Source organism: Pungitius pungitius, chromosome 6 (assembly GCF_949316345.1).
Source record: "Pungitius pungitius chromosome 6, fPunPun2.1, whole genome shotgun sequence".
NCBI classification, from domain to species: Eukaryota; Metazoa; Chordata; class Actinopteri; order Perciformes; family Gasterosteidae; genus Pungitius; species Pungitius pungitius.
Genome location: NC_084905.1, coordinates 8,054,322 through 8,126,410, shown reverse-complemented (window position 1 = coordinate 8,126,410; position 72,089 = coordinate 8,054,322). Strand labels below are relative to the sequence as shown.

General features: G+C 44.3%; 1 protein-coding gene across 2 annotated transcripts; it reads right to left on the bottom strand.

Moving 5' to 3' along the window:
* Positions 1-51,398: 51,398 nt before the first annotated feature.
* On the bottom strand, positions 51,399-63,399 carry cfdp1 (craniofacial development protein 1). 2 transcript variants are annotated; one of them, XM_037452241.2, is made up of 7 exons: positions 63,061-63,399; positions 62,828-62,927; positions 61,229-61,448; positions 60,906-61,015; positions 58,179-58,310; positions 52,424-52,582; positions 51,399-51,856 (listed from the first exon to the last, which is right to left on the bottom strand). In XM_037452241.2, the coding sequence occupies exons 1-7, from the start codon at positions 63,128-63,130 to the stop codon at positions 51,766-51,768; spliced, it is 882 nt and encodes a 293-aa protein (XP_037308138.1). In that variant the 5' UTR covers positions 63,131-63,399; the 3' UTR covers positions 51,399-51,765. The 2 variants fall into 2 exon arrangements, with proteins under 2 accessions (XP_037308138.1, XP_037308139.1); XM_037452242.2 differs by having other exon boundaries at positions 60,906-61,012.
* Positions 63,400-72,089: the final 8,690 nt, after the last annotated feature.

The window sequence follows — 72,089 nt, the reverse complement described above, 5'->3', positions numbered from 1 at the left end:
TGAGTACGTCTGTCCCCTGCTCGACCCCCGCCTGGCTGACTACGTCCGCCCCCTGCTTGACCCTCGCCCGGCTGACTACGTCTGTCCCCTGCTCGACCCCCGCCTGGCTGACTACGTCCGTCCCCTGCTTGACCCTCGCCCGGCTGACTACGTCTGTCCCCTGCTCGAACCCCGCCTGCCCGACCGTCCCGCATCGTGCCCCGCACAGGCCACGCTACTCACAAATAAAAGCGTTGTATCCTGCTTACCTGTGTCTGCGTCTGCTATTGGGTCGCCCTCTGTCATTGTCCTGACAGTTTGAACAGGCGCGTCGTGGTGGAGGTGTTGCTTCTGAACCAAAAGCAGAATGGACAGAGCAAAGAGAAGTGTGTGTGTGTGTGTGTGGGAGTCTGTCCCAGAGAGCCGCGTTGACTTCATTAGTCTCCAGTTTATCTCTCGGCACGCGGTGCAGAACGGAGCCACACAAACACACGCACATTATTTATCTAACAAATTCCACTTTGACTTGCATTAAAATATTCATCGCCTTGTTTAGATTATTCACACATGAAATGTGTGAATAATGGAGCGCATTGAAAATGTTCTTTTCTCTCATATGTGGATTAAACAGCAGCTGCTTTGGGAGGCTCAGTTTGTTTAGAATCCTTTCAGTGTGTATTCATTATGACATTTAGTTTAGTATTGTTCAAAACCCAGAGATTAAGAACAAATATGTATTTGAATGGCAAAGAGATGTTTGTATTTTAACAACACAACCTTTAATAATATACATAACAATGTCAAAGGGCCAATTTGAAGTTTCAGTGATCACACTGATGGTCTTCAGCTGTTCCTCTGTGTGTGTGTGTGTGTGTGTGCGCGCTAAGCTAGGAGACACGTGGCTGTTGACACACCCTACAAGCACATCAATTCCTTCGACGACAGCTGACACACACACACACACACAGACTGACACATTGCTGTTGTTCTAATGAAAACGAATATTCCCTGTTGTTAGCTCTTCTTGCGGCTTCCTCCACACGTCAGAGACATGCAGCGTGGGTGTGTGAACGGGAGACTGAATGGTGCTCAGCCCTGTGATTGACAGGCGACCCTCTAAGTGTAAGCGGTATAAACGGTTACTGTATCAGGGAGAGAATTGACCAACCCCCAATGAATACAACCAACTGCTGTCGCATGACCCAAGCTCCATCAAAGACCCGCGATGATCATCCGTCGCTGTGATGAATTGAACAAAATGCCACAAAAAGGTGCCTGTAGTTAATGCTCCCCCTCTCTGACTGAAAGCTGTGAATCCAATACAAACCCATTCGCTGTGTAGCAGAGCCCCTCGGCAGCTGCCCCCCCCCGCTTTCAACACCCGCCAATCACTGCGTCATCCGGGCGGATGAGGGAGTACGTGTATCTGCTAATGGGGGCCGCAGGGAGTGGAGTGTTTGTGTAAATACACAAAGCACACACACACTGAACAGGACCCGGGTCTCCACTCCTTGTCCACATGTCCAGGAACACGGGCTCATTAGGACATCACAACCAACAGGTAAACCCACCTGGGGGGCCCCAACGCGCTGCTCTTAGCCGCCTCGTCACGCACAAAATGCAATCATTCAAAGTAGTATATCAACAAAAGCGAAATAACAATCAGGTGCTTTTAACAGCAGTATTTCCTTTATAGTTCACATTTTTATTGTAAATCTAAACTTAAAAAATAATACAATCAAATCCAATATAAAACCAAAGCTATTTTCCACTTAACGTTTCATCTAGTTTGTTATAGCAAATCAAGTTACCCTCCACGATTATAACATTTATGAATGTGAACAGGCACCAGCAGTTTCTTTTATCAAGGAGAAGCTCAAAATATTCATCTATAAATCTATCAATAATCTGCAGGTGTTCCTGTTAGAGTGAAGGGAAGTGGTGATGTAAAAAGTACACAGCTGGGATTTACTGTGCAGGGGGGGCTTTTAATCTGTAAAGCCCATGCTTGTACTATATATATATATATATATATATATATATATATATATGGTGGAACATGTTGATCTAGCGACTCTTCCTGTTGTCCTCGTGCACTTTGCTCTCATCTCCCCATCATTTAACGGCTGTTTGAAGTGAAAACAATGTGGCCACGTTTAGCAGGACGATTTCAAACCACGGTGTGTACACGTGCAGCGCCTCGGACACGATGACCCCCCCCTACTGCATTTATGCCCCTTATACATTTATCACAAAGCAGTTAAGAGACAGGCCGAGGGACACGGACGAGTTCACTTGTTAAGGGACAGCTGAGCCTGACACACACTGAACAGTCCGGCTCACTGCACCACAGCAAGCCTGGAGGGGCTTCCCTCACACACACACACACACACACACACACACACACACACACACACACACACACACACACACACACACACATACACACACACACATCTTGTCACCTGTTGGCACAGTAAAGTGCTTACTCACTCAACCACAAGATAAGAGATGAATTATTAACAATCTCATTGTTCGACTGGTCCCCCACCTCACACACACACACACACACACACTCACTCCTTTTTTTCCCTGCGGCGTGTTAGGAATAATTCAAATGGCGTCTCTCTTTGTCTTCCTTCCCACCGTGAGGATGATGTAATCATCTCACCATCTTTTTGAGCTTCAGTCACACAACCTTCCAGATGAGCGACATCAGGTGGGCGGGTTAAACAAGGCTGCTTATTAACAACATTAAGGTCGCAGAGGACCCTCAAACTGTCGAACTGTGGAGATCTAAACACAGGAATCAAGATCATCTTTACTGCGGCGACTAGTTCTCTTCCCAAATGTTTTCAGAAAATAAATGTTCTTAGTAATTAGCTGTTAAATGAGAAACTCGGCGGCCATGTTGAAAACGCTCTCATTTTACAGCTCAAAGAGTTCACTGAAATATGCTTTTCATTATCCAAGGCGAGACAGTACCAATCAGCGTTGCTTAGTTTGACAGTATGTTTGATTGACAGCTGTGTAAGAGACTCCTTTTCTCTGATTGGTTCATTTTTCTTTCTCCACTAAAATGATAATCCATCTTGTGTACTTCTGTCAGAAAGTTATTTTTAATTAAAGTCATCGACCCTTTAGAGGAACCTTGAGTCTTGGATTGGACCAATGCACCAGAAACCCGTTACAATGGCAGGAAGTGTCTGTGCAAAACATCCACACCTCAGGCCAGGAACAACTTCATTGTCTATTTCTTTGTCATTTTAAAACCTTTTCCTTACCTTGCCCAGCGGTTTGTTTCCACTTTCCCAGTTCCTCTTATCCAGGGAGGGGGGCACCTGGTACACATCCTGCCCACCTCCAGTCCCTCCGGCTGGGGCCCCTCCCGGCGCTGGGCCAACAGAGGGGGGCACCTGGTAGATGTCCTGCCCAGGCTGCTGGTACTGTCTCCGAGCTAGAAGAGGCGCCTTCAGGGGGGGTCCTGGAGGGAGTCCGCTTGGGCCGGAGGGGACCTGGTACACACTTTGTGGACTAGGTTTGGGTCCGTGGGAGGGGGGCATCATGTAGATGGAGTCGGGATTGGGCTGCGCGGGGCTGGGGTAGGCCGGATGCATGGACGTGTAATGTGCCGAGTGCAGGGGCTTGATGGGAAAACCGGCGGCAGGCCCCGGAGACGCTGCCTGGTTGGCGTAGCCGCTGAGAGGGGGGAGGCCGCGCTGCCCCTGGGAGGAGGGACAGGAAGCGCCCGGCTCCGGCGTGGAAGGCTGTGTCTGCTGCTTGCTGTCGTACATGCCGACCAGGATCTTGAGGCGGTTGCCGGGGACGATGCCTTGGCGACCGTGGAGGGAGCAGAGCCACCAGCCGTCCAGGCCTTGCGTGTCGCGCTCCAACACAGTCATGATGTCGCCTTTGCGAAAGGACAGCTCGTCCGGAGACTCCGCCACATTGTCGTACAGCGCCTTGGCCAGCACATTCTGCAGAGGGGGCGGGCACAAGTATATGAGAAACATAGTACACATACACATAGTCACATGCACTGACTCATAAAGCCGTCTTGGTTTTTCTATTGCAAGAAATAAAACAATTGAATTGAATTGAAGTAATTCAAAAGGGAATTCTGTACAACGGGACCCTGACCTTTAGTCAACCACGGCTACAATGAACTACCGACTGAAATCTGAAAGGAGTGCAAGTTATAAGATGAAAAGACGGACTGTCATCACAAGGTAGCCCCGCCCTAAAGCATACATTGGTCTATTTGACTTTCATCATTTACTAAATGAACATCATGCTGTATGGGACATGAGTAAAATACGATTGAGAGCATGAACTAATATTTACAATGTTCACTCAAACTTCTATACAACCAGAGGAGTCGCCCCCTGGTGGTCACTAGATAGAATCAATACATAGCTTTGTCAATACTCCTTAAAAATACATCTTCTTATAGGACGTTTTCATCTTAGTACGTTTACGGTTAATAAATATATATGGCAACTTGCCATTATGAGAGTTTTCAACTGTAAAATATGTAAGAAGAGAGAGAGAGAGAGAGAGATTGTGGTCATGATTAAAGGAAACTAGTGACTGGTAGGAAATAGGATGCAGAACCGTTTGTTTTTCATGTCACATGTTCTGATTTAATACTTATTTTCCAAGCATCTCATAGTAGTTGCCTTGCCGCCGTCAACAATTCTGTTTTGAGGTATTGAGAATTTTTGTAAACCCAGCAGATGATAAAGGCCCTTAAGCTGAGTATGTGTCTAGGATGCAGCAGATTTTAAGGTTCATTGTTTTATAGACGTGCCGTAACATGTGATTGCATGCAGCACAAAAAAGGAGCAAAGTATATGAGAGTATTCAATAGTAGTGATAAATATCAGCATGTTTCTTCGGATGTGTACTTGTAGTCAGCAGACTAATACAGGTATAAAACTTTCATCATTGGGGGTTGTAACATTGAGCAGGAAAGGAAAACAGAGTGGAAAATATCACCAGACACACCGACATTTACACGTACCTCCCCTCAGTCTTCCTCCAACTCTTTGAAACTAAACTAATATTTGTTGTCCACGTCTGAACTCTCAGCCCTCTCTAGTCCGAGTTCCACCCGGACCATCACAGACCAGTACAGCCTGTACTGGCCCTCTGCCACACACACACGCACGCGCACACACACACACACACGCACGCACACACGCACGCACGCACACACACACATCTAAATGAGGCCATTTAATTGGCTTCAGGATTTACAGCCCGTCCTTTCTTCTTGCTGTGCTTGAGGCCTGTTGGCCGGGGTGGGGGGGTGGGAAGGACACTCGACCCCGATGTGCTCGCCTCACCAAATTCATTCACTGGTTGTGTTGACACGCACGCTGAGATTTCCCCTTTAAAAGCGAATCAAAAGAAATGGGTGCCAGACACTTTTCTTTCTTCTATGCGTTTTATAGGCCTACTTAACTCTAAGCCCCGCCTCCTGTCACAGTGTATTGCCTGTTGTTTTCGTCACATGCGTGTTTGAGCTGAGGTCCAGAGTGCTGTATCTCTATCTGTACCCAGAGGTTTTACGTTCCACAAACGGAGCATTTTCACACATTCTGGATCGAAAGTAGATGTCAAATTCCAAATGAACAAACAAAGATAAGCATTAGCCAAAGAAAAAGTATCGTGAAAAACCTTATCAAAACATTCTTTTACTTCCAACAAACAACGTGTTCCCTCCTGACCTTTCCAAGAGTGCCATCACCGTGGCAACCCTGTTTCTTGCTGAGACCGAACATTCAAAACTATTTAAAACACCTTTTACATATTTTCAACTAGTGAAGAAACATTCACTGCCGTTAGTAAGCCTGAGAGCTGTTGGGTGACATCACCGTTCATTGGGGTCGGATCTGTGGAACTATGATTCCTCTCTGAGAGCCACAGGCGCTGGGTCACCCTGACATTAGAAGACACACACACACTCCTCATATACTGTATGCGCCTAATCTCAGTCGCTGTGCTATTCTGCCTCTTTCTCCGGTATCACTGCAAACGTGCACTGTGATGTGCACGCACTCCCTGCTGCTGAAACTGTGCAGAGTGGAAAACAAATGTCTCTTCTCTCGCTGAGTTTCTACAGAGGAATGTGAACGGCTACTGAGGTCAGACCAGGGGTCAGTGTCTCACACACACACACACACACACACACACACGATCAAACTGATCTTTATGAGGCAGACATTGCAGGACAAACACAAAGGTCCCATCCCAGTGTCCAGTGAGAAACAGGAAGTCAGCAGTGGAGATGAATCACACACCGTGAGGCAGTGCGTTCTCATGCTATTTGTGTCCAGTGGGACACGCAGACAGCCTCGTTGTTTTTTAGAATACAGGGTGGTGGGGGGGGGTGTTGGATGCGGTTTCAGATTTTTATTTTATTGGATTTGCGATGGATGATACAACAGAAAAGAAAGAATCAATACTGAAAAACCCCACTCTAGGTCAAAAAGAACTGAGCCAGGACAGTTTGATTCCTTTCCGATTGGCCTCGGTTTCATTTTCTATTTTATCCTGCGTGGGGTGCGTTTCTCAAGGATCCACGTTGGATCACTTCCAACATCGGAAGACCTCAAGGACACAGTGAAGCCTGTGGAAGTTTTTAGCTTATGTAGTAGCTGACCTTTCATTTTCAAGAGGGAACGAATCCGGGCAGTAAAACATTCATGTTCCACCCCTTAAATGCTGCAGGGCCGCAGCCCCCCGCCTGCTAGCCCCCGTGAGAGCGGGCTCTCGCTGCTCGGGGGGCATCTGGGAGTGTGCAGGGACACCAGCACGGGGGTAATGAAGCTACCCGGCCAGGCCTCTGCGATGCAGCGTTACTACGACGACTGTCGTCAGGAACGACCGGCAAAGGGGAGGAGCCGACGGAGAGAGGCTGAATAAGTGAAGAAGGTTTAGTGTAACGCTGTAAATCTCTTTTCCCCTTTTAACTTACAACTCATGACTAATGAGCAGGTGATCGCAGTGACGTCGGTGCATTCTGATGATTGGACATTTTCTTCACTGTGCTGATTCTTTTAAGCACGGATTAACATGAATTCCAAAGAAAAAGATTTCCGCTCAGTTGCTTTGGAGATGTGGTTTTCTTCCTTTCCTATTGATGCATTTCAATAAATACATTCCAACGGATACTGACAATGGCGATAATGATTTGTAAAAAGCCAAAGTTGATGTTTGCTGAGCAAGCAGCTCGTTTTCTGAATGCTGTTTGGCTCGCCAAGTGATTAGCATGCTAAAGCTGCAGCAGCTCCCTTAGTGTGACGTCATGCCAGGGACCTGTTGACAACCTGAGACATTTGATTTGATAAGGCATTTCATTAGCACATATAGACCTATTTTAGCAGTACTTGCAGGAGCAAGTAGAACAAAAAGGGCAAGAGGAGACAGAGGCTGAAGCACAAAGACACTGAGGAGGAAGTAATGTGAACAGCTGGTGGAGCGAGCTCAGTGTAGACAGGTCACTCATCTGTGTGAGGGAGTGTGTGTGTGTGTGTGTGGTTTATGTGTGTGTTCGCAGGTGTGTGAGTGGCTTAATGTCCTTTTGTCTCTTGCCTTCCATTTGACCCCTGGGGACAAATACTACTGCCACAAGAGGTTTTGTGTGTGTGTGTGTGTCTATTCCCCACAATGCAGGGAGCGAAATCAAAAGCCACTTTACGGCACCCCCCTGCTTTTCTCCCTATTTTTATTCTCCATCTATTTTGCGCACGTTGACATTTTCTGAAGCGGTCACAATGCATTCGCACTCTTTCGTCTTCTCTTGCTCCTGCAGTGAGTCCAGGCAGAGCAATTCTGATCAATGTTTTGGTACCACAGAACTCAGGTCAATAATAATAAACCAAATATTCCCAGAGAAACGTGCAGCAGAGAAGTCTGGATGTATGATCAAAACAGAACCCTCACACTCACACTAAAGGCCATTGGTTCCCCAATGTGTTTTCTCTGCAGTCACAGCATCTGTTCGGCTAAAGGGAATAAATCAATAGATAATATCAGTGCTACTAATGCCAAACGTCATAACCTGATGTTGAATGTGATCCAAAGAGAAGCGTCACTCTGTAACACTGCAGGTGTTTTGTAGTCCCAACAACTCCATCCAAATGTCATCATCTAGTTAAACTTTATTCATTCATCCTCTCATCAAACTTTATTGTTATTTAGACCATTAAATGATAAAGAATAAGGGGTCTCCTCAGACTTTTTCCTAAAATACTGCTGTTAGGGTTAGGGTGTGTGTTTTCTTCCTAAATGCATATTTTGTTTTTCTTCTCTCGGTTTCACACTGCGTTTGTATGACAAATTTGACCTAAAGTAAAAAAAAGCCCTCATCAAAAATGTAAAAAGGAGGAATACATTATATTTGTAGACTGTAACTAACGATTATTTTCGTGATCGACTAATCTGTCGACAATTTTTTCAATTAGTCGACTAATTTAACGATTAATTACCACAGTTTACGTATCCAAACGGCCGGCCACTTATTAGGGATGAGTTTATCTTTGCATGTTGAACTATTATTGAAAACTCGGTTGTGTGTTTTTCAGAGTCCTTACACACTGATCTGTAATGTGTCTTGTTCTGCACATCCTCGGTCTGAGTGACACCTTATTATGGCTGCAGCGGTGTATTTGAGGATATATTGTAGCCCTTCTGGGCGTCATTTTAACAATATCATGGACATTGTGTAGCTGCACTGCGTAGTGACTGTCTGTCTCTCTGTTGGTTAACTATTATGAATTTAATTTGAGAAATGAAAGATTGTTCTATGAATCTCACAAGTCAAATAACTTTCAACATGGCCCCCTATTCTCTTCTGTAAAATGTTCAAGAACTGAAAATCTTTTGATGACATTGAAATAAAGATGATGGAGAACAATATTGGTTTACTAAAACTTCTCTCATTTGGTTACGTAACCACAATCAATGAGCTGAATACTTATTTCCTCTGTAATGGTGGGCCGTGTCCTGGAGGACAGAACGTGGGTCCATGTGTCTGGATCCCTGCTATCGCTGAAGCGAGTCCAGGCCTGTCTCTCTCTCTCCATCTGTCTCACACACACAGTCCCACTTACTACAGCATTCCACAGCCTCTGCGTACAAACACACAACTCTCCTATTACCTCACATTCCAGACACACACACACATTCACATTCTTGAATTTCAACATAAAGACGAGAAACAAACAAATAAAGGAGAGTAGTCCTCTCCTTTCAGTTCTTTTATTTATTTCTGACCCATATTCCAATCTGCCCCTCTCCCTCTACAATCCTCCCTCTTTTTCTCCTCCACTTCCCCTTTCCTCCCTCCCTCTTTTCCTGACCCGGCATGTACAGAAATTCTTGTGAGTGCACGGCCGATTTTGCACAACAGCCGAGAGAACGCTCCCCCCCGGTGGAGCGTCTGGTGGGAGCCGGTTCTGCGGTGGAAGAATCTCTGTATCGTCCATCATCTGCAAGGCAGAGCAGCGACGTGCGAGACTATATTCGGTTTTCAGGGGGGAGCTTTTGATCCAAATGCTCGAGCTGAACACAGTTCTGAAGCAAACCGTGTTTTAAATAACTGAAGAAGCTTTGCTTGTGCAACCTAAATAGTAACCAACCATGAAGTGATGGTACCCAAGGAGATGAGTTCTACATCCAAAGCCTTCCAACAGCCAATGAGCACTGATGGACTTCAACAAACCAACAACCCAAACTGCTGAGTTGCATTATGGGAAATGAGAAACCAAAACCTTTTTCACAGATGCACTGCAGCTCGCAAATAATCTAGTCACAACCCCAAAGGAGCCGTGTGTGATAACGCTAAAGTCTGAATCAGTTAGAATAGACAGACATTAATCTGCCGGAAGTCCATGTAATGTCCGATTGAGGCCTCGTGGGAACATAGACGCTCATTGTCTGGAGAATTCACGGCGAGCGAGTGGGCGCGTTGAGGCCAACCAAAAGGTCTTAGAGTTGAAAAGATTCAGGGATCAATACGTACCAACTCCGAACAAACCTAAATTTGGAGTCCTGCAGCAGACTTGGTTTATTGGGGTCATGCCGCCTGCAGGCTCCACCCTTCCGCCTCAACCAAAGTGTACGTCGGGTACATGCCGTCTGCTATATGAGTTAAAAGGGACATTCGGGGAATGTCTGGAGAATCAGGTTTGGACATTTCAGGTTCTGTTCTTAGCAGTTCTTCAGTCCTCTTGAGTTTATGGGAGTTGACTCTTTCTAAATGAAGGCCATCTAAAGGTTCCCTGGAAACCATTCATTTTGAAGACTTTCACAGTCAATACAAATATCTATTGCAACCTTTTAGCAATCGTCGCTGCCAAAAGAAAAATGGCAACAAAATTCCTGTTTTCCAAACAGCCCTGCAGCTTTATGTGCTCCTCTAAGTGGTAATTAAGGCTGCAGCTTCTACCAGTGATGATCCCTGCTGAAGAATTCCTGCCCTCGGGCAATGACTAACAGCAGAAACAACAGCAGGGATTGTGTCGCCCGCAGCACAGGATTGGCTCGAGTAGGCGTGGCCTCCCGCGTAGCTCAACCTGTTGACTGAACGCTGGTAGGAACACACACACACACATACAGATAGTTAGACGGTTCAAAGCACCTCCTCCTATAGCAGTCCCAGAAACAGAAACTGAGGGAAGAATCCAAAGATCTTACACAATAGTTTGACTGAAATACAAAATGATTCATCAGACCCAATGGCATGTTATTAACCTTCAACCATTCAGCCTAAAGCAACCTCTGATGAGGATTGCTAGGAGTTTGGAGCATCAAAGACCAAGATTGTGACCCTACACAACAGAAGATATGAATGTGTTCCCGAGGAGCTGTTCACGCCTGTGTTTAAGAGCTTTGTTAACCTGCACTTACACAGGTAGCAACGATGTGGGGCTAAAGCCTGCCGACACCCTCTGATCACGACTGTGTGTATTGGTGGCAGTGAGATCCGCCTTTATTTCTCTGCTCCAAACACACTTGTGAGGGCTGAAGCATTCATCTTCATACATTTAAACTAAAATATACAAAGGAGGTAAAACGCAGTGTGACTCAAAGCTGCATGAACGGCAGGAATGCATCAATATTTAGTGATGCCACATCTCTCCAAAGGAATGCTGTGGCAACACAGACCAGATGTCAAGAACGGTGCTGGAGCAGGCGGAAGCAGGACTCAAATGCAGAGGTTCTCGAACAACGTGCTCTTTAATCTTGACAAGAAAACAATAACGTGCTCCAACGGCAAGGGACACATGGACATGGACAATGACGCGACAAAGGACAACTGGCACACAGGGCTTAAATACACAAGGGAGGTGCAGGTGATTGGACACAGGTGGAATCAATCACGCAATCACAAGACAAGGCAGGAAGTGAAGTTAACCCAGGACCACAAGAGACATGAAACTTCAAACTAAAACAGGAAGCGAAGCCAAACCGTGACAGAACCCCCCCCTCAAGGACCGAATTCCAGACGGTCCTAAAGGGGAGCAGAACCGGAAAAAAATCAGACAAGGGGAGGGAGGGTGGGGACCCGACAGCTAAGGTCCGGCGGCCTGCCGGGGCGGCGGCCAGGCGTGGGGTGCTCAGGGGGTCTGCCGGGTCGGCGACCGGGCCTCGGGGTCTCGGGGGGTCTGCCGGGTCGGCGACCGGGCCTCGGGGTCTCGGGGGTTCTGCCGGGTCGGCGGCCGGGCCTCGGGGTCTCGGGGGGGTCTGCCGGGTTGGCGGCCGGGCCTCCGGGTCTCGGGGGGTCTGCCGGGTTGGCGGCCGGGCCTCCGGGTCTCGGGGGGTCTGCCGGGTCGGCGGCCGGGCCTCCGGGTCTCGGGGGGTCTGCCGGGTCGGCGGCCGGGCCTCAGGGTCTCGGGGGGTCTGCCGGGCCGGCGGCCGGGCCTCAGGGTCTCGGGGGGTCTGCCGGGTCGGCGGCCGTGCGTCGTGGCGGGGGGCGCCGAGCAGTGCGGCTCCGGCGTCGTCGTGGCTTGGGGCGCCGAGCTGTGCGGCTCCGGCGTCGTCGTGGCGGGGGGCGCCGAGCTGTGCGGCTCCGGCGTCGTCGTGGCGGGGGGCGCCGAGCTGTGCGGCTCCGGCGTCGTCGTGGCGGGGGGCGCCGAGCTGTGCGGCTCCGGCGTCGTCGTGGCGGGGGGCGCCGAGCAGTGCGGCTGCGGCGTCGTCGTGGCGGGGGGCGCCGAGCTGTGCGGCTGCGGCGTCGTCGTGGAGGGGGGCGCCGAGCAGTGCGGCTCCGGCGTCGTCGTGGAGGGGGGCGCCGAGCAGTGCGGCTCCGGCGTCGTCGTGGCGGGGGGCGCCGAGCAGTGCGGCGGCCCAACCCCTGACCCCACCCCCCCCTCAAGGGCCGGATCCCAGACGGCCCCCAGGGGTGGGGGGGAGAGGACCAAGGGATGGGAGGGAGGGGGCACGATCAGGGGCCGTGGGGACGGGCCAGGAGACTGGACTCTGGGGGCCGGAACGGGCGGAGACTGGACTCTGGGGGCCGGAACGGGCGGAGACTGGACTCTGGGGGCCGGAACGGGCGGAGACTGGACTCTGGGGGCCGGAACGGGCGGAGACTGGACTCTGGGGGCCGGAACGGGCGGAGACTGGACTCTGGGGGCCGGAACGGGCGGAGACTGGACTCTGGGGGCCGGAACGGGCGGAGACTGGACTCTGGGGGCCGGAACGGGCGGAGACTGGACTCTGGGGGCCGGAACGGGCGGAGACTGGACTCTGGGGGCCGGAACGGGCGGAGACTGGACTCTGGGGGCCGGAACGGGCGGAGACTGGACTCTGGGGGCCGGAACGGGCGGAGACTGGACTCTGGGGGCCGGAACGGGCGGAGACTGGACTCTGGGGGCCGGAACGGGCGGAGACTGGACTCTGGGGGCCGGAACGGGCGGAGACTGGACTCTGGGGGCCGGAACGGGCGGAGACTGGACTCTGGGGGCCGGAACGGGCGGAGACTGGACTCTGGGGGCCGGAACGGGCGGAGACTGGACTCTGGGGGCCGGAACGGGCGGAGACGGGAGTCTTGGGGCCCGCTCAGGCTGGAACGGGCGTCTTGGGGCCCGCTCAGGCTGGAACGGGCGTCTTGGGGCCCGCTCAGGCTGAAACGGGCGTCTTGGGGCCCGCTCAGGCTGAAACGGGCGTCTTGGGGCCCGCTCAGGCTGGAACGGATATCTGGGGGCCGAGTCGGGAGCCGGGACTGCGGGGGTTCGTCGGCTCCTTCTCCTCGGATTGAGGAGGTCCCGGAGCCTGAAGCATTCCTCCTGGTAGCTCCTGGGGCCAACAACGACATTAGTCTTCCATTGAAAAAATGGGCTTCTTACGTCGAGGTAGTCAGGCCCCAGGTCGCTCCAGGAGTCCGCTGGCATGCCGGTGTTTCGCCGGGCAGCCTGCTGCATGCTCCGTGGTCCCCCAAACGCAAGGCGAGTTCCCAAATATTTATCATTAGGGTAAAACCCTGCTGAGTCCTTCCTTGGTCGCGTCATTCTGTCAAGAACGGTGCTGGAGCAGGCGGAAGCAGGACTCAAATGCAGAGGTTCTCGAACAACGTGCTCTTTAATCTTGACAAGAAAACAATAACGTGCTCCAACGGCAAGGGACACATGGACATGGACAATGACGCGACAAAGGACAACTGGCACACAGGGCTTAAATACACAAGGGAGGTGCAGGTGATTGGACACAGGTGGAATCAATCACGCAATCACAAGACAAGGCAGGAAGTGAAGTTAACCCAGGACCACAAGAGACATGAAACTTCAAACTAAAACAGGAAGCGAAGCCAAACCGTGACACCAGAAGGTGTGCCATTCAAAAAATGGTTTCACAACCTCAGGGGTGTAAATCTCTGCACTGGTGAACGGTGACACTTTGATCACTCACGTAAATCTGTTGAGAAAGCCGTGGCTGAGACTGCAGTGTTGCCTCTATGATTCAGCACTGAGCGGTGAGGGGAAAAACATCCAGTGATTCACAGCTTGTTGTTTGTCCGCTAACTCGACCGTAGCGTGAAACCAAGGGCAAAGAAATCCAGGTGAACGTAATGAAGAAGACTTCACACATTCTGGTTCTGAAATCCAACTGCGGAACAGATTCCCTTAATTTTAAACTTTAAAACTCCACGTTCTTATATAAAGTGGGGGCGTTGATGGCCTTTCTGTCCCATAAAACCAGAAGAAAACTAAATTCCAAGATGTAAAGAGGAGGCCTAATTCACACAAAGACGCCATCGAAGCCACCCCTCGGCCTAAAGCAAACATAAGGATAACTCCAACAACTTTTGGGCATTGAATCTGTCATCATACAAGAAAGTTTGATCTTCTCTAGACTGAAGAAGGAATGTTTCTGTCACTTTTTTGCACCCTGTAGGATTGGAGACAAAACCAGTTTTGTGGTATCTAATCCACACATTTTCCAGTCATTTTTTATGACAGTACACAGTAACAAATCTGCCGTTTGTTTTCACTCTGCTTTTTTCTTTTTGTCCAAGCTAAAAAATTGTAAAGCCAACACAATTACACGCTGTGACAAAAGGACCTGACCTATTAATGGCTGTGGAGAGTCAATTGGATCCACTCTCGTTATGGGATGTGACTTCTGACTACTAAGAATGTTGATGTGCATGGGAACCTTCCCTCTAATGGGCCGTCCATGACCGTGCGCTGTGAGCCAGTCCGGAGACACCATTTTAGGCACAGGGCCTGAGCACCATGTGGTGGAAGACACATTAAATCAATCAATCAATAACAATAAATAATGTCCTTGATTGGGCCACTTCCACACGAATGGAGATGGACCTTTCAACCTTCCTTTATGTATTCAAGCTTTTCAAAAAGAGCATAATGGATAACATTAGCTCTCATTTTGGTCTGGCCACAGTACATCACACCGCCAACCCTTCACTTTGCCTTTTACGACACATTTCCTTGTACAACAACATCAAAGCCGGCTTCCTGTCCCATTGATGTCGTCTATGCTTCTATGTTAATATGTGTCTATAGGAGGGCTCCTCATAATGTGTCTTTACCCATGACTCACTCACTGACTCACTCACTGAGTCATGGAGACCCGACTTACAGCAGGAATTCCACTCTGTGACCTGCACCAGACGCACACAACCACACACGCCGCTGATTAGAGGAGCCATCGAATGCACACAGTGAGTCAGTGAATCGGCCAATCAGGACACAGGTCAGACCAGCCAGTCGGTCAAGGCCGTATACTCGATGCTAGTCTAGCGTTTCCACACCTGAAGAACCCAAAGTCCAGGCTTTACCAGAGACTTCTTTCTGGTACAGAAGCACGCCAGAGTCACCTTCAACCCGCATGCCATTCATTCTCATCTATAGTATCGTGTACATATATTAATACACTACATAGGTAAACGTACGGTTTGGCTGTTTATGAACTTTCAACCATGTTGAAAACAGTCAAGACAAAGACAAGCGCCGCCCTCAACCGGAGCAAACCGTTATATTTTAGGGCTGAAAAGTAACTCAAACAAGTTTCTGAGAACATTCGAGGCGACAAGTTAAACAAAGCAGGTTTCATGTTCATTCATATCTGATCAACGCTGCTTAGTTTGGTCAAAGCTCACGAGATTTACCAGCAATGATTGACTGCTGCATTGAGACTGGCTCTGATTGGCTGTTTCAGAGTCCGGAGAATACCGCTCGTAGCAGTAAAAGAGGCAGGTTACCAACCTGCACTGCTGATATGATCCTAATCCTGAAGTGTCCTCGGTGCATTGGTGCCTTTCCTTTACAAGATAAAAACCCCAGATTGTTTTCCCTCTCAATTCACAGCTAAACCAGTTATTCTCTGCCAAAAAGGAAGAGCTGACATCACAGCGAGAGTGAGCCTCACGCAACATGTCAGCCTCTCAGCTTATTTTATATTAATTACACGCCAATTACTGGCGTATAATTACTCGCTACACACAGACACAGCAAAGTGCTCCACAGTGTTTCACTGTCAGACACAATACTGACTGTTGTTACCCCAAACACACACACACACACACACACACACACACACACACACACACACACACACACACACACACACACACACACACACACACACACACACACACAGTGGTATGACACGAGCAAGAAGGCTGAAGCCCTTCAAACTGTAACGGAGAAACCTTCAGGGCTGTTGCCTTTTCTTGTCTTTCCTCGTCCAACCATTATTCTCTCCCTCCAGTCGAGATGTCTCCGTTGTACTAAATCAGTGTCATATCCAGTAGTTGCACATATCGCTCTGTCCTGCCTCCCTCTCGGAGTTTCCTGGAGAATTTTCTCTTTTTTCTTTCTCTTTCCTTCAGCCTGCCCTGGGCCATAAACCCTTCATTTCTCTGGACTTTGCTCTGAGTCAGCAGAAAGACAGCCCTCTGCTCTCCCTCCTTCCTTTCGTTCTTTCTGCCATGAACAGGACGACTAGGCCTCTCTGCTGTTTTCATCGGCTGTGTAGCCTTCAGGGAAGAAAGTTCAAAAGAAAACGCGCTCAGAGCTCGCAAACTTTGACTGAATGATTTCTTCTAATATTCAGAGCGCCACTAAGAGATGGAACTTACTTCACCTTTTCTTCTCAACACTTATTTGGGGGGTTTTACTTCAAATTTTTGATCTCAAAGTGTTAAACTTAAAGTTTTCATACAAAACAAAACACCAGAGCTAACGGGAGGAAAACCAGGAGGGATTTATATCAACTTCTTTCTCCTTCTGGTCTTTGGACATTCCTTCACAGGACGGCCAGGACCCATCGACATGTGTATGCTGACTTATAACCCATTACCACACACACACACACACACACACACACACACAAACCCCGCTGGGAGCCAACAAAAGGTCGGAATCCACAGAGAAAATGTTAACTCCTCCCCCCTTCACATTTCCCCTTTCTTCAAACTCAAGTATCTCACCCCCCCAATTCCCCTTTACCACCTCGGTCCGAACACAGCTGGGACATAGAACGACACACAGACACACAAACTGAACCACGAGTAGACAAACAGAAACACAAAAAGAAAATACAAAGCGTTTTGGTTGTTTTTTAAAGCCAGAGAGGCAGTTGTTTAGCACACACACACACACACACACACACTCACCAAATAGTTCATGTTGTCCCTGCTGCAGTGGGCAGTGTGGTAACTCCAGGGCAGTGCTGTAGCTCAGCCCCCTGCCTGCCAACTCAATCCTTTTTGTTTTTTGTTGCAGAGTAGATCCCAAAAAGATCCCCCCCCCCAAAACTCCTCCAGGTCTCCTCCTGCAGCCTCCTTCCTTCTTTCCTATTTCCTTGTGTCCTCCCTGCTTATTTCCCTCCCTTCTGTCTTGTTCGGTCTTGTCTTCAGTAGGCGAGCTGATCCCGACACATACTGCCTTGCTCCGTGATCTCACACGGCAAGAATGAGACTGCTGCTTGGCTCCGTTTACCTCCACCCCGCTCGCTCCTTCTTCCTCCCTTGATCTCCCCCTCTCTCTCTCTCTCTCTCTCTCTCTCCCTCTCTCTGGCCTGAGAGAAAGAGGGCGGAGCGTGTAACACACAGCGTCACTTCCGGTTGGATCCTCACATTCCCTGGATCCAGACCGGCCATTGGCTTGAAGGGCCCCTTCTCATGCAAATCGAGCTGTGTCCCCTTGTCCCTTGTCCCCCCCCCCCCTACTCCTCTCTGTGCTCTCTCCCCCTGGCTGTGATCGGCTGTCAGTGCATTGGCCTGACGTTTATTTGCACCTGAGCGTGAGGCAACACGACCTCGGCTGTCTTTGGCCTCAGATTGGTGGTTCTCAGAACGGTCTTGTGTCTTGGGGGGGATTTCGCAGCACCGTCACGGCTTGAGGTGGAGCGAACTCAAACATGTCTTCGTGCATCCCATAACTCATTCGAGGAAGAGAGCAATGTTAAATTTCTTTGATCATTTATTAAAAAAATGAGAAAACAGTTCCCGTTGTTATTCCTGTTGGAGGCTCTACCTACAATACTGAGCTATTCACATCTTTACAACCTTTACTTCCAGCCTGCAGTCTGTTGTCATGTGAATTAATCATGGCTTCCTTGTCGAGCTGAGGAGCTCACCATGTTTAAAGGTGGTCAAAGCAAACAAATACCAACGAAAAATATTTTAAAGGAGACGTGAAGAATGTTTTTTTTAATGTAAAATCAGAAGCTTTGGTCACACGCCATGTGTTCAGGGACCTTCACACAGATGTCAATAAGAAGATAACTACCTTCTGGTTACTATCAACGGTTCAGTTTTGTTAACCGGCTGAAGAAAACATGTGTTTCTATCCAGCGTTTGGGTTCTGAGGTTAAAGAGCTTGAATCTGCTTCAGCGTTGGAGCCGATGACACTACCACACCCAAATTATAGCAACACCAGAAACTTAACAATTAATATCAATACAACGATTGCACATGACATTTGTTGACAGGTAGAAAATTAATGGATTCAATTCAATTATTTTTGACAGCATGTTGACTTGCCAATCTTTCTTCTTAAAGAGAGGTTATCACAAACGTCACATACGATCATTAGGGATGTGTTCATTTAGGATTTTATTGGTTCCTTTATCAATTAGATGTAATTTTCGTATGCAAACAAGGAATCTGTGACACGCTCTCCTGTGGCATCTTCCCTGTAGCTGATGGCCTAAAGGCTGAGGGAAAGTAGACTTTAAATTACTGATAGCAGAACTTTTAACTGCAGACATATCGATTTTCACAGACTTTTTTTTAAAATGCCCCCTGATGGCCACAAGAGAAAATGCAAGCTTAAGGAACCTCTGCATTGGCTTCATGGTAAAGAACTGGAAGTTGCGCCTGAACAGGACTGACTTGTCCAGTCATTCTGGACTTTCCTTTACGTTTTCTATTTACCGTATTTCTGACAGATATGAATTACACCACTTTTGCTCATCATCTGGAATGAACGTATCAGTAGGATGATTGACAGGTGAAGAGGTCAATGAGACGTTTGGTAGTTTTGCGCGTTATCAACTGTAGGATGTCCAAATACAGCCAGTCTAGCCCTCAAGGCCTCTAGCATCTGACGAACAGTGGTCGCTTTGTGTGTGATACTGACCAGCCTGCTGCCAACTATCCAGCAGAACATTCCGCACACCTACACACACACTTCACCCTGCGTGACCTGGGCAGCGCTCTCACTGACCGCCACACTCAACAACAGCCTCTGTGACGCAGGCGTAAAAGTGACCAGTGCAGGCCGCACAGACACAGGACAGAAAGTAGTCATTGAGGATTAAGCGATGTGGGTCAATGTGAATGTGAATATATGGTAATGGTCTCTTCTGGAGAAGTTCCTACGTGAACACTAACCTTCTGTGTCTTAACTTCTGGACCAAAACAAAGATGGTAAACGGACAACCAAACAGCTATAACCATGACTCAATCTCAACACACGTAAGACAAGAAGCTCTGACCGCCGGGCGCCCCACGGTGACATGTGGAAATAAAATCTGCCGCCTGCCGTAGAGCAACTTGCAAAAAGTTGTAATAACACCGGTATGAACGGGGTGAGGAATTCATACCGTAAAGAGATACCGTTTGAACCGGTATACCGTGCAGCCCTGATGTATGGAATGCCGTTTTATTCAAAATTAAATAAATGAATAAATACATAAATAAATGAAATATGCATTTGAAATACATCGTGAAATACATAAATGAGGCAATAAATATATAAATATTAAATAAATGTATTCATTTCATGGTACTTTTATTTCATAAGTACACATTTATTTATTTCATGGTACTTTTATTTCATAATGGCACTTTATTTCATAATGGCACTTTATTTCATAATGGCACTTCATTTCACGTTCTTATATGCAAATCAGGGGGCGTGGCTATCTCTCACATTCAGAACAGACAACAGAGCCATGTGCAAAAAAAGGCTGGCAGTGAAAGGGCTAGAAATAGGCTAAGTTAGTTGTAGCCTTCTTATATAGCTACTGTCTATGGTTGTAGTAGCAAATAAGGTAGTGGTTCATTCATTACAATGTCTGAGAAAAGTATCTCAGACTTATTGAGAGCGGCCGCCAACCGCCTCGATGGGATGGAAACCACCACCACCACCACCACCTACAACCAAACACCACCCAGAGCTGCCGAAATGGGAAGCCCTAGTATTTCCAAAAAAACCTCCATATGTGTCAAAATAGTATCTGCAGATAACCCATGTTGATCAATTTGATCTGCTAATGCTAGCATGCTATCTCGGAGCCCAGCGATGTCTTCCATTATGTCAACACTCTCACGTCCCTTAGCCAGCCTGATGTGTACTTACAAAACCTTTCCAAGTCAAAAATGGCCATTTCTGAAAAGTGTTTCGTTTTATGAGTTTGATACCCCTGCACTCAGGGAAACACTGTAATGAAATTGTCTGTTTCTGAAGTGGGTTTTTGAGTAGTAGTGCATTTCCAGTCAGATTCTCCTCACGTTGTCGTTTCACTTTCCTTCCTGCGAGTTGTCATATTGTATCTGTAGGTCTGGTACTGGAAGGACCTCAAATGTCCCGACCAATACTACGATATCAGCACTGCATTAAAGGGATAAATAATGCAGCCCCCTCATTTATTTCAATGAGACCACTGCATCCATGAGTTATGAGTTCTGCAGCTAAACAAAAGGCATCCAGCCAAAAGAAATTGTTAACCCCCGTTCAACTCCTGCTGCGACACGATGTTGTGCTTAGGGGCCAGGAGAAAATGGTCATTTCCAGATGATTTTTGTTAATCAAAAGCCTTCATGGCGCGTCAATATCATCGTGCATATTAAAATCCCATCTCACAGCGTCAAGTGAGATGAATGACAGTGTGTGTGGACGAGCATCTCTGCCTTCTCTCTCCATCTACATGGTTAATAACTTCATTAACCCCTGTCAGTTCTGTGCACTGGTCCAGTGGCTCTCTCTCTCTCACACACACACACACACACACACACATGCACACACACACACACACACACACACACACACACACACACACACACACACACACACACACACACACACACACACACACACACACACACACACACCAAGTGATGAGCTTGGAGAGCGAGAGTGTGTCTCTGTGTTCATCAACTAGGCTGCTTATTATAACAGCGAGGGTTCTCTTTCCCCTGCAGCACAAATGCAAATGGCTGCTCTGGGGGTAAAACCTTGCATGTCAGATTCTTTAGTCGTTCACAGACCGCCTCCACGAACTGATGAGCTGATTTGCTATTGCTAATGATGGTGACATTTGGTGGCCCATTAGAGAATATTGCACACACACACTAGGATTAGTGTTTGTCCCGATGTGTGAAATGAAATTCCTGTGACGTCTTCATGTGGAGAGTCTGTGTGTCAGTGTGTAGCACTACCGATTCTCACTGCAGGGCGAGGAAACAACAGGTTGTGTAATGTGTGAGGAAATAATATCCTTCCACATCCTACTGCGATACATCACTGTAGGATGTGGAAGCCACGTGCACACCAGTTCAAACGGTATACCAGTATGAGATCTCCATACGGTATGAATCTCACATACCGTTCATACAGGTGTTATAACAACTCACGTTGCTCTTCACCAGACACAGAACTTAATTTTACACGTCATCACTGAGCACCTGGCAGTCAGAGCTTCTTGTCTTACGTGTGTTGAGATTGAGTCATAGTTATAACTTTATAACAACAATGAATAACCCACAACAAACTCTCTTTAACAGGGTAAAACACCACAACACAACAGCTTGTGACACATAAACATTTTGTAACACTAATGATTGTACATTTATAAAAACGAACCCGCCGAACTGCATGCTGGGTACAACTCACAACAAGAAGTAACTCTGTTGCTACATGAAAACATGGAAAAGAGCGACAGGAGGAACAACGAGAGACCAGAGATGCACCAACACAACTTGTACCCAAGAGAGGAGCCGTGTCTGTTTGGAGGGTTTGGGGTTTTGAAAAATCCGACATAAGTTAAGTTAGATCAGAAAACGATTTATTAAGTCTGTCGGGCCTTTGGTGGCAACACTAGCAGCCAAAACAAGTAGATAACCTCACCAATAATACATGTGAACATATGAAGCAGATATTAGCAGAGAGCCTAATATATTGTTAGGGTCAAGGATGGGAGGCAACTACTGACACAATAACATCTCCAGCCGTACTGCGGTGCTGCCATGTGGGCTCGCCCCGTAGAACGCGTGCGGAAACGCAGACCTCGTCTGTTCACCCAGCTCCGTGGGTTTGACTTTTATGCTGCGTCATCAACTTTCAAAGGTATGGAACCAAAGTTTTGATGATTCAAGAACAAAGTTCTCCAAAGATATAGCCTGTCGCAGGGCACCAGGCTGATGCATAGCTGCAGAATGCTCTCGCCTACAAATATTGACCTGTGTGGTTGGAAATTACATAATCAAACAGCCCTAACATGCATGAGAAGTTTACATATTGTATGTTTGACATTGTGTATGACACCGACATAAATGCCTGCTTTTAAAGGGCTTTCCTTTTTTTCTCGTCTGACTCCTCCTCTCTTTTTCTTGTGGTTACAATACCAACCACGCAATTCATGTTTGGGCAGGATCCAGATAGCAGTGAAAGAAAACAGCGTTTTGATATGAACAACTACTGTGTGGGCCAGCTCTCAGCAGCACCCGACTAGAAACAGCACCCCCGGGTGCGACTAGCACACTGGATCGGCCTCTTGTTATGTCTTATTTATTTTCAACAAGTGTGTGAATCCCCTCATAAAAGCAGAATATTAAATAATAGATCACAAAGGTCAGTTGCTGTTCTTCTGATAAAATGACATGTGGTCACGATGCAGGCAGCACAGAGAGACAGGCATGCTGGGACATGCTCTGGACATGCAGGTGATCAGGTGAGAAATTTGAATGTGAGACTACACTAGAAACGTTAATTTGGTGGAGAGGTGGTAATGGAGGATTTAAGGTTACCGAGAAAACTGGGCCGCGTTTTTTTCCAGACAGTAAGTAACTTGATACCGAGCTAAAATGTGTAAGCAAATACAACAAGTAGCCTCATAAAAGCATGAGTTGCCGTTTTTCTGATAAAATGACATACATATCACGTAATTGGTGGATGTGTTTAAGGTCAATAAATAGTAAGCAACTCACCAAAACAGTGGAAGGGTAGTCACTGTCTCAGAGAAATTACACTATTCCTTTAGATGTGAATTCAAATGGTCAATGTAGTCCTCGAAACTATGTTCTAAATGTGCACATTTTCATATATAAATGTAGAATATTAAGCAATGCACTTAACAAAAAGGAATCCCCCCAATGTCTAAACCATGGTTAGGCCCCTGACCGCCACTGTGACTTCATAACTCATCCATTCCGGAAGCTTCTTCTTCCCCGGCTGGAGGATTTCCAGTGGAGATGAGAAAATGTGTTCAGTCTTCCTTCTTAAATTGCAGGGTTTGTCCAGCAAAAGAGAGAGAGCTCTTCAGTTATCAAGCTCCTCTTTTGTGGAACCAGCTTCCACTTTCAGTCCGGGGGGCAGACTCGGTCAGTTCATTTAAGATAAAGCTTAAAACGTTCCTCTTTGATATTGCTTATAGTTAGGGCTGGCTCAGGTTAGCCTGGACCAGCCCTTAGTTAAGCTGCTGTAGGCTTAGACTGCCGGGGGACTTCTTAGGACACACCGAGCCCCTCTCTCACGCTCACACTCTCACTCTCTCCTCCCACAATCATCCATGCTTTATTAATGTACATCACTAATTAAGCTTCTTTCCGGGAGTTTTTTGTGCTTTCTCGCCTAGCAGGTCTCCGTGGATCATAGTTTCGTGCGGACCCCGGTTCTGACTCCTGGCTCATGGCTCTGCTGACACCTGCTGCTGCCATCATCATTACTTTAAATATGATTCATATTACTGTCATCAAAAACCAACATCTTTCTGCTCTCCCTCCCCACAGAAGCCTCTGTGGATGGTGGTTCTATCTGATGGAGGTTGTCCCTGCAGTGGTCCTGCCGTACACCTCTTCTGCTACTTGCAATTACTTGTATCATTTCTATTAGAGAAATTGAATGTATTGTACATCTTTTACATTGTTGATTCTGTACACATGACATCCATTGCAGTCTGTCCATCCCGGGAGAGGGATCCCTCCTCTGACGTTCTCCCTAAGGTTTCTTCCCTTTTTTCCCCATTGAAGGTTTTTTTTCATATTTTGGGGAGTTTTTCCTGTGCCGATGTGAGGGTTTCGGGACAGAGGATGTTGCATGTGTACAGACTGTAAAGCCCTCTGAGGCAAATTTGTAATTTGCGATTTTGGGCTATACAAAATAAAATGAATTGAATTGAATTGAATTCTGTATATGTGATGTCACGCTTCTGAAAAATGCACAAATATGAAGAGGATTTTCTCACAAACAATAAGAAACCAGGGAAGAACTGAAATAAATACTGTAAGAAAAAAGAAAGAAAAGCTAGCGGCTTAATGCAGAAGAGAGAAATCATAAAAGAAGCGTTTTGTAGAAAAGGCTTCTGCAGTTGGTCTGCGTCCCAGAGGTCAACGACCTCCCTATCGGCCGTGATCTCTTTCAACATGGGACAGCAGAGGGTGAATGCGTCCCATTCACTGCACAGTAACGGCCATTCATGGCTGTCTGGGCCATTATCATAAAACCACGGCGTGAATGCCACACTGTCGGCCATGACTTAGCGAGGACAAAACATACTGTTCACCTATTGAAGAGAGATGCACTATGTATTTGGCATTCAGGCATGTAACCCAGAGCTGACCATTCAAGGGTCAGGCAGCACACCACGATACAGGGATCCGCTCTGAGGCCAACGAGACCAAAACCCGTCCAAAAAACGACCGATTGACTCAAACATGGAACTAGTGGTCCGACTGAAAAACGCTCTTGCAGACGAACGAGCTGGAGAATCCGAGCCAGAGGCCACACTTTGTTCCGCTGTGTCAGACAATCATCTCTTTGACAGCGAAGTAAAGTGACAGCCAGTGTGGGGAACATCACACACACACACACACACACATGGCCTGTGGGGATGTGTCAAGCATGGACACGATCACCCCTCTGTACTGTAGTACTGTAAAATGCTGCTTCTGGACTACTTTTAGATCATAAATGGATTTAGAGTACAGTGTTACCATGACAGCCTCTCAATTTTGATCCCACATTCCCTGCAGGAAGTTGGATTGACCAATCAGCCAGCTTGAAATGCAAAGGCACGCGAGGTAAGCGGCATGCAGCTGGGTTCACCCAATGTACGAGTACAAACTCGTGTGATCTCTTGCCAACAGGCATTTTTCACCACAACGCGCTGTGCCAGATTAAACAGGAGCCTGCAGCGAGGACGGGACAGAGAAGTGCCTCTTCTGCACTTGAAAAATTAAAAAGGTTCCGGACCCCCTGCTCCTCCGGGGATATATATTTTTTAATATTTAAATATATACTTCAATGTTATTCCAGTAAAATACAAATAAGCTATTAAGTGGCTATTTAGCTTGAATCCTTTTCAACTTTGACAACCCCTGTAACTTGTCTTTGTTAATTTTTTAACTTTGGGAAATGAGAAATGAAGCCAGTTTTTTTTAAACTTCTGTTTATTAGAATGTTACATGGATAACTCACAGAATCAACATTTGAAATACTTCCTACAGAACTCCCTTCCCATGTGTCTCCCCCCACCCCAACCCAGCATACCCTTGACAGACACTAGGGCTGCAACAACGAATCAATGGAATTGCTAAAAATCGATTATTAAACGTGTTAGCAACACATTTCATTATCATTTTGTCGTGTCGCGCGACTATTAGGTCACTCAATGGGTTGCGGAGATGTGTGCGGATAAAAATAAAAGCTGAGCAAATGTAGTGGAAAGAGCAGCCAGTGGCGCCGGCAGTGCGTCACATGACAGGGGCAAAGACATCTGTTTGAGTGAAGTTGTCCAGGGTGTGGGAGCATTTCACATTGAATGAACTCAAAAAGCTTGTCAATGGCAAAATATGCAAAGTAAACAAAACGTGGCACGAGAGCACCATGTTGTCCCGTTTTGATGTGAGGAACGTAAGGAGCCTCCAGCAGCTCTTCTGCTGTTTACTCGTCATCCAGCTCATCAAGCTAGCGTTAGCTCGCTAATAACAGCAGTAAAGCAGTATGCAAGACTAAAGATACATTTTTATTTACTTACCATTATTTTTTCAATCTGTGGTCTTGTATATATTTCATGCTTTGTCACATTGCGGTTATTGTTGACAAATATATTTGTATGTGTTGTACTTGCTGTCATTCTAGTGCGCTTGCGCATATACTGTGGGTTACACAGTAGTTGATGTTGTGCCTGTAAAGGGAGGCACACGGTGATCCATTAAACCAGCACGGCTAACCAAGAAGCCTCTAATGCATTTATTTACAAATGCCATTTTAAATTCATCTTATAGCACTTAGTTATTTCTTAGCTGTATTTAGATGTGCTATATACGGAAAAGTAATCAACCGATTAATCGATTATCAAAATAAAGGTTAGTTGTAGCCCTAACAGACACACAACCAAATTAAACGTCTGTATACAATATCAAGTGGGAACACATATTCTTCTCCCTTGGCATCCTCCTCCTCAAAATCTCTCATTCTGAAAACAGACTGAAGTGGGAGAGTGGTAAGTTTGCTAGCTCGGCTTTCATACTTAAGACGACTCAAAAGTGCTTTACATTGAAATAAAAAGGCATATTATAAAACAGTAAAGCTATAAAACCTGGCTAGCTAACTACCGTGGCAAGCTAAAATGAAACAGATTGCTTACCGTAAAATGAGTGTGAACTTCTTGAAGCCGGGTATTAAGGACCAAGGAAACAATTATTCGGTGTTTTTGCTGGTACGGTAGATTTCACTGCGTAATTTCGCCTCATCTGACATTAGCACGTTAGCCTACGTTAGATTGCATAACGTTCTTGCAGCGTACCAATGTCACACCTGTCTATTACGGCATCGAGGCAAATGAAAGCGTGAAAAGACGAAAAAAACGAAAGGAGCGAAGCAAATAAATCGCTTTTTCGCCCAAAGCTTTTGGTGTGAAATTAGCATGATGATGTGTTGGTCAGGATGGTTCAGTGTGCTTTCTACTACTGACCAGGTCTGTCGTTACTTAACTAGGGCCACAATTAACTTCCGTGTGCAACATCTGAAGCCACTACATATTAAGCACTCCATCACACACGGAAAACCAACTGTTCACTTCAAAAAACATTCTGCATTGCTTTTGAAAAAAGCCTAAAGCTTTTATATAAATTGTTCAGCCTGTAACTAACAATTCCATTTGAAAATAACATAACAGAACAGGATCAGCCAGCAGTGTGTGAAACGTCTGCTCGTCTGCATATTAGTTCACGTGGATAAACATTGGTAGATTCATGCCGCAACAATCACACTGGATATGTGATATGTTACCTTTGATGGTTCTCTAATTTCTCTTTTGTAAAAATAAATCCAATACCATATTCATCAGACATTTAAACTGGTTTAAAGGCCTGCAAAATCGCTTCTGATTATTGCAATCAATATCAAATTATATTGTTTTAAAATACGGCCCACTTGAGTGAGTCTCTAGTTGCTGCAGCATTGTGTTGGAATATTACTGCTCTCCGTTGGATCATGTCCAACGCATGAAATGATTTATGACTCGTTTGGTGTTTCCACTCCACTCCATGCTGTCAGACCTACCTCCAGCTGGGGTGCCCCCTGCAGGCAGTCAAACATTCTACAGAACACCTGGGGGACAGAATACACGGCACATACGTGAGCACGAGAACACACACTGTTTGCATGTTTTAAAAAATACTCATATTTCAGAAGTCTCGAGGTGTGACCGACAACTGGGTTTAAGTGAGCTTCATCCCTCAGATCACATATCACATGAAGTCTGGCCACACACTCTCATCACACACACATGGGGAGGTTACTATGGCAACTAGGCCTGAAGTGAATCCGTCTGGGCTGATCTAAATTTGCTGATAACACATATACAGGACACACATCTTCACATGAAACAGGCAGAGCACAGACACACAGTAATGTGATCGATGAGGCCGCGCCGGCCTTTTTATAGGCCCTCAGAAGTGAAGTAGGCTAATTAGCATTCAGAGCTACACAGCTGGAATATCATCAAACTTTCAGACAAACACGACAGGAAAAGATAATCCGCCGGCTCGGGTCAGGCTGTGCTCTGTGTGTTGGAAATCACCAAGCTCCACCGGTGACCTCTTGTCCCAACAGGGTGGGGGGGTCTCTGATCTGCAGCTCCAACTGGCTGCTCTCTAATCCACGTAATATGTGGATTAGAGGAGATTTTGTAAGGATTACAGATGGATCTTCACCATCAGGGCTCCTGCATTACCTGCCCGCTGTGTTTGGGCCGTTACGGACTGACGCAACTACTCTTAATAACCCTCTCTGACCTGTACATAGTAGAAAAGATTGTGATGGAACTGTTTGGCTTTCGACCCCACTGAAAATATTCATCCACCGTCGTTCAGAAACAAATAGCCAGTATTAATTCAAACCTAAGATAAAAAAGAAAGTATGTTTCGTTTACAGTGTAACCACGGAGAGAATCACTACTGGGTTGCAGTAAAAAAGGATGAACATAATGATTGTAAGGACCTGACGGGAGCATAGATTTTGATATGATTTCTGAACATATTCATCCACATTTATCACTGGGAAGACTCAATCATGCGTATTCAAGCCATGTGTGTACAAAATGTCTTTTAGTCATAACTCATATTTGAAATATCAGGGCATATTCTGGACAAAGTGGATTTCCTGCCCTCTAGCCGTCCACATTTGATTTAAGAACCTTCCATTTACATTTGAGAGTGTTCTACACCATAAACAACAGTAGACAAGCCAAGAAGCACTTTACACCGCAGCTTGCGCTTCTTCCCCAAACTAACTTGCTGAAATAAATCACCAGAGATTTAAAATTAGTGGAATGAAAGACGGAAGGGTGAAAGGGAGGAGCTAACGACATGTCAGTGTGGCTGAGACACGGAGTAACATGACTGACCTACATTATCCTAATGAAGGGAGAGCAGACACTTTTGATCCAATCAGATTCAGCCCGTGTATCTATGTAAGAAGCCCCAGGTCCTCTAGGGAGACTTTACCCATTAAAGTCTATGGGGACCATATTGATGATTGTCATAGCCTTCAACCAATCAGATTTTAGTGTGACATGCGTATTCTTTGATTTACCCTCATAAGTACGTCTGCATTAACGTACAGCAGCAGCAGTAACGTGCGCTCTGATTGGCCAGTGGATCAGAATGAGAGCTAGTAGATCTTAGTATTTAGTAAAAGATCTGGATGACCTGTGTCTGTAAACAATGAACTTACATCAGCAGCAGCGTGTTAATTTGTCTATTGTGTCGTTTTAATTATATCGCTAATATTGTCCCCTCTGGTGTAAATAATATCTGAATGGGCCCGGCTCAGTGTGCAGTGTTTCACTGCATCAGTTTGTTTTGTCATGCTTTGTTGTCAATAAATGTGACTGGTTCTTGTGAGTTTGCTCTTGTTATTGAGTTAATTACATTGATTTGAATACATATTTATTGTCTGTTAATTACGTAGCATCGCGTCAAGTACGTATTCATGTATCTACAGTTAGTGTATTTGTAGGTGACCCTCCAAACTCGGGGGGGGGGGGGGGGTTGCGCCCGTCCAACATGCATCTTACATATATATTCATTGAGAGGCACACATATTTATGCTGTGAGCAAGGAAGCCAGTTCAGTGCATTCAAACAGCTATTTGCTAAATGCTGCTGCTTCAACACTTGCTTGTTTCTGCTTAATTACATTTCTCCACAACAAAGTGATGGCATCATATCACACTTCAAATGACCTCATTTGGCCGTAGCTGGGTTTGGCGCGTAGTGTGGAAGTGGACTTTTACCCAGAGGGAAAAGAGGAAACTCACTACTTGTACTTGTGCTGACAATATCACATCAAAAGAAATGTTGTATCCAAGGCAGAGATGATCCTTTGAATCAATACTGTTCATTCTCTGGGGACCATGAACCTTGAACATAAATAAGATGGCAGTGAAACCTGTGACATTCGGATCCTAGAGGAGTCAGAGGAAAAAGGTCAGGCTCACGACAAGCATTAAGCTTCTCATCCTCAGGGGGCCATGAACATCTGCCCTGAATGTCATGACATCTGGCCAGTAGTTGATGAGATGCTATGAGATCTGTGCACAGCACAATAGATATCATTACAATAAAATACACATTGTAGAAATATGTAACGTATTTGGTAGCCGGCATGATGGGAGACTGTAATGTGAGCTGGAATAATGCTGATCTAATTTCACTGCTGCTCTCCTCCAGCGAGGTCAAGAATGTGTTTGAGGGATGTACAAAATACACGGAAACCATCACTCGCACACACAGACACACACACACACACACACTGATTCATGTCCCGCTTCCTCTGTCTGGTCGAAGGAATGCTCCGTTTCCTGTGTTGCGCTGCCTGCTTCCCAGTGAGCCACAAGGAAGCAGCCCTCTGCAGTGGGCCATGCGACCTTCCCACATTACAGTCCACGTACAATCCCGCTTCACACGACAGTGAAAGCTCATCATTTAATTTCAATGCATAACGTGATACTAGTTTGCACAGCGAAATAAGAGTGGAAGAAGGCTGTGCTCCTCCATCCCTATAGACTCAGGAATAGGATTTATTTCATTGAGCTCGTGTGAGATGTTAACGAGTCCATTCTTTTGTTTGTAGCTCTTGTCCCATTTTACTCTGAGGCCTTGTTTCTCACTGCAATATAAAAGTAACTTTTATTAGGGCGAGGGGTAAAGGCAAACCCAAACATGTGTTTTGTCATGAAACCTAAAGGACGTTTTAGAATTCATACAAACATTTAACGAAATGTTTGTCTGCCGAGTCATGAGGAGCTCAGAACATAATGTTCTTTGCAGGATGTGGTTAAATAAAAATGTTTATTTGGGACAATATTTTAAATGAGAGCTAAAGAGATGAAAATCTGACTGAAATGATCTTGGTTTAGGACTGAATGTGTAATGTTGGCAATTGTTTAACAAAAATATGCTTCTAATCCCACTGGCAGGTTTTAGGGATCAGAGGGATAAAGACTTTATTGGCTTACAATACTTTTTAAAATAAATCCTTTACTTCATTTTCTTCTAAAATAATACACTAAAAAGCTATTCTTGTCTAATGAAAAACAGAGCCAATAGTGAATAAATCCCTGCAGATAATCAAGTAATGGATCTGAATTTGGGAGAACTGTTCAGACTGCCTTTCCTTAAAGTCACACCCTTTTTTGTTAGGATCTCCAGCAACTGAAATGTGTCTCTTGGGAGCCGTGGTTGTAGTTAAAAATAGAACAGTTGTCACATCTGTGTAAAAAATAGCGAGAGGTCGTACTTTATTAGCTGAGTGTGGAAGACGAAAGGCAGCCTGCTGCTACAAGCTGAATATTCAGTGCTGGTGATGAACACCAAAAATATCAACTGTGTGTGCGCTGTGTAGTCTCCACGTCATCGTTCTGTCAGCTCCCCTATTTTCACCGTGTGCCAGCCTGCAGGACACACACATGCTTCCTAATGAAGGTAACATCTGGGACCCATGTGCGGTGCCCTTACCCGAGCAGTCAGCAGAAAATTCTGGGAGTTAAAAGCATCACTCAGCAGAAAGTGTGGTTCTCCTCACACGCCGATCCAATCACCCACCTCAAAATACACTGCTTACAGATGAGATGTAGTAGAGGCCAGTCCGACCACTTCACATCTATATATGAAAATAACACAGTTGTACTCAGAGATTAGAAATGATTGACCCGATGTACATACAGATATAAAAGGATATAAACACCTTGATATTAAAAGATTGTAAAAATCCTCTCTGGACGTCATCTAATTACTACACCTGAGTTCACAGCATAGTGAGGAATATTCCAGCCCTTATGTTGTTGGTTGGAGCAGTGTGCAAAAACAGAAAGACCAAATGACAGCAAATATAGGACTAGCAAATATTCACAGGATGCAAAACTGAAACAAAACCGGTGCATTCTGACAGAAAATAGGACGCGCTTCTGGAGCAGGCCTCTCTTTGCTGCTACGGCTGCAGGATTTCTATGTATAGCTGCGTGGAAAATAAATGTCCCCTGCTGTGATCTGTGACGTTTGGCCCCCGAGTCCAGGACACTGCTGTTGAGTCAGCTGCTGTCCGTGGTGCTGATGGAGGCTGGGGGCGACATGCTGACCCCTTCCATCGTACCGTAGCTATAGTCTGGAGAGGTAGTGTGTGTGTGTGTGTGAACGCACAAGCCTGTAACAATCATGCTGTTTTCTAGACATTTTGGTACAGATCGAATATACATGTATACTTGGCGCTGCAGTAATGGACTATGATTGGACAAACATTCAAAGATGAAATCCCCCGTTGAAGTTGACCAGAATTTTTCTTGAGGACAGAAACATCAATAATGCAACAGCAGTCACACAAACGACAGCCTGTTTGTTTGCTGGGAATAATCATCAGCTTGCTTCCTGGGTCCGCCTCCCCCTCCCTTTCTGTTAATGGGACCAGCTGAGACAACTGCAGACAGGTATTAAGGTGGCTACAGCTTGGGTGTTCAGCCCCGCACACACACAAACACACACACACTCTATGGGAGCTGGGAGTTTAATCTGCCCAGCTGCTATCCTGTGAATTGGTTGTGAACTGAGAGGGCAAGCAATTTACTCCTCACAAAGGCCATTCCACACCAACGAGTGCTGTGTGTGTGTGAGAGTGTGTGTGTGTGTGTGTGTGTGATGGAATTGAGACGGGTGGGAGGGGAGGGATGATGGAAATATGTGTAGGATAAAGAGTGCTGCAGCAGAATGGATTTGGAGGGCTGGGGGAATGAAGGGGGGAGGGGGGGTACGGAGGGCAAGAGGGCTGGAGGGAGCAAATGATGCAGTGAGGGAGGCAAAATGAGAGGAAGGCGTTAACAGGCAGGGGGCGGGGTTTACTCCCTCTCTGATATCACTTTCAACACACAGTAATGGACACTTGTGACTCGCGAGGACGACGCTATCATTAGATGTCTTCCTGAGATCCGTTAGACCGAAGCTGTCCCACTCATTTATTCAAACGCTGAATGTCAGTGACATGAAGCGTTTTCTCCTTGGGCTGAACAGAAGAAGAGGACGTAGTCATCACACGATTGGTGTTTTGAAGCCCTGATTTATCTTGGATTATTATCTTGGATTATCTGGCAGTGGCAGAGACCTGTCAATCACAGTAAGCCCCGCCCTATAGCATACATTTTTACTTTAAATGGACCTTAATTTACTAAATGAATGACATGCTTTATTGAAGACTTTAAATACTGAGACCATAAACTCGTGTTTCCAATGTTTACTGAGGGAGTCATTGATGTCTTCAAGTGTAGTCCTGATGTATCATCAAGTACAACTGACATCAGACACCGATCCTTCCTTATTCCCCAGGATTGTGATGAAGCTACACAACACGGACGGATGGACGGACACAGGCGGGAGTCACATAGTAAGCAGCATGACTGTGTGTAGCAGAAGAGACACCAGGACTCAGTGATCAGCTTCCACTGCCTGCCACACACACACACATCAGGGAGCTGAGTGCTGTGAGCCGGTTTGTCCCAGTGGAGCAGCTTCTGTTTGCCAGCTGACTCGCTGACTGTAGCAACGAATGCAGCTGAGCAGCGTGTCCTCATACCACGCGTATGTTACCAAAAACAATTGATTTTATTATAATTATAATCTGTGGAGCAGCAATAAACTGTATAAAATAATTGGTTTGTGCACTGAAGCCTCTTGATGTCGCCATCTTGAAAGTTGTCCTTTGCCATATTGGTTTGCAACCGCTAACAAAGAAATTAGAAGGCGTATTAGGAAGAAGCTTCCTCCTCATCTAAGTCCTCCTATGCGGATGTGTCGAATAACTGCTTCCTTCAACAAACCGGGGAGGGTAAGAAGCTGCACGTAACCACGGCAAAGAAGATGAACCTTCAGAAAGCTCTGACAGAATGATTCCAGAACAAACTCACCAAAGGGTGTGTGAAGTGTGCAGAGAGTCATCTTCTCATTGTCTTGGCGACTCAAGCCTTTCGTACCGGCTCAGTCCTCATTCTTTGTTACCTAACGAGATGTGACCCCCCCCCTCTCCACCTCACCCGTGCTTCATTGTGTGGAACAAAAAACAGTAATGAGTCATTTTTTTTAAATGTACTACAAAGTGCTTTTTTGCTGGCTCGAAGCAATGCTTTAAAAAAAGCATTTTCAAAGTGCACACTTGCCTGGGGCCCATTTAATGGCTTTTAATGGGTGTGTGTTTATTATGCACCTTTCCCAGAGCAGTTGTATTCTACTTTGTAGGGAAACATCTGCGCGTGCTGTAGTCTCAAGGTGAAAAGAGTAGAATATGCATTTAACTTCAGCCATCAGGACTCATTGGGTTTGATAAAGAGAGAAAGAAATTAGACATTTCAAGGTCAACAGCAAAAAAAAGGTAAAAAAATTCTTCCTGACAGCGTCAGTGGGAACAGCAGAGTCCTTGAGAGGGCCGTGGATTATCCAAAGCCCCCAAACGCCTCACGCCTCAGTCCGTAAACTTCTGTGGAAACCTCAAGATGAAGTGAAGGTTTGCATCAGTGAAACAACTCTTGAGTTATGTTAGTATGTGCTTCCAAACATGCAGAGAGCTTGCAGAGTTGAGGCATCGTTTTGGGGATAAAGCTTGGACGTTCGTGCACATCGCCACGTGCAGAACGTATTTCTCCAAGAAGAGACAGGAAATGGCGGTGATTTAAGTGTTTAACGTTGATAAACTCTTTGTTACATGCAGCATTTCTGGTGTATGATGCAGTGACGCACACATGCAGTGTTTCCTACCATTATATAGAGGGGGACATTTTTTAATCATCTACATGAGTTTGATCCAATAATCTCATTATTTGTTTACACCTTATTTAAGAATAAGGAAGTTCATGCAGCTACGGGTGAACCGGCAATGCTAGATTGGGTCCCATTTACTTCCTGTCAGCTGAATTAGTTCACATTAAGGGATCAAGGATAAGACAAGACGCTACACTGATGATAGCCGTAGCAGCTACATCGATTCAGTCCCTAAGAGAAAATGATAATGATATTCTGTTTTTTTCCCCTATTCCCAACTTGTCACGTTTTCCCATCATTATTATTATTACTATTAAACGTGTGTGAGTTGCGAAGAAGAACGAAGAGCTACCACGTTCATTGTGGAGGGAGCAGGAAAAGGACACCGAGCCCTCCTCCACCAGTCCGAGCACAGTAATATCTACCTCCTCACATCATTAATCTCCTCCACCATTTACCATTTCATTATCCCCCCTCTCATTGCCGCATTCCAATCCTGACTCCCGCCCCCGCCCTCTCTCACAGTGTGTAAATCATCCAATCAGGCTTGACGTAGACCCCATCGTGGCAAAGGCCAGGGGGTCAAACACAGACAAACCGGGATGAGGCGCGTCTGACAGGGAGGATGGATGGGTGGAGGGAGGGAGGGAGGGAGGGTAGATGGAGGCATTCAGTTGTCCCATGAGGACATGAGACGGGGCTCTGCACTACCCAGATGAGATACATGAAAAACTGTTATTTGCAAGATCCATTACGCTATCCTTATATTTTACAGATTAGTTGAATAATCGTTCAGTCCATCAAAATGTCAGAAAAAAATAAAAAATAGACACCTGTTCCCTGAACCCAAGGTGACCCAGCAGTCCTGTTATTCCAGCTATAAGCTATTCCAGAGAACATTTTTGTTTACTCCTGTGGACCTCAGTAGTAACGACTTTATGAACTTCTTCAATAATTAGATTCTGACTATCAAAGAGAAAATTGATGGTCTCCTGCCCCCAAACGGAGCCGACCCGTCCGCGGATGTAGGAACCTTGGACGCAGCCGTGGGCCCTGATACCTACTTGAATGGCTTCTCTTCCATCAACCTTGATCAACTGACTTCTACAATTTTGAAATCCAACTCTTCCACTTGTCTCCTGGATCCGATTCCAACTAAGCTGCTTAAGGAAGTTTTTCCGTTAATTAGCACATCCCTACTGGATATTTTGAATCTCTCTTTGTTGACAGGACATGTACCACAGTCCTTCAAGGTAGCTGTAATTAAACCTCTTCTGAAGAAACCTACTCTAGCTCCAGAGGTGTTGGCTAACTACAGACCCATCTCTAATCTTCCCTTCCTCGCTAAGATCCTTGAGAAATCTGTCACGAATCAATTATGTGACTTTCTACAAAACAATGCTTTGTTTGAGGATTTCCAGTCAGGATTTCGAGTGCATCATAGCACAGAAACGGCACTGGTGAAAATTACAAATGATCTTCTACTTGCATCGGACCAAGGACTTGTCTCTTTTCTTGGATTGCTGGACCTCAGTGCTGCATTTGACACCATCGATCACCGTATCCTGCGGCAGAGACTGGAACACTTGATTGGCATCAAAGGAACTGCACTCAGCTGGTTTAAATCTTATTTATCGGATCGATCCCAGTTTGTGTTTGTGAACGGTGAATCATCGAGGACCACCAATGTTGGTCACGGAGTCCCACAAGGTTCTGTGCTTGGACCGATTCTATTTACCCTGTACATGCTTCCTTTGGGCGACGTTATCAGAAAACACCGCATAAACTTCCATTGTTATGCAGACGATACTCAACTGTATCTATCGATCAAGCCAGAAGACACCAACCAGCTTGTTAGACTTCAGGATTGTCTTGGAGACATCAAAACTTGGATGACCTGCAACTTCCTGATGTTAAACTCGGAAAAAAACGGAAGTTATCATGATAGGCCCAGAGCGCCTTCGAAGTCAGCTGTCACGTGATACAGTCTCTATGGATGGAATTGCTCTGGTATCCTACAGCACCGTCAGAAATCATGGAGTTCTCTTCGACCAGGATATGTCCTTCAACTCTCATATAAAGAAGACTTCAAGGACTGCCTTTTTTCATCTACGTAATATATCGAAAATCAGGAACTTCCTGTCTCAAAGTGATGCAGAAAAACTAGTTCATGCATTTGTTACTTCTAGACTGGATTACTGTAATTCTTTGTTATCAGGCTGCTCTTGTAAATCGCTTAAACCTCTCCAGCTGATTCAGAATGCTGCAGCACGTGTATTAAGAAGAACTGAGAAATGGGATCATATAACTCCTGTATTAACTTCTCTGCACTGGATTCCTGTTAAATCAAGAATAGAATTTAAGGTACTTCTCCTCACCTACAAGGCACTTGCTGGTGAGGCACCGTCTTATCTTAAAGAGCTTGTTACACCGTATGCCCAAGGCATCTGCGCTCCGTAGATGGTGGGCTACTTGTGGTTCCTAGAGTTTTAAAAAGTAGGATGGGGGCCAGAGCCTTCAGTTATCAAGCTCCTCTTTTGTGGAACCAGCTTCCACTTTCAGTCCGGGGGGCAGACTCGGTCAGCTCATTTAAGATAAAGCTTAAAACGTTGCTCTTTGATATTGCTTATAGTTAGGGCTGGCTCAGGTTAGCCTGGACCAGCCCTTAGTTAAGCTGCTGTAGGCTTAGACTGCCGGGGGACTTCTTAGGACACACCGAGCCCCTCTCTCACGCTCACACTCTCACTCTCTCCTTCCACAATCATCAATGTTTTATTAATGTACATCACTAATTAAGCTTCTTTCCAGGAGTTTTTGGTGCTTTCTCGCCTAGCAGGTCTCCGTGGATCATTCGTGCGGACCCCGGTTCTGACTCCTGGCATGGCTCTGCTGACACCTGCTGCTGCCATCATCATTATTTTAAATATGATTCATATTACTGTCATCATAGTGGATGGTGGTTCGACCTGATGGTGGTTGTCCCTGCAGTGGTCCTGCCGTACACTTGTTCTGCTATTTGCAATTACTTGTATCATTGCTGTTAGAGAAATATAATGTATTGTACATCTTTTACATTGTTGATTCTGTACACATGACATCCATTGCAGTCTGTCCATCCTGACGTTCTCCCTAATGTTTCTTCCCTTTTTTTCCCCATTGAAGGGTTTTTTCATATTTTGGGGAGTTTTTCCTGTACCGATGTGAGGGTTTCGGGACAGAGGATGTTGCATGTGTACAGACTGTAAAGCCCTCTGAGGCAAATTTGTAATTTGCGATTTTGGGCTATACAAAATAAAATAAATTCAATTGAATTGAATTGAGAGTGCTATGATGTATAATGATGTCTCTAAAACACTTGTTTGATCACAACATTTTAGCAAGTGCCCATGATATGCAGACTAAAAATGTACAGGCTTCTCTGTTAGTTACATTATGCTTCTGATACGTGCACTTTGAAATGAACCTTTCTCACATTATTAAAAACTGTGAGTGTAATGTGAGATACGGTTCATGGTGACATTGTAAAGTAAGGTCATAGTAAAAATAAAATGACTGAATTAATTTACACCTGTACTGGGTCTTGCTGGGCCTTGTGTTCATGGAGACTCCATAGTTCCGGGGTGGACTGGTTTCCCTCAGTGCTCAGTGGGACTGGTTTCCCTCGTTCTCAGTGGGACTGGTTTCCCTCGATACGTAGTCGCAGCAGGTCCAGCCATCCTGGATTATGATGTTTAATGAGTTTCATTGTTAGGTTGAGAAGGTCTTCTACCTCAAGGTAAAGATAGAGTAGAAGAGACGTAGTAGAGAAGTACGCCGTTATGAACGCCTCTCCAGACCCTTTCTATCTTGATGGGGAAATAAATAATTTATTCTGCTCACACTCTGTGTTAATCTCTTAAAAAGGATAACTGGGAGGCTGCCAATTACAATCTACTTTAACAAAGCTCTCCTTCAGATTTCACAATAGAAATAGAAGGTATAGAGTTATCACTAATAGTATCTCATCTGATCAGAATCTGTGCACAAGTAAATAACCAAACAGATAAGGACTACTGTCCCTTACCTTGTATACGTGTGTGTGGTGCATTCAAATGCCCAACCACCATTTGGTACCCAAAGGAGAATAAAATATACGATGGACGGCCATCGTCCTCTGGTTCCATGTCTTCATTGAGCTGAGACAAGTCCTCCGTCACTTTATCCAGCAGAAACTGAAGCGTGTCTTTCTTAACGTTCTTCTCTAAATCGTTTGCATACGATCGCAATCGATTTGAAATGGTTTGAAAACACCATGTAGCCAAATGCTAACAGCTTCTGCCGAGGAGAGAACTTCAAGACAGAAAGAGTAGACCAGGAGCGATCACACTGCTCTGACCAATCCTGCTTCAGACAGAGGTTAGGACCTCCCACCTCATTAGCGTTTGGCAGACGTACACATAAATGAATGTGGAAATGTAGGCAAACAGAAATGTAGAAATAAATATATGATACAGACCCATAAATAAATAAATGAAGAAATGTAGGAGAACAGAAATGTAGAAATAAATAAATGGTATGTATTTGTTTATGATCTGTTTTATTATCAACTTTTATTAATTTATTCATACATTAATTCATTTATCTTCACATTTATTTATTTACGGATTTATTTATACATTTATGTATTTATACTTAAGTCATTTTTTGTCCTCCATACATTCTAATTAAACTTTTAAACCATCAGCAAACAAAGAAATGCAATTGTATTTGATATAAGCATAAACTCTCGATTCAAACATAACTCAAGAGTAGAGAGAAAATACACCAGAGAAAATGTTACATAAGGGAAGGAACAAGCCATAGGGAGTCAAACTACTGAATACACTTTATTCTACATAATCTTTATGGCATCGGCATGCTCGATTAGAGGGGTCAGTGGTCAATAGGACACATGAAGGAGAAGGTTATGAAGAGCTAAAGGGCAGCGACAGATTAAACTACTAATCCTTTGTTTCCCATAATCACACAGCGGATTATGTCTACGCATTGTGTATTGTTGCTGATTTATTGAAGGATTCCTTTGTGTATTTTCAATTCAATTCAGTCGTCTTGAGGTGTACGATATTTGCTTTCATAACTAATTACATTGTATAACATGTAATTCAATTTCAATTTCCATAAAAAACATTAGATTCCCTCCATCAGAAGAAATGCTATTCAAAATGTTAATCCTCAAGAAGTCCCTTTAAATGAATATCAGCCAGGCGCACGCGCATACACACGCACACACACACACCCCATCTAAAGCTGCATTTAATGAAAAACCCAATGTTATAAACTGCGTCATTGCACAAAACGATTATTATTTGCCAACAGGGTTGTTGATCAATGCCAGTTCACTGTGCCCCCTGCTGCTGGTCTTTATGCTAAGCTAGGCTAAAAACACAGAGATATCAATCGTCTCATAAAAAGGTTCCCTTCAACAAGAACAAGCCCAGTACGTAGATCAGTATGTAATAGCATACTCACTGGCCCTACTTACAGTCTTTACCCACTTAGTTTAATACCTGTTGGTCAAGCTTGTGTTTGTGTCCTGTCGTCACGTCTGTTTTTGAACATCCTGTTTTATTTTAGTATCCAGTTCTCCTCTCGTTTCAGGTGCCTTGCCCTTTCTCATGTGTCTCCCGTTGATTGTCTTCCCTGATTCCTAATTGTGTCCACCTGTTCCCTCACCTCCCTCATGGATGCTTATAGTCTGCGTCTCCCCTTGTCCTGTGCCAGTGTGTCTTGCATGTTCATGTATCCACACCCAACATAGTTACTAAGGAAAAGATTTCTCATTCGATTATTGTTACCCAGTGGAATGGAGGAATAAATCTGTTTCAGTCAACCCTTCTCTGCATCCTTTTCCTTCCCTTATGCCCCGGGCCTGACACTTAGAACGTTTTTTTTCATTTTGCTTCATTAATTCACAAGTCATTATATTTTTTCAAACTGCTGAATTACAATAAGGGAAACTCAATAAAACAGCTTCCAGATGCTGGCTACACAAATGGTTACTGCAAAACTGCAGTAATACTGCTATGTGGCAACAAGAGGAATATTAAGATGGATAGCTGCACAGCTAAGGGCAGCACAATCCATACGCTACGCTAATAACACACACAGACTGCAGTGAAAGACACTGATGGAAGATGGTGTCGCCTGTTGAAGACGCCATCTTTCAGAGAACGGTAGATGCAGCCTGCATGTCTATTAATCAATAAAGCACTGCACCAGCAAACCGGCTAATCAATACTAAACCATTCATGGCTAATGGAGGCGAAGATAAGGGCAAAGCATCACAAGCCCACTGTAGAATCATACGGCACAAACAAGGTTTCTTCTTCTTCTCACACCGTAACACAAACTAGAGCCTCATGGAGAACTGGTTTTAAGGCCAATACTGAAGACATTTTATAATTGTTTTTGAGCTTCACTTACATACACTGTGAGAGGGATGTTTTACTGTTTAAAAGTCAACAAAGAAGTGGGCCCATGAGGAAGCCTTGTGGAACACCTGGTGCCAGGAAAGAACTAACGCCTGCTGAGCAAGTGACAGCGTTAAAGGAAAACAGAGTTAGGAGTCACACTCTGTTGAATAACATTGTCTTTTGGGAAAATGTAAACACTAATGTTGTTGTGATGTGTTTAAATATAATCTTGTCAAATTAGCTTGAATATATTTGATATAGTTTTAAAATATTTTTCAAGCAAAATGAAATAGATACAAGAGAGGGAATTATTACCTCTTTAACTTGCTAAAACTAACCAGAGCGCTGCAATATTTCTTTTTTATAATCAAAGCAAATATTGAAAGAAAAATATAATCCATAGTAACAAAAATTTGCAAAAGCTTGCATGCCATTAAGCCTTTGGGAACTAAGGAGGACACACAAAGTCCCTTAAATATATCCACATTTCTAGTTTAATTTCATGTTTAATTGTCCATTGTTTTGTTTTTGTTGTTTTTACGGTTTCAGGAGTCATGGAATTTGACTGATTTTAGAATCGAAGACCTCAACTTCTGCTTATGCTTCTGCTGACATCCCAAGTTGCCTACCAGCAGTAATCTATCAAAGATTCCCTTGAGACGCACACACAGCAGCACCTGTTAATCCTCACAAGTGAACACACATATAATCCGTGGCCATACACTGCTTTCATAGACGCTGTGTGTGTGGGGGGGAGGGGCAGCTCTGCCTCTTCGCCTGCATCATTTGACAGAACTAAGGGGGCAGCTGAGAAGCTGCTACGTGGAATAGCTTTAGTTTTTTACTCGATAAGGCACTAACCACAGTGAGTGAGAGAGGGAGGAGGGGGGGGCCACACCTCACACGGAGCAGGTCCCATTTGCGGATATTATTTCAAACGTCAAAAGCTGTCAAAATGAAATTATTAAAATGTCAGATAAAGCCTACGCTGACAAACTGCAAAATTTGAACATTTGGAAAAAGGAAATATATTTCACAATGTAAGTTACGGCGACACTCGCAAAATGCCGTTAGGATTTCATTGCGTCACAGGGATCATCATTAGGGATGGGATAGTTGGAATATTATTGATTGTACAATTATACGATACTCCATACTTGATATTCTACTGGAGAATGGAGCCTCACTCCTCTCTGCCTTGAGATGTGTGCCAGAGTGAAGCATAAGTCCACAGCTTGTGCAGAGAATGCAAAAACAGAATGCAACACTGATTTTTTGTCTCACCTCAGATGCAATACACTGGAATCTATAGTGGTTCATGTATAAAGATGACTCAACATTCACAATTACATTTTCATAAAATTTGTCTTTCACACACACACAAAAGACCAAGATCAGCCAAGAATTTAACAACTGTGGGAATAATTATTTCCAGCTGATCCAATCTGCCGGTGACAGCTGTCAAAATAGGGAGCTTTCATGGTGTCAACCAATCTCGTTCGCACGGAGGGAAGTGGCATTTTGTGCATACATTTGCAAATGGGCGCCTCCACACTGTTTGAACGGGAGCACAAGCAGTTGGGGGCAATAAAAGTCAGCGGGAATGACCTTTTGTGGTGTTCGCAGGATGAACATGCAAACTTAGCAAAATGGAAAAGGCCGCGGTGGCCTTTTTAGACCGAGTCCAGTCAAACATGAAGCTTGGATTCTGAAAGGTTAAAAATGCGCCATAAATGCAATGTGGAATTGAGCTAGAAAAAGTGTTTTCTTTATTCAACAGTGGTCAACAATTCCATTGTGGGGGGGGGGGGGGTAGTGAAGGGCTGTTTTTAGTAATAATTACTTGCCTTTGCCCAAAAAAACATCACAATATTTCCTATTTTTTTCTATTTTTGTACAAATATCAGCCAATTAATTAAACAATTTATATTGTTAATATTCACTAATAAATGGTCATAAATTGTTTGTACATCTGCCATGAAATGTGCGTCGCCGTAGCATTAGCATCATTTATTGGCAGAGGGGGGGCTACAAACCGCTGTTACCAGCACGCAGCCCTCTCTCTCTCTCGTTTTACATATACAGCAAAAGCAATGAGGCTACAGCAACATGGCGTGACGTGCTCCACCTCGTTCCATTGGCCTGGACCCCCCCTAAATACGCTGTTCATAGCTGCCACAGAGGGTAAAAGAAGTGGACGTGGTCATGGTGACATCACCCATTGGTTTGTGGACTGCTGTTATAAAAATGAACATCAGTTACCATAGTTGGAATGTGCAGGAGTGATTGAAACCATAAACTCATGTTCAAATAGTTGACCTGGTAATAAACCAAGAGAGAAGTAATGATCTCATTGACGTCTGTGCAACCAAAGGAGCCGGCCCCTGCTGGTCAGTAGAGAGAATGCATTTGAAAGACACTTTCGCATTGGCTGCCACCCGGCCGCCACCCGGCCACCAAGCACAACATGAGAAGCCAAATCAACCAGACCAAAGCAACGTAGAGCCCAACATTTCATTGTTCTACCTTGCTTTCGTCTGGTGTGGTTTTAGTGGAAGTCAATGTCACACCTGAGAATGTGGATCAAGGCGCAGTGATGGAATCCTAATGGCAGCATTTTCACTGCAGCCTACCATATCTCTCACTCTGGCTTCAGGATTCACTGCTGTCCTTATATCACAACGCACACCCAAGCAAACACACACACTATATGTGAGCAACTCGCTGAGCGGACCCTCCTGTTGCCCCGGGCAACTCTCTACCAGCGTGGAGAGCTGCGGGAAATTAAGATGCAAGGTTTGTGTGTGTCTACGTGCGTACGCATAAGGATGGGAGGAGGGGCTTCAATCGTGATAAACATTGAAGCATAAAGCTAAAAATATATTGTAAACGCACACACGCTGACCAGGTGCAATGCAGGAAACCCAACCTGTCCCAGTGCAGGGCAGTGGTTGCATTTAAATAACCAGGGTTAAAACACACATTCATGTAGATTCCTATGCATGCATATCTGCATTATTTAGGTAGTACACTCTTGAGGAGGAGGGAAAGTTGGAAACATGCGCTCAGCACGGCGAGCACTTAACCTCAACTCCATCTCCTCGTTGTCATCAAGCACACAAAAGACACACGCTTCTGGACTCAGTACTCATTTATATTTAAAATATCATCCTAGTATCCAAATAAAATATTTAGATTTAGTATTACATGCTGTGCACACAGAACTACCTTGATAATCAGAGTCCTATTTGGGTTTGTTATGTCGACAATTGGTTAGTGCCACTTTTGGACATATCAGAGTCCCTGTGTGTCAACATATAATGAGCTTGTTACATGCATAGTAACTTTTCAAAATGAAACTCTTCAAGGGAAGTTGGTATGGTTCAGGCGACAGAGCAGGGAAATGCTGCGGTTGGCGTTCAACTGACTGAATAAAGATACTGACGATGTAACATCCAATGATGTTGACCTGAAATGTTGTCTACTGGGTGAGAGTCCTGTGTTTGTTTGACCCAGACAATCATCCATAATGGAATATTTCACGATAATGTAAGATGGACATGGCAGGTAATAAATCAGCCAATGGGTCAACGCTGTCCCGATTCCTTGTTTCGATTCCGGTTCCGAGCGATTCTCGATTGCAATTCTTTTAAGAGGCAGGGTCAAAAATGTTTAAGTTTAAGATATTTTAAATGAGCTAGATAACCAAGGGTCTTTCTGAAGGAAATAGTCTAACCTTCTTCATCAATGTTAATTCTATGAACTTTTTATTAACTTTACTATGAATTTCTAACAGGGCTGTTTTCAACTACAATATAAATACCAAACTATGAATTTGAATATTGTATAAACATTATAAATTATGAATATATTTTAACAGGGGTACACTTTCCTCAAGAGAGCATCATTGACTTAGGAGGCTGTGATTGGAAATCGGAACTGGAGGGAAAATTGCCCATTATTCGGGATGTCCCGGGTAATACGGGACGGTTGGCAACCCTAGGCACACATTTACTTCCACTCCATGAGCTCGGAGGTGCTGACTGAGAATCAAAACTAGGAATCGGTTTTTAAACTTTTGAACGATACCGGGTAAATCGCAAAGCTAGTCCCGATTCCAATCGATTCTCGATACCCAACCCTATCTATGGCAGCACATGAATTAATTGAATCAGTTAACATATATATATATATATCTTAGCATGTAAAAAACATATGTAACTGCTCCCATTTCTATGAATATCTGACCCTACTCTCTGCTGCTACAGTAGACTTAAGAGATCGCTTTAATCTTAATGAGATATATATAATATCAAACACTAGAATCTCCTCCAGCTAAAGTACCTTTTTGATGATGATGCAAACACACAAACGCACACGTGTACAAACCTGCCAAGTACGTCATGGAAAGCGTGGCTGTGTTTTTGTGAGAGAGACAATACAGAAAGATTTGGCCAGGTGAGAGGAATCATGGAAACGGTTGCTGTGGCAACTATTTCACCGGCTGGTACTGCAGGTGTCCTGATGTCACTAGCGTTGATAACAGCAATGGAGCAAGTTTACTGGAGCAGGACATGGAGTACATGCACGTCCTTTCCCAAACTCGTTGAGTAAATACACTGAGTACATATGCGCGCGCACACACACACACACACACACACACACACACACACGCACAGGGACCATACTACCACCCGGTTAGCTTCACACTGTATAATGTTTACTGTGACCATGGAATCCTGTCTGTGTCTGACTGGCCATAGCCGACGCTAGAAAGAAAACACGTGGAAATAAATATAGATGTTTTGAAATGCATTGTCAGAATATTTGATTAGCAGATCAATGTTGCCAATGAAACATTTGATGACAGATTACATTTAAGGGTTACACGTTCCATTTGTTGGCAGCTAACGCTAACGGAGTGTGCGTTAACTTAAATTGTGATGCATTCAATCTTATTCAGTTAAATGATTACATTATAGTGTTGGTTTGCAATGTAATTACATGTTTTAAAAAACATGTAATTTCCCTAGCATTGGTATCGACTACTGAATAATGTTATGGTGACATCCACCAGTCATTACCAGAAACCAGTGATGGTGTTTTCATAAAGTCTCATTATGACTCGTAACTCGTGCCATACACATAATGAAGAACTCAATGGCAACATAGATATGGATTACGTCCATGCTTAGTGGCCACTTTTTACTTCGGGGTTACGTTTCAGACTAAAGGGGCAGAAACTAGACGGCAACCTCCAGTTCTCACTATCAACCATCAGGGGGTGACTGGTGTGGCTGTACAGTGCTCCTCTAGTTGATTGTTCATTTAGAGCCCTCTGGGCCACAAAAGCACGATGCAGAATGAATTGGTTCATTCATCAGGGGGGCGATGCTCTTGCCCTGGAAACTACTCGGATTTTACACTAAAAATATCGTTGACAGAAGCACCCAGTGGCAACGTTGGTATTTGGAAGTACAGACGAACTTTGAAGAAGAATGCAGTCGTACTTAACGTTGTGCCTGCCTAGGGGACGTTCCCACCACCTGCTGCCAGTCCGTCTCACCGTGCTGTCACAGAAGACAGCAGCTACTGTCTCTCTCTTTTTTCTATTCTTCTATAAGAAGACACACGTATATACTAGAAGAATCCAAAATGCATCAAGTGGATCATCGCAGTTTCTTCCTTCGTGCTACGGGTGGGATGAGGCGGGATTGTGTACACAGCACGCACTGAACACACACAGACACACACTTCTGCCTCCTGGTGCGACGGGTGGAACAGCAGGAAGCAGCAGGTCCAACGTGTGAACGTCAAACTTTAGCAAACAACAGCACCCGCAGCGGGTGGTGCACATAAGCCTGTTCAGGCTTTCAATGGCGACCCCCAGCAGGGTTTGAAAATAAAAATATACATACAAATATAGTAAGGGTTATTTTTAGGGTACTTTTAGTTATTCTTTCTGTATTTGCAAAAGCACAAGCAAATGATTAAAACACCATTTGCTTCGAACGTGTGCTGAGCTTATAACTTGGTAACAGTGGTTGTCTGCTGTAATGTCACCGAATGGTTAAAAGGAAATCTCTTACTTTGTTTTTAATGAATGGATAATGTTTTAAAGGCTCTATTTTACAAACACTCATAGCATATTCCAACAACACTTCAAACCGAAAAATGACTATGGTTTTGTTAGCAATCGGGTGATAACAAAAAACTTTTATCATTAACATCAAACACAAGGAATGTGAGTGACAGTGGGGACATCGTGCATTCTTATCATGGCAGTAATAGTAAAACAGATCCCCCACTAGGACCACGTCCACCCGGGTGGCCCGCGCGACTAACATCCGGCATTGTTTTAAAAGCAACATCATAGCCCTCCTCCCTTCAGCCGACCACACGCACGAGCAGCGGTATCAGCTGCTAGAAGTGTCCACAGGCCGAGGCCTGCCCAGAATAGCTGAAGCCTTAAAGCAAAGAGCTCTCACTGGGCCCGTGTCCTCTGGTACGTGCACGCGTTACTGCATTTAACTCACGTCACACCAACAGGGGGTGGCCTTTCATCCCTTCACTTCTCTTGGGGGGGGGGGGGGTTGTACACTCATCATGGCAGTGAGTGCTATTTTCTTCTCCTAACAGGATAATTGCACACCATGTGTGTGTAAGCGTGTCATGTCTCGCTCGGCCGCGTAGACACGTTGTGTGACACTGAAGGACAAATCCGGATTTAAAACAAGGACACGAGGTGCTAAAGTATCCGTGGAGCCGACATACTTACAGGGACAGACATTGTGCTGCTGTGGTCCGGTGGTCTTCTTCTCCTTTGCCCCCCCGAGACGTCAGTCCGCCTGCGTCCCCGCCGTGGTGCACTCTACGAGGGGGCCACACATCCAGCTGCGTCCGGTGCTCGGGGCTTCGTTGGAAATGCGTCTCTGGCGGAATGAAGCGGCGGTTTTCGGCAGCAGCAGCCGCCTGAACGTCCTGCAGAGCGGGTTCTCTCTCTCCTCCGTCCCGCTGCCCGACTTCCTCCGCCCTCCCTCCGCCGCTGGTCCGCGTCCGTCCCGGTTTCCGTCACGGAGCCCTCGGTAAATGCGTCACTAGTCGGTGCTAAACGACCAGGCTCCCGGTCGGAGGTGGGCGGCTTCCACCGCTGACAGGTGCCGTCAGGTGAGCGGCGCGAGGGAAGCGCCTCCGTGCTGCTCCGGCGGGATGATCCGGTCCCGCCTTAAAGAGACCGCCTCGCCACGCGCGATGATTCCTACAATTTGCAAAGCACTTTAAACGCTCACAGCAGGGGGCTCCCCCCCCCCCCCCCCCCTGCCTTCAAAGGACCGCACCAATGAGCTTAAATGGCCGTTTTTCTTACATTAGCTCGCGGACTAATATTCTGCAAATCACACCTACTGTATTTTTGGTTACAGTACCCTTCATTCATTTTACAACGTTATTACATTGTAACACACAGCATGAGTACACATTGCAACGAATATAAAGACTAAATGATTTTCTTATATCCAAAATACAGATCAAACCCAAAGAGGGGATTTAGCTGTCAATCACATGTCAATTATATCAGTTGGGTGTTTCTGATCATTTTTACAATGTGGCCCGCCTTAGATCATTTTTCACCAGTCGCACTGAGGTGTTGTTATTCATGAGCACACCTCTGATATCAGATCACTGAGGCATCATCATGTTTAGAATGGATGGATTGTCAGGATGGTGCGAGTATAAATAGCTGAGTCCCATGTGTGTGTGAGTGCGTGTGCGTGTTCTACACAGGAACACTTAGGCTCCCTGCTTTGGTTTTAAATATCAGCAGCTATTTTCACACATCCATACCCACATAAAGACATGTATGTGTGTGTGTGTATTTGTGCCTTTATATTCTCTTTAAAATGCCATGCTTTTCTTTTACATAAAGCCAATTAAACCGTTCATAGTAAGATCCATCCCTCATAAATTGATGGTCTTATACACAGATCCCCTGCAACATAAGAGCTCTACGGAAGACATCACATAATCATCATTAATTACATTTGAACATAAGTATTAACAGGATCAGCCCTTTGGCTATTGTGTAAATAAAACAAAAGACGAGAGAAGTGTGGCGAGATTCAGTGTTGTTATCCTTTTAGTGAATCTATGAACGTGGTCCTGTCCTCGAGGTCCACCTCCAGCATATTGCATCCATCTGGTTTATTGATTCCATCATCATTAACTCAAACTGCACCAGGTGTGTATGGGAGACCTTCACATTACATTGATTGGAGTTAACACCAGACTCCTCCATCCTGAAGAGAATGAAATGATGGTGACACTTTCCTCTATCTGTGTGTGTGTGTGTGGAAAGAAGGTTTATTACAGATGTAGTGAACTATAAGCTGTTTTAGGCAACTGTAAAGATCAGTTTTCTCTTTGAACCATAATAAAGCAGCTTTATTCACACACACAGCAGTCGAACATCCCCTCAGCCACCAAAGGGAAATGCTTTACAAATACAACAAATGGCACATATAGATTATGTAGCCTCCAAAACCAAGAGTCAAGGCCAAGACCACAGTGTACTAAAAATGTAGAACATGCAAACCAGAAACCAGTCAAATGTGTAACATGGCAATTGTCTTGTTAAATATACAGAGGTATAACCTTTTATTAGCAATGTGTACCTAATAGAGAATGGTGATTGTGTTAAGATGTAAACATACATTAAACATATTATATATGTTATGTTTAAAGTATGTTTACACTTAACACTCATTGTATTGTTTCATGCAATCTCATCTCAATATTGAAGGTTACTAATTCAATGAATTCATATATATTTTACAAGGTGTATTCACGGTTTCATGGTTTGTTATTTCATTACATCTCATCCTGTTGAACATTGATCATTTTGGGGTCCCAGGTGACCGTGCATGAAATCCATCAGTGGTGTAGAAGATGACGGATGCAGAGGCTCAGCGCCTGCTGCAGGGAACAAACTTAACCAACCACCTGGCATATTTAAAATGATCCGTTTGTGTTTATTGAACATCTAATATTTACATATTAAAAAGACATCGATCCTCCTCTTACACCTGGTCTTTGTCCCCATCTTTGTTCATGGGCAGGACACAGCAAACAGCACCTAGGGGACGTCCGGTCGCTGTGGTCCTCCTCAGGTGAGACGCAGTCTGGTTTCTTACATGTCTGTTGTGGCATTGTTATGGTGTGTCCCAGCAAAGCCCTACACCTGAATGCACCAAGGTGACTTATCGTCGTCTTTGTGTCCCATGCGGTTAACAAAGTATGAAATGTTCAGATTTAAAAAGGCGAAACATCGTTAACGACTACACAAACACACATTTGGTTGAACACTGGAACAATAAAACCCAACAACTGTTGACAGAAAAAGACATTGAACCGTTGCCGTCTTTCCGCGGTACAGAACCTCGATCAGCAGAATCTACATTATGAAAAAAACAATCCAACTGAAAAACTAACCCAATGAACATTGTCAATATCAAAGTTGTGCTGGCAACACGGAGAACCCGCCCCTGCAGCTGTGCCACTGCCCCCAAATAAGCATTGTTAACTTAAAAGAGCAACATGGCTGCTGTTAGCACTCCCAGGTGTGAGGCTAGCTACCTGTGGAGGCCTGATGACAGGCAATGAATGCACGGGCAGAGTATAAAATAACATTATCAACACAGACTTTGAAGATGTTCTATGTAGAACTTCAATTCCCTTCTGATGGCATAAACTGATTTTGTTTTCATAGAAAAAGTGGGACTGGTCTCATCCAGCCTTCTTACAATTCACAAATCTACCGTGAAATGTTTCCATATTGTGTGACAGTAAAATTGAACAGATCCTGCTGAATAAATACAAGGTGCAGCGCGGCCCATCCAGCATGTCGGCTTTCACCCGAAAAAATGAGGAGTCACTGGGGTGTAAGTCTGGTTACTCCGCCCATAATGTTACGATTTACTTCATCCTGGGTTTTATTTTAGAAGTAGTTAATAACCAGACAGAGTGAGGACAATGTTATATGCAAATGAAATGAGAAACTACAAAAATGAAAAAACAAACCAAATTCATTCTTTAACCCTGAATGTGACTCCTAAATCAGCCCCGTTAGGAAGAACAACCGGAAGAGTGACCTCACTTCCCCAAAGAGGTTCCTTTAGTGTTGGAAGCAGAGGAGATATTCAGCCACTAACTCAGCCAGTTACCCCACCCACCCCCACCCAGCCCCAGCACCGCTTTGAGCCAAGTTTACCGGGGGGGTAGAAGCGCTGTCATTGAGTCAGTGTGTGTGTGTGTGTGTGTGTGTGTTGTCAGCCTTTCGTGTCATTGTTTTGTGTTGCTCTTTCGCACAGCCTTTTCGATCTCAAACTGGCGGTGGTCGACGCGCTCCAAGAAGTTCTTCCGCTCCACGTACCTAAAACACACACAGACGGAGAGCGAGTTAACAAGCACAGACACACACAGTATACGAACCATGTGCTCACCACAAACACACATTTTCCTACCGCTTAAACTACTCTCTTTCCACTTCAGCACTGGAAGCACTTACGCAACTTTTCTGCAGTTTGTGTGTGTGTCTGTGTGATTTTTGTGCCATTCTCCTGCTAGGTTGAAGGTTAATTGATGTTAAGTATGCTGTGTGTGATATTTGGTGAAGGTAGCCAGTCTTCCTGTTTGATGCCTGCTCATATGAAATCAATGCGTCCTCGCTTTGCTGCTATTTCATTATTATGAAATGCCACCATGATGGGATTATTGAATTTAAAATGGTAATCTTGAAGATTTAAATAAATGCCCCGTTAAGTCACAATCGTTTTTGAGTCGACTGCTCAGAAATGAAAGTATAGCAATATTTATGGATTTGCAGTAATCCAGTTGGGTCTTTGTGGCGACAATAACATGAAAATGCTTCATGAGAGCTAAACTCTGAGGATGATTCCTTTGATTTTACTGAAACCAGGACTGAACGAATGTCTCTTACCCCTCTCTGCCCCGGTTGTGGATGGCCAGGTCCTCGGTGATGCCTTCCTCCGACTTGAAAGCGTCCCAGTCCATCTTAGACTTTTCCAGCGTGCTCATCTTTAGTTTCTTTGAGCCCATGCGGCCCAGGATGCTGGACATGCCTGCCGGCCGCTTGGCACTGTGGACGCAAGCGGGGGGGGGGGTGGTTAGGTGATGCACACTGAAGACTCCACAACCACAGCAGCCGTAGCACCGTTCTCTACACGTGGAAGAAAGGTTACCATGAAGGATTTGGACTACTGGTTCTCTGCAGACGTGAATGGGGCATTCGTTGCATTAATCTACACTCACCGGCCACTTTATTAGGTACACCTGTCCAACTGCTCGTTAACACTTAATTTCTAAGCAGCCAATCACATGGCGGCAACTCAGTGCATTTAGGCATGTAGACATTGTCAAGACAATCTCCTGCAGTTCAAACCGAGCATCAGTATGGGGAAGAAAGGTGATTTGAGTGACTTTGAACGTGGCATGATTGTTGGTGCCAGAAGGGCTGGTCTGAGTATTTCAGAAACTGCTAATCTACTGGGATTTTCACGCACAACCATCTCTAGGGTTTACAGAGAATGGTCCGAAAAAGAAAAAACATCCAGTGAGCGGCAGTTCTGTGGGCGGAAATGCCTTGTTGATGCCAGAGGTCAGAAGAGAATGGCCAGACTGGTTCGAGCTGATAGAAGGGCAACAGTGACTCAAATAACCACCCGTTACAACCAAGGTGGGCATAAGAGCATCTCTGAACGCACAGTACGTCGAACTTTGAGGCAGATGTGCTACAGCAGCAGAAGACCACACCGGGTGCCACTCCTTTCAGCTAAGAACAGGGAACTGAGGCTACAATTTGCACAAGCTCATCGAAATTGGACAATAGAAGATTGGAAAAACGTTGCCTGGTCTGATGAGTCTCGATTTCTGCTACGACATTCGGATGGTAGGGTCAGAATTTGGCGTCTACAACATGAAAGCATGGATCCATCCTGCCTTGTATCAACGGTTCAGGCTGGTGGTGGTGGTGTCATGGTGTGGGGAATATTTTCTTGGCACTCTTTGGGCCCCTTGGTACCAATTGAGCATCGTTGCAACGCCACAGCCTACCTGAGTATTGTTGCTGACCATGTCCATCCCTTTATGACCACAATGTACCCAACTTCTGATGGCTACTTTCAGCAGGATAATGCTCCATGTCATAAAGCTGGAATCATCTCAGACTGGTTTCTTGAACATGACAATGAGTTCGCTGTACTCAAATGGCCTCCACAATCACCAGATCTCAATCCAATAGAGCATCTTTGGGATGTGGTGGAACGGGAGATTCGCATCATGGATGTGCAGCCGACAAATCTGCGGCAACTGTGTGATGCCATCATGTCAATATGGACCAAACTCCCTGAGGAATGCTTCCAGCACCTTGTTGAATCTATGCCACGAAGAATTGAGGCAGTTCTGAAGGCAAAAGGGGGTCCAACCAGTTACTAGCATGGGGTACCTAATAAAGTGGCCGGTGAGTGTAGTTGTGAAGAGGCTTCTGCGGCCTGTTAGCCCCTCCCACTTTCTTCCCCACCCTCCTGCTGGCTAGCCAATGGACTTTTAGTAAAGCACTGGTGTGACGGATCTAGCATGAGCCCATTAACAGTCGTCGCTCTGTCAGCATTGTTAGCGCTGCTCAAACTTTTGATGCATCTTTTGCTCTGTTGGCACCTTCTGGGTAAGTTACAAAAATTAAGCTTAGTTTAAGCCTCCCGCAGTGAAGCCTGAGCGGGCTGAGCTCAACAGAAAATGACACACTCGCCAACTATACATCCTAACCGTAGTTTATATTTAGTTCATACAAAATCAAGTTGTTTTTTCACAAAACCAGATGTATCCAATCCAAGTCCAAAACGCCTCACACTACTTTACTGGTTTCTTCACTACTAGTTGTGTCATTTGCAGATGGGTCTGCTTGTGACGCCAGAGGGGCGCGCTGCGTGGAGGAGTAATGCAGTTCAAGGCTCCTGTAGGTGTCACAACAACAATGGCAGCACATCATCCACTATAGCGATCCGGCATGGAAACATGCAGTTACACTTAAGTATTGCAGGGCTGCATTTTGCCACACATCCTTGTTATTGTCAAGGTGGCAGACGGAGAACGAAGTTCAGGTCAAAAGCGAGAGGAGCTGATGAAAATGTATGAACTCAACTCAAAGCCACTCTGCTGAGACTAGACAATATCTTTGTCAGTAAAACGCTTACAGCACAGAACTGATGCAGCTTGGTTGTTTGGAGCTTCTTCTCTAAAGATACGTGATGCTGATGGCCACAGTTACTCACTTCATCAGAAGGAAAAGCAATGGTGTCTACATGTGAATTGTACCTTGTTAGCTTGACTGTCCGACCAATGGAACCATCCAACCGACCAGCTGACGAAGCACACCTCCACCTACTGAGGCGTGGGATTAATGGTTTCTGTTCAGACGGGTTCAGCTCTGTGGAGGCTGCTAATGTAGTGTTACACGCGCACACAGTCGCTCATCGACAGAGTGCATCCCCGGACCCCTAAACCTAATCATTATGAGTAGACGGAGCCCGATCCGTCTCACAACCAAAGCACCGACCCCTGAAGGTTTGGACTGAATTGGTCCTCACAAAGACAGCAAAAGAAGTATCCTCTCACACACACACACACACACACGTGAATACAATCAGTCCGATGAGCCAATTTACTCGCTGCCCTTTCACACACTGGATTGATTTAAATGAGATGGGTTTTAAATGTCACAACAATTAGTAATGGACCTGCTCCACTTCTACCAAAAGATTGAAAAAGACATAAATTGAAATGTGCTTCCCCCTAAAGGCCTAAATGATCTAGTAAGGTTTTCTTTGCTGCTCATCACTCTGCAGTGTTCTTACCCCACACTTGTCATATGATGGTATGTATTGTGTGCGCACGGTTTCTCTGATGTAAATTGATTCTTTCAGTATGAAAAGAGCCATTAGTCATGTCGTAGCAGCGTAATGATGTTTCGCTTTCATTAACTGCTGCATGACCGGTCATGGACAGCGTTAATCACTGTGAGCGACTTAAGAGACGCCCATCTTGGCCTTCAGCGAGTGCACACGGCCCTGAGAAGCTCACACAATGGTGATGTGTCAATCACGAGCGCGGACCGATAACATCACTTTGGCTTCGACGCAGCTGTCTGGTTCCGTCGGCTTCTTTAATGAGGTTGACAAATGCAGCCCTACACTGGGTGATTCAGAGGACACATCACATGTATCCTTTGCAAGCATGTCCCAGCATGCATTGCAGGCAAATGAAGATTTTATTCTATTGGAGGATGGAGACAGGTGAGCCAGCAGCCAGGGAACCGATAGTTCACTTTTAATGTACCGTTAAATATATCTACCCATACAAATGTTATATTATAATATATAACGTGACACCTTAGTTCATAAAACCACTTTAGTCACGTGATCTGAGAAAAAACCTTGGTTATCACTCTTTTTCGCCATGCTGCATATACAGCCCCCCTCACCTGAACCCCCCCTGGTCCGCAGTCCCTCCATGAACATAAGTGAGCTCAAGTAGCCCACTTAGTCAATAACGTTGATATCAATTTGTATGAGGATTAAATAGCGCCTTATTCAGAAAAAAATATGAAGTCTGGACTCATCAGCAGGGATTGAGAGATTGAAAGTAGACGGATCTACACTCACCGGCCACTTTATTAGGTACACCTGTCCAACTGCTCGTTAACACTTAATTTCTAAGCAGCCAATCACATGGCGGCAACTCAGTGCATTTAGGCATGTAGACATTGTCAAGACAATCTCCTGCAGTTCAAACCGAGCATCAGTATGGGGAAGAAAGGTGATTTGAGTGACTTTGAACGTGGCATGATTGTTGGTGCCAGAAGGGCTGGTCTGAGTATTTCAGAAACTGCTAATCTACTGGGATTTTCACGCACAACCATCTCTAGGGTTTACAGAGAATGGTCCGAAAAAGAAAAAACATCCAGTGAGCGGCAGTTCTGTGGGCGGAAATGCCTTGTTGATGCCAGAGGTCAGAGGAGAATGGCCAGACTGGTTCGAGCTGATAGAAGGGCAACAGTGACTCAAATAACCACCCGTTACAACCAAGGTGGGCATAAGAGCATCTCTGAACGCACAGTACGTCGAACTTTGAGGCAGATGGGCTACAGCAGCAGAAGACCACACCGGGTGCCACTCCTTTCAGCTAAGAACAGGAAACTGAGGCTACAATTTGCACAAGCTCATCGAAATTGGACAATAGAAGATTGGAAAAACGTTGCCTGGTCTGATGAGTCTCGATTTCTGCTGCGACATTCGGATGGCAGGGTCAGAATTTGGCGTCTACAACATGAAAGCATGGATCCATCCTGCCTTGTATCAACGGTTCAGGCTGGTGGTGGTGGTGTCATGGTGTGGGGAGTATTTTCTTGGCACTCTTTGGGCCCCTTGGTACCAATTGAGCATCGTTGCAACGCCACAGCCTACCTGAGTATTGTTGCTGACCATGTCCATCCCTTTATGACCACAATGTACCCAACTTCTGATGGCTACTTTCAGCAGGATAAAGCGCCATGTCATAAAGCTGGAATCATCTCAGACTGGTTTCTTGAACATGACAATGAGTTCGCTGTACTCAAATGGCCTCCACAATCACCAGATCTCAATCCAATAGAGCATCTTTGGGATGTGGTGGAACGGGAGATTCGCATCATGGATGTGCAGCCGACAAATCTGCGGCAACTGTGTGATGCCATCATGTCAATATGGACCAAACTCCCTGAGGAATGCTTCCAGCACCTTGTTGAATCTATGCCACGAAGAATTGAGGCAGTTCTGAAGGCAAAAGGGGGTCCAACCAGTTACTAGCATGGGGTACCTAATAAAGTGGCCGGTGAGTGTATTTATTTCTCCTATTTCCAGTTGTTGCTAAGCTAGGCGAAAAATATCCTCTCCTCAGAGTGTTTCCACTAAAGTCGTGGTAGTCCTTACGTTTGGCATTGACAATATATCAAAACATCTGATTCTGGCGATAAAGAAAATGTATTTATATTTAGCCAGAAGTACCAATATTAAAATATAGATGCACCAAGCGATTGATTTTAGACATCAGATTTGCTTTTACATTTACACACGCCTCAAATACACGACCTCTTTTACATCTGCAGCAAACAAACGGCAACTGTGTGTGTTAATGAGGGAGTGGTGCTAATGGCTATTTCCTGTTGTCACTTCTCAACACACACACACACACACACCCGAGGTACACACACACACACACACACACACACACACACACACACACACACACACACACACACACACACACACACACACACACACACACACACACACACACACACACACACACACACACACACACACACACACGATAAATAGGAAATAGGTTGTGGACACACTGTCCTTCCTGTCTGCTGGAAGATAATTTCTCATTTCCCGTCTGGGGGTTTTGGAGGGAAGGCGTGCAGATGGCCATACAATGGGGTATCAAAAGGAGGAGAGAGAGAAAACAATAATCGAATACTTGCTGTTCATACGTACAAGCTCATAAGGGATGAAAAAGGTGACAACGAAACGCTATAAAACATGTTTTCATTTCAAAACAGCAGGTGTGTAGTACAGCTGCGGGGGGGGGGGGGGGGGGTGGGGGGGTGATTCGTATTTGTGCAGGTGTGTGTGTACCTGGTGCCAGGGAGAGCTGGTTGTCCTGGTGATGGGGCCTCGTCCTCGTCTCCACTCTCCTCCGGTTTGGTGTTCTGGCTCTTGAGATAACTCTGAGCTTCCTTGGAGTCCGCTGATACCACTTTGTTCACCCTGACAGCGGGAGACAGAAACACTATTTGAAGTGACAGTACGTAGTGGCGATAATACCAGGAAACACTGTGAAACTCCTGGAATGAGAACTGGTCGTATACAGGACATTTGCACCATGCAAACTCTCATCTAACTCAAAGGGTTGTTGTTCCGGCGTCTGCCGGACGCACACAATATGGCATCTCACCCCAAACGCTGCTATTTGCTCGTGTCACACGTCACAGGCAGCGGCACGTGCCACTTACGAGCCTCAGCTGAGAGATGATCTGCTGCTTGTGTGCATGGCTAATCAATCAGATGATTTACAAACAGGATGCTTTGTAGCTCCTGGATTAACGTCCCTCAGAGGTCAACATTAAGGATGTGACTTGCTCCCTAGGAGGGGGGAAGGCAGGCAACAGGCCTGCTGAACATGTTCACTGCAACATGCTGAGGATTTTATGTTGTTTAAGTTTTAAGTATCAGTGACAGTGGATCACTGCACAACAATGATGCATTTTAACTGATGACGACGCCCCTGCATCAGGGTCAGTCAATGGAAGCATCCACCTGATGATAATGGGGCAGTTAGGCTCCATCTCCATCAAGTCCGATGGGCCGAGCCTCTCTCCAAACGTCAATAAGGTAGAAGAAATGGCCGTGGTCTCAGCGGACTGAAGGATGGCTACTACTACTATCAGCTTCTTCAGCTGATTTTAATTGAATTTTATTTTAGTTAAATATTTTCTCCAATTGAAATTTTCTTTTAATTTTAAACTTTTAATTTTATTGTATTGATTTGTTTCAAGTATTTCATTTTTGTTTCATTGTTTAAATTGAACCTTTTTTTTGCTTTGCTTTTGTCTGTTGCTATGGTAACTACATTTTGCTTAGTTATCAAAAAGGTGTCTTAGGAATAAGGTTAGTATTGTCATTAGTAGTTTCTAATGTACGGTCCGTTATGGTGTTTACTCATCAGGTTTGCATGTGGCCCCACCTACTGGACAGTGTGAGAGTGCTTGGGATCAGCGTTGACACACATGTGTGTGTTCTGAAGTTACTTGTTTGGAGGTTTCGGTGAGAACAATGAATGTTTAGAGAATGGCTCGTATTCCCTGTGAGTTCATCATTATTAATATTATCTATCAACAATATAATGGGTTTCAACTGAACTAGGAGCTTCATACATTTTCATTTAATATGCGTGTGTGAAATTAATTGCATTACATGTCATTTAGCTGACGCTTTTATCCAAAGCGACGTACAATAAGTTAATAATTTAAGTAAATACATTTACATAATTTGAAAGCAATTTTTGGGGGGTTAGGGGCAGAAATAAGAATACCAACAACAAATACTGAGAAAACTTTTTTTCTTCTAGCCTTTAGAGATGCGCCTCAACAAACCCCCGGGATATGTGAAGGACTTCTGTGTAATCAAAAGAGTGTGCAAACGTAGAAAAAAATATCATAAAATTGGGAGGTTGCAATTTGACAAGGAGATATCACGCTCAATTTAAGACTCATATTCGTATTTAGGGTTTCCACCTTAACGTCAACATGCTTTGTTGTTAAAAAAGTCATTTTTCTCGTGTTGTATGTGTGAATATCTCTGCTTTTACCTTTGGTTTGAAACGTTTGCTTTCAACAGCTGTTTCTTGAAGCCTACCCTCCCAAACCAGAACAATTTTAAGCAGGGTTTGAAATGACTTAGGACTCTTGGGGGGTCCCCTAAAATGTAACTATAAAAAATACTGAAGACCACCTTGCTACACTATATACTGCAGGCTAAATAATATTGACATACTTTGAAGGTGGGATAATGGTCTTGGGATGTTTTTCATGGTTTGGGCTGGTCCCAGTATTGTAGTGGTGTCTGGAGAAGTGGATTGGCTATAATCAAACATCCCTTATGTTAAAGAAATTTGTAAAACAACTAGCCGGTGGATTGAATAATAATGATGTCTATAAAGACTGTTCATGGCATCTAAATAAGACACCGAAATCAGAGTTGCTATTCGGTCCGGTACATAGCGGCCGTTAACACACCTGTACCGTCCAAGAGAACTCTCTTGATGTAGTGCTCATTTATGCAATCGTGAACGCTGCAATGGATTTGTGATGCGTTTTGTAGATTTTCAGCAATATGTTTGTGAATGTGCTGCTGTTAGCTGGCAGGTTGTTTGGCTTCATTCGCATACAGCAAGAAACGTTGACAAGCGCACTCTTCTAATCATTACGTTACACTGGGTATCTAAGTTAGTTAATGCAAATTTTGATATAGGAACACCAACTCCAAATATTTTACTACAATAAGGAATTATTATGGAGAAACATATTCGAAGCACTTACTTTTCATGAGGGATTTCACTCTTTGTGAGGCTTCGTTTTTGCCGCGTTCAACAGTAACCTACGTGTGTGCGCCATAGACCACAACAACAATCTGTGATGCTATTAGCTGCCCTGATTGCTTCCCAATCGCGCTAGGAAATAAATTAATTATTGTTATAAATATAAAACGTCACTAAAGCCCTTTTCACAATCATTTTTAATGTTTATATTAAATATTTGTCGGGGCTCCATCCTGCTAGGTGAGGCCCACCCTCAGAGGACTCACCTCACTTCTTCTCCAGCGAAGTCAAACACTTTTGTGATGGTGACCTGAGCAGGTTCTGATGCTTTTGTTTCTGCGCTCAACGCAGAAACCGTCAATAGCGAGGAATCCTTCTGAGGATCAAAGCAGAATAATGAGTTTAACGGAGAGACAGAGACAGAGACGACAGACGGACAGATAAAATACAACCCACCCCCCCCCACACACACACACATAAATGTATTAGTGCTGGGCCACCATTACAGTTTTCTGTGAATAGCCAAATTGCCAGCTTTACTGGGAATATATTTGAAAAAAGTGGTTCCCCCCACTGCGTTGGAACCTACCCTGTGCGCGGTACTGGGCCGCGAGGCGGGGGGAGGCTCTTTGGGTCTGGTTCCGACGTCGGACAGGAAACTGGCCCAGAGGTCGTCAGACTTTTTCTTCTGTTTGGCGTCGTCTTCCTCCCGGGCCGCGGGGACCGCTCCCTCCTCTTCCTGCGGCGGCCGCGACTCCTCTGCGTCCCTCTCTTCCTCGTCCACCTTCAGTACTCCTTTCTTCCTCTTCCTGTAAAATGTTTGAGGGTCCCAGTGAAAGAAAATAACAACACAAAAACAATTGGTATAAATATTTTTAAAAATGATTCTTTATTCTCTCTATGAAACATTAAACAATATAAATAGCACTTTATTCAAATTAGTTGTCAACTAAACTTAATGTTAAATAACTGTTAGTTATTACAGTTATAACTAGTTTATATATTTTAATATATAATATTAAGATTTTTTTTTAGGAACGGTGCAGTCACAAATCAAGTCAGGAACATATCAGAGAATAAGTAAATGACATAATTCAGTTGTAGATTCTTCAACACTATATTTAACCTAACAGTTTAACAAAGTAAATAAATAAGGATATGCCATTATGTTTGGCATGATATGTAAGATAGCTCACATGGTTTGGTTTTGCCAAAGGAACGTTGTCTTTAGACGCATTTAGTGGCTACGCAGCACGCCAAGCTGCCAACAAGCACATCCAAGGCAGCGATAACACATGAGAAGCAATTTGTAACAACCATTTAACTAACAGACAATGTGACACAAACGAGTTCACAGTCCAGCAGCACAGCAACATGTGACCTGATGTACGACTCAGCTCAGCTTGGGCCAAAAGAACCCTGGACAGAAGACTCTGGAGATCCACAACATCCGCCCCATCACGTGCACGCATACAGACACGTGCACACATTCAGACACGTGCATGCACACAGACACGTGCACGCATTCAGACACGTTATTAATTGATGTTGATGTGTATATATGTAAGTACATTAATGGTCATTCTAATGAACAAAGGGGGAATTGTGGGGTAAATGTATTATATTGTATTCATTAGATACAATTCGCCTGAATCAGAACATATGCGAACTCAGTAATTGTTGAACGATACTAATACAAAGCTATTTTCTGTTGGACTGCTGCAGGAGCATCGTGTTCTGCCCCTTGGCCCTCCATCATGGACACCATGACAAAGCTGGGATCTCCGTCTCAGAGGAGGAGAACAGACATACTCTGTCCAAACTTCCGATTCATATCCATTCTGCTGAATAATTTCCTTATATCTGTTTAATAAAATGTTAACACACATTTAAGACTATTGATATCATGCCATTTTATCCCAAGATGTTGGAGCAAAGTTTTGTTTCACATCAGACCAAAAGAGGAAAACTGGAGCCTCAACTTGGAGCCATACTGGGTAAACTGGGAGGCACTGGTACCTGACCCACATGGCCATTTGATCAGAATATACACACCAAGTCAAGCACTTTACACATTTCCATCCCTCATGTCCAACTCTGAACGTTGTATCTCCAGGTGGCATCCTTGTAATGACCCGTTAGTGTCATGTTGTAGTGTGATCCCCATCTTTCCCTCCACGCCTCTCACCTCACACCGACCTCCCCTTTCGTCCTCTTCTTGGTGCTGACCCCGTCCGGAGGCTCCTCCCGCTCACACTCGTTCATGTCGTCCTCGCTGAGGTTTTCATCTGAGGGGGAGAGCAGGGGCCGCAGAGACCGACTGATTACCCGGAACACAGAGCGATGAGCCTCATCGTGGATCAATACATTAGCTCACAAGCTACAACCGGCCACACGTAGCATTTTAAACATCGCTCTCACCTGACGGGACGTAGTCCGCATCTTCATTAGACGAATATCCATCAGAGTCATAGTCAGAGTAGTTATTCATTTTGAAAGGGGAACAAGCAGGACAATGAGTAAAACGCTGGCTTGGGTTACAAGGTGCCACTGCGTTTCCCTTCGCTTATTTCCCGCGTAACCTGACCGGCTTTAAGTTCCACCGCAAAAATACAGTTAAATTGTTGTTCCTTCAATTCTGCACGGAACACAAATTATTCAAATACGATAAATGTGTGAAACGGACAATCTCTTAGCAGCATTACTGGAAATGAGGAATACAACGTGACGTCATTGGGCATCGACGGCAAGCTCCGAGGTTCAACTATTCCACAACTGCGCATGCGCACTGACGTCGTGACGATGAGCCGGCAACGGGAGAATTGTTAGCGCCACCTACTAACTGGAGGATTCCGGTATTACCTGCTCTCCTCATTATGAATCAGAATTTAAAGAAAATATTCTAAAAACTGAACCACTTGGTGGGATACATTATATTATATCATACATATATATCATAATATAGATAACTGGGTGCTAAAGGTTAGAGGGCCAACATCAGCTTAATGTATTGCTATACGTACATTTGTTATGGTTACAAAAGGGCAGTGGCAAACAAATAAAAGTCTCAGGATATGCAGCAAAAGCAAAATGTATGCCAGTATCTGAAATATGAATCTTTTCGTTGTGCTTTTGTTCCATATCTGCAATTTAAGTTACTTTCAGGAATGATATTATTTCATTGCTTTTTCGTCCAAAAAAAACCCAGCGTGTATGCATCTGTTGACGTTGACTGCTGGTGATGAACTGTTAGGGTGAAATGTTCCTTTATGTTTTAAGGAAACCCTCGTACTTCTTAAGCTAAATAAAGAATTTTCAAAAAGTAATATGTGGTTGTCAAAGGACCCCTATTGGAAAATGATGTATACATTGCTGTAGGTCAGACTACTTAAGTATGTTAAAAGTATCTCCAGATTTAAGCATTATGGTGAATCTGCTATAGAGGACAGGGTGCCGTTTGGTCAAATTACTCACTATGCATCTAGAGAGGAACACACAGACACTTTCATGTACATATGAGCTTCCATACGTCATTGTCACGGATGCAAGCCAGATTTTAATCTCTCTTTTCATCAAATTATCATTTAACCTGATTCATTTGATATTTTTATTACCCCTGTGACATCAAAACACAGTTAAAAAATGATCCATTCAATTCATTTTATTTTGTATAGTCCAAAATCGCAAATAACAAATTTGCCTCAGCAGGCTTTACTCTCCTGGGATGGACAGACTACAATGGATGTCATGTGTACAGAATGATCAATGTGAAAGATGTACAATATAACAGAAACCGCCATCAGGTAGAACCACAATGAGGTAGAACCATCATCAGGTAGAACCACCATGAGATAGAACTACCATCAGGTAGAACCACAATGAGGTAGAACCATCATCAGAAAGAACCACCATGAGGTAGAACCGCCATCAGATAGAACCACCATCAGATAAAACCACCATCAGATAGAACCACCATGAGGTAGAACCGCCATCAGATAGAACCACCATCAGATAAAACCACCATCAGATAGAACCACCATCCGATAGAACCACCATCAGGTAGAACCACAATGAGGTAGAACCATCATCAGCGCAAAGCCTTTAGGAAAGAGTAATGTTGGTTCATGACGAAAGTAATAATGTATGGTTAATATTTAAATAATAATAATGATGATGATAGCAGGAGCAGGTATCAGCAGGGTTGTGGCAGGAGTCAAGACCAGGGTCCAGACGGAAGCACGATCTACAGGGACCTGCGAGGCGAGAAAACACAACATGTCTGGGGACAAAGCTGAATTAGTGCTGTGCATTAATAAAACGTGGATTATTGTACAAGGAGAGAGTGAGAGAGGGGCTCGGTGTGTCCTACAAGTCCCCCGGCAGTCTAGGCCTACAGCAGCTTCACTAGAGCTCATCACATTGTAGCGCTAATATTCAATTTACAGTTAAGGTCAGACAAGTAAACTCAATAGAATTCTGAGAAGCATAAACATTAGAAAAATAAAAATAAAGAAGGGTTAGAGTGAATTAATACGCAGCTTTGCTTTGGTAGTGGAAGCTACCCGTCGATGAGTAAGCCCTCCCTAAAGCAGTTTAAACAGACCATAATTCTTTAAATGAACACCATGGTTAATTGAAGAAGACTTGAAACTAAAGATTGAGACCATAATCTAATGTTCACAGATGGAAGAAATTGAGAGAGACGTGTTCTTTTTCTCTCCGACTTTTCACAACCAGCATTTCATATCTCTTTTTGTGCATTTTTCTCAACACTAGTAGTATAAAGTTATATTGATTGTTTTGTTCTTTAAATTATCAATGATTTATTATATACTAATCTAAAATGGAACGGGTGCCAACAGTGTTAAGCTAGAAAAGGGTCGAAAAGGAGTGCGTCCACCCGGGTGTCATGTTGCCATCAAACAAAGAAAGGGGATGAAGATGAGGAACATGACGAGATAATGGTTCTGTTAAACTAGAGTCAATCAAGGAGACCCTGAAGGAGACAAGGTGACTGACACAGAACAGCACAATGTGTGTGTGTGTGTGTGTGTATAAGTGAGTCATCTAAATAATGTTGTTCTTTGTTATACAAGACCAAATTACTGGTCGTGACTCATTCTGATCGGTCCAGAGAAAAACATACATAGAAGGGGAAAAAAAGAGGGTGTTCAAATGGGAAAACCATGCAACACTAGTATGATTAACGTTCAAGAAGGAGATATCGAGTGGGTTCCTTGCCCATTTTGCTCGTGGATGGAGACGCTGTATTACTAGACAGTAAAGATCATAAAGAAGCACAGAGAGACGCACAAAGAGAGACCACCATTATTCCAAAAAATAACCCATAATTTGCGTGTCACGACGTAATTTGTTTAGGTGGCTGGCTCCATTTGAAGATGACCTAAATGACGAGTGATTAAGTGTAATTTGCACATATTATTAAGGGACAGGAGGAGGGGGGGTTGAGTGGTGAGGACGGCCAATTAGCTCCGTGATCCAAAAGTGTACAAATCAAGTATACTGATGGTTAGCTTTGTTTTTGGCGACCATTAGTTGGAAGGGAGCTCGATGATCATGTTTTCCTCCTCTCCCAATAATCTGATACGGCTATATTACTAATACGGATTTTGGGATTTCTTTTTTGTTTTCATAACTCAAAGAAAAGAGCACACTTGACTTATTAAGCACAATTTGTACACCAGCATACTTTCAGGGGTTCAAAAACGGTGTTTTATTATTTAAACACATTTCTAGCGGGCCTGCCATCTCTGAGGGGCCCCACACAAAGTCGCTGAGTGTAAGTGAAAGCGTAGAGACATATTTACTGTTTACAACGTTTTTAATTAGCTTGATTAGGCTTGAAATTGTACAATTAGTCTGTTGTTGGACAATAGTCTAAATACCGTAGATTGTTCCGGCGGTCCTATCCATTCCATATATCTTTATAACTTCAAAACAAATAGCGGAACACGATTTGACGTTTATTAGCGGCTCTGCATTTCCACATTAAGTGCGATGGAAGAAAGAGAAGTTTAGAGTTGAAAAGGAATAAAGAACTTATACAACCATCCCATCCTGATCTGGCCTCGCCACCACAGGAAGAAACTACACAGTGACGGATGCTCGTCAACCCACAGAAATATAATTCAAAATTTCTATTGTTGCTTCTTTCGTCTTTGTGTGTGACTGTGAGAGTGTAAAGACCTCTGATGGATTTCAGGTTTGTGTGTATATATGTGTGTGTGTGTTTGTGCTGATGGCAGGATGATCCCAGCCTCTATAAATGCTAATGATGTGTGCAGGTGAACAATCGAGTCCTGCTTCAGACCAGCAGGGGAGAACCAGGTACCAAATAAACACGCAGCTACTTAGGCTCTACATTCATTCCAGAAAGATGCCCAACGATGGGTTTTATTCTAACTGTATTACCTGAGGAGACTTTTCCTGTTCCATGTGTCATCTTGTTTACACTAGATACGTTTTAAAGGCATCCTAAGGTCATGTAAGAGTTTAAAGAGAGAAATGTGTTCACCCTTTTTCCGTTCCTGGAGAAATACATGCATTAGATTTAATGTTAACACCCAAACAAAACATTCGATTTCGTAGTCGTGGCAGCCCCCCCCTGGTCCAGGCCCGGTGTAGGTACCAGAGGGGTCCAGATGGGTCCTGACAAATCAGTTTTGATAAGTTGTGGGTGAGACTAAACTGACTGTCAAACTACACAGTTGACTTCTCGCTGTTTACAGGGGAATTGATGAAATAGTACATAAAAAATACATGAAAACCTTGTTGTTCGAACCAGGTAGCCGACCTTCGGACACAAATGTAAGCCGAGATATTCAGGTTATCCTGGATGAATTGAGCTTGAACTTGGCTGCACGAAAGCAGGTTGAATTAAACCCGGCCAAAGTAACCATGGCGATTTATTCTTTGCAGCTAGCCTGCTCCAGACCAGGCTAACAACCAGGCTAAGATTAATCCTGCATTAAATCCGCTGATCTGATCCCAAACAAAAGGGTTTAACAGTTATTCCGTTATTTTCTGATTGTGTTCGGATTTATTTTTATTAATAGACATTACTCGTCACCATAATTTCCCATTGTGAATAAGGGATTGAAATGAGTCGTTAGGGTAAATTTCCAGAGGAACATTAATTCCATCTCCTCACTCTAAAGGCAAAGTAGGCTAAATGTATAAGCGCAAGTTCAGTCAGGAAGACAATCAGTCTGACTCTGTTTGCCTCCCTTGTTATTACTCTATCAGCGGATTGGGGGTGTGCACATTTTAGTAACCAATCAGATTCTACACAGGGTTTCCATCGTTGCTGTGGCTCCTCTCTGTTGGCTGTCAGCTGTCAGTTCAGCGTGAAGCTGAAGCGACCCTCCTCCACCTCAGTCACCTCCAGTCAGCATCGGCGTGGTTCCTGGTTCGTCATCAGGTTGCTGCTATTCCTTTCAGTGTCTGGACTCCAGGGGGTTTGGGCCTATTGGACCTCAGTATCCCTGCATTTGGAGATAGTACTTCATGATGGTGTCACGGTTTGGTCTCCCTTCCTGTTTTAGTTTGAAGTTTCATGTTCCTTGTGGTCCTGGGTTAACTTCACTTCCTGCCTCGTCTTGTGATTGCTTGAGTATTTCCACCTGTGTCCAATCACCTGCACCTCCCTTGTGTATTTAAGCCCTGTGTGCCAGTTGTTCTTTATCGCGTCATTGTCCATGTTTCTCGTCGTTGGTGCACGTTCCTGGGATATTGTTTGGTAAATAAAGATCACTTTTTGGAAACCTGGAGAAGCCTGCGTCTGAGTCCTGCCTGCCTTCAACCTGCACCAGCAGCGATCCTGACAGATGGAGTCCAATCACCAAAGAATTTGCACAAGTCATATTTGATGCATGTGTAATTCATAAGTCTCTCCTGATTGAAATAATACATTGTATTTATATAGTGCTTTACATGTTAGGCTGCTCAAAGACACTTTACAGTAAAACCAGCGCATCAACACAGATACAGCAATACAACTAACACATAAAACAATCATATTAAAAGCAACTTTCCAAGTAAGTAATATTTTTAAATACTTCCGCATTCAGTCGGTCTGTGATGGTTTTTTTCTCTGTTTAATTACAGCTGCCCTTTTTCCTTTTTTGCATATTTTATGCTTCACCTTTATATTGAGGTTGAAAAAATATATATTTAAGACCCCCCAAACTAGTGTAATATGATATAATGAACAAGTAAAATATAGTTTCATACATGATCAAATATAAATGGCTCAGAGGTTGCCAAAATGTGCCGAAATGGTAATCTCTAAAAAGTGTGTCCTTCACTTTATCAAAAATAAAATATGCTATAATTTGATAGAAGTTTGGAGGTATGATATTATAATTCCAAAGAGGTCATTTGAAAACATGGACTATGAACCTTCGGAACACAACATTACCACTAACACTCAGTTATCTCAGTCATCATTTGAATGGAGTGTTTAAACTATCTTCAAAAATTTAAAATCCTTCTAAAAGAGATTTCTAGCCTCTCATCTCTGTGTCATTGCTTTAGGTTAATTTGCCTTTGAATAATCCAAATGCAGGATGAGTGTCCATTTCACGAATGACATGCTCTGTGGTGAATGTCTTTGTGTCCTGCTGAGACTTTCCCATTGTGGCCATCTCTCCAGCTACCTTTTCCTGGATCCGTCAATGATGCTCAAATAGCTCACTGGTCCCATTCTTTTCTTTTTCTGCTCGGCAAGACCCCTGTTCCTTCTCAAAGAACAGAGGTGCGTTGTGCTGCACTGCTGCTGCTCCTTTGATGCTGAGGACATCACAGATATGAAAGCAAATGAAACTGAGGCCCCAATGCTCCCCAACCCCCAAGCACTCACAACTTTGTAATTGGTGATTCGGGAAAGGAGACAGATGCTTTTCCTCTTGCTGTCATTCATATACAGATATATATACACAAATATATATGTATATACATTTTCCATTATTCTAAATTCTCAATTGAAATACAGCGGGTGAAATAAGTATTGAACACGTCACCATTTTTCTCAGTAAATATATTTCCAAATATCAACAATAAGCAATAATGTGTCAAAGAGCTATTGACATGAAATGTTAACCAGATGTTGGTAACAACCCAAGTAATACATATAATGCATGTCATACATACAAACCAAAACAAAGAAGTTCAGAAATAAAGTTATGTGTAATAATGTGAAGACACAAGACACATCCTATGATGGGTAAAAGCAAAGAGCTGTCGCAAGACCTTCGCAACCTATTTGTTGCAGAACACAAGGATGGCATTGGTTATAGGTGCATTTCTAAGCTTCTTAATGGTCCAGTGACTTATGTTGTGCCCATAATACGGAAGTGGAAAGAAAAGAATCATCAGAAGAGTTGTCCAAGAGCCAAGGACCACTTGTGGAGAGCTACAAGAAGACCTGCAATTAGCCATGGCCTGTATGCAAGACTCCATTGATGGAAAAAAAAGCATGTTGAACAACATTTGGAAAAGTCAGTGAAATACTGGGAGAATGTAGTGTGGTCAGATGAGAGCAAAATGGAACTGTTTGGATGCCATAATACACACCATGTTTGGAGGAGAAATGGCACTGCACATCACCCTAAAAACATCATACCAACAGTGAAGTTTGGAGGTGGGAACATCATGGTGTGGGGCTGCTTTTCATCAAATGCTACTGGCAAACTTCACATGATTGTAGGAAGGATGAATGGGCAAATTTACAGAGACATTCTTGACAGAAATCTGCTGCCATCTACCATGATGAAGATGAAACGAGGGTGGACATTTCAACAAGACAATGATCCCAAAAACACAGCCAAGGAAATTCTCAACTGGTTTCAAAGAAAGAAAATAAAGCTGCTAGAATGGCCCACCCAATCACCTGACCTAAATCCCATTGAAAGACCTGAAGACCAAGATTCATAGAAGTGGTCCACTGAACCTTCAAGATTTGAAAACTGTGGAAGAATGGGCCAAAATCCCACCAGAGCAATGTATGCCACTAGTTTCTCCTGACAGGAGGCGTCTTGAAGCTGTCATTACCAACAAAGGCTTTTGTACAAATTATTGAATAAATTTCAGTAAGTGTGTTCAATACTTTTTCCCTGTGTCATTTGACATTATTACACAACTTTGTTTCTGATCTTTGTTTTGGTTTCCTTGTATGTATTACTTTGGTTGTTACCAACATCTGTTGAGAATTTCATGTCAATAGCTCATTTGGAAATATTTTTACTGAGAAATTGTGACGTGTTCAATACTTATTTCACTTGCTGTATGTTTGCATCAGCAAAGAACAAACCCAGACTAAGCTGTTGTTGGCCTACCTCATCAGGTGGGTTGGACAGTTGATTTTGAATTTAATTTGGATGTTATCAAACAAATATTCCCATTAGTCCGCAAAAGCTTTTTGCAGGGGGCCTAGAGTTTTTTTCTGACAATCAACATGTTTTTGAAACTTTTTTTTTGTTTATTATTATATTATATAAAGTTTTTTTTTTTTAACCTGATTTATGGCATCAACCATCGCATTTTGGATGCACCTCAGTTTTGAAATTCACAGCAGCTTAATAGGATGAAGAGAACTTGAACTTGAGTACTCAGAAAAGCACTATCAAATAAAAGTATGATTATTAATATTACTACTTTCAACCATGACAGACAGCACGCTTGTAGTGCTACCGCTGATTACGCAATCCCAACGCACAATGTTATCTCTGAAGCATAGTGCCTACCCTTCAGTTCACACTGAAGCAATAACATCTATTTGCACTGATGTGTTTACTGTTGGCAACGTTCAGTACAACCCACTGACTCAACCTTTGCCATGCGAATGCTTGCTCTGAAGACCCAATTTTGGACCCTTTCTGAATTTTGGTGTCTTTGGAAATCTGAAACTCGGGTAAAGGTTATAAGGTACTATTGTGAGAAATATGTTCAATACATATACTAATGTACTTTGTGGGTGTGACTGTGTGCCAGGACCTGGATATCGTAAGCTTTTTGAGGCATCTCTTCTTCGTGTGGAAGATTCATTTCCATCACACTAAATTTTATTTGAAGACATGGATCCATACAAATCAATGGTTAACAATGCAAAACATATATTCATAACCGTCACTCTAACCTAATTCAGACGTCCACAGTCCTCTGCATTGACTGCAGTCAAAGGAGATTGAGGCAAAGCAGAGCCGGATCATCAGGTTCAGATTGCGGACGCAACACTCCGACCGATCGTAACTCAATCCACCAAACTACATAATGCCGTGGCATCCAGACATATAAATGTCCTCCTGTCAAATGTACAGCATCTTGTCCATGGAAAAATAAGGCTCCACATTTTTCTACTTTAAATAAATGCCCCAACCCACTGGCTGAGATTAAAATTGGCCTCAAAAGTATTTTAAAACAATTCAAGTACT

What these genes read in the sequence shown, in the direction of transcription:
- cfdp1 (XM_037452241.2), bottom strand. Translation starts at nt 63,130, where the DNA reads ATGAATAACTACTCTGACTATGACTCTGATGGATATTCGTCTAATGAA. An exon ending in TGCGGACTACGTCCCGTCAG is followed by an intron (nt 62,928 to 63,060) that starts GTGAGAGCGATG and finishes TCTCCCCCTCAG; the next exon opens with ATGAAAACCTCAGCGAGGAC. An exon ending in CCAGCTCTCCCTGGCACCAG is followed by an intron (nt 52,583 to 58,178) that starts GTACACACACAC and finishes TTGCGTCCACAG; the next exon opens with TGCCAAGCGGCCGGCAGGCA.